Here is a 68676-nt window from a genome sequence, read left to right as displayed (position 1 = left end):
TTTTGGAGCAAAAAAAATCCCCCAAAACGAAAAACGTAATAATCACGCACGTCTTACAAGTATTAAACACGTTATTAAGGCTTTAAATTGTCAGACTCGGTTAGTTTGTTTAAAAAAAAAATTGGAACACATTTCAAAAGAAAAAAGAAGTACACACAGAAACTCAGTGGAGATACAAAAAAGCATAAAAAAAAACAGATAGCAGACGAATTTTGATTGAAATTTTTGTATGGTGAAAACGTTACGTTTAAGCCAGGTTAGGCTTATCATGGCAGCTGGGTACAAATCGCAATAGTCAAATACAAAAAGTACAATACGGTATTTGTTTAAATAGTAATGTTTTTTTTAATTTATAGGTCACCTGATATTTTACGTAATCGCCAAGCGGTTCAAAAAAAGCAGCAAAAAAGCAAATTATTATCAAATTAATACAGGCATAAGTCATTCCCTTAATTAATTATTCTACACAAAATTAAACCGACAATTGGGTATTATATAAAAGAAGGACTTATTAATAACCACCACATGAAAAATAAATCACTAGCAAAAGGTTTACGTAAGTCGGGAAAAAAATGAAAGGCCGACACTAGACTTACACCATGAGCATTTGATATTAACGCAACAGCTGATCCGAGCAATATCACGTAATTTGGAACGCGTACAACGAGACGAAATTAAACTCGCACGTTTGCAATAAATAGGATTAGAGATTATTCATTAGTGGTTTAACGTAATTACGCTTATAGTAATGCAATCGATTTCGAAATTTAAATTTTTAAATTACAAAAAATTGTAAAATTTTGAATTGTCCAAAAAAAATATTATTTTTGTTTTAAAACTGCAGTGCAAATAACAGAAATGTCAAGAGCATTAATTAGCAATTTGGCACCGTTTTTGTACAGAATTACCTGGCATAAAATACAGATTATTGATTAACTTTTATCGCCACCTTACTTTTTTGTGCTAAATGACCCGCCCCGGCGCACGGAACCATTCTGTAAGCAAGGTTGCAATTTTTTATTGCATCTGGCAATATTCTTCAAATTCAGGTGGAAAATGTTTGTAAAGAGTAGCACACAAAACCACCTAACCCACTAAAATGTCTCATGCAAGTAAAAACAAAAAACTTGCACCTTTTCGATATAGCTTTACCACACAAAAACAATTTTTTTGCAACAAACCCGGCAAAAATGCCCGAATTTGAATCGTTCTATTGTTTACCAGTAAAATATTCAGTTGTTCGTATTTTTTTTTTGCTAATCAAGTAGTTCTTTTTGTTTCTTTTTTAACTGAAGTGGCGTCGCCCGTCGCCTGATTTTCTGTTGAACTTATCTGATTTTCGGCCGAAGTTTTTTTAGGAACCTCGCTTGAAGATTCTTGAACGGGCGGCTAAAAAAAAATTCAAAAATTATTTTTTTAAAAACAAAAAATATTATATTTAATAGTTTAACATTAAAAATACTAACTAACCAAAACTCTGAAGTCTTCCAAATTTTTAAACTTTATCAGCCAGTCTTCTATTCTAGGATCAACTTTTTGTTGCTTGTTTTTTGAATATTTCAAGTAGGCCCAAAACTTTTCAAGACCATAAAGTTGACCTGTGAATAATGAAACAATAAAAATTTGAGACAAAAATAAATTTTTAAGAAAATTTAAAAATTCAACAACTATTTTACCTTCTTCGTAGTCTAAAATAACATTATTTTGGAATTCCTGAAACACGTCACTTCGGAATTTTTTCTCCAAACCATAACTGTAAAATCTGAACAAGCACTCAAGCCCATATCTAAGAATAAATATTTAATTTATTATCAAGAATAGATTTATTTAAAATAAAAATATTAAATAAAAAATTGCACACTTTTAAAGGTAAAAACTTTTTAAGAATTAAAAAATAACAGCCCAGTGTAGTGGTCAGGACATTTGGTGTCACTATGGGAGGTCCTGGGGTCGATCCCAACTGCTCTTATGCTGTAGTGCCCTTAAGTAAGTACGTTATAAATGGTATAAACTACTCATGGGCAAATACAGCCCAATTATAGAGCAATTATGATCTATAGTACCACAAACTGCCAAAGGCAACTTGAGACTGGGTCAGTGTAACTTATGTCACTCTATGTTTAGGTCGAGAAGTTGACCTTTCCACATTAAGATAAATAAATAAAAAACATATGGTGACCAATTTACAACTGTTCAAAATCGTTACCAAAAATACGGAAATTTTTTTTTAAAATTTACCTGTAGCCCTGTTTTCCATCTTCTTGTGCGAGGTTTTTAAACTCTTCGAACATTTTTTTATTAAAATTATCGCGAAGAAAAAATGACCAAAACCGGAACAAGGTGTTCATCTCTTGAGATTTTCCTATTCCCAGTCTTTCTCTTTCTGCAAAGTATTTTAAATTATAAAAATAAAACAAAATTCTAAATACTTTTTAGATATATTACAACACTTTAAAATTAGAAATTTTGACATAATTAAATATATAAAGGAGTGGTCCAAAAGTCTTAATAAATAACCACAATACAACACAAATACCCACAAAAACTCTGATAAAAGTTTCTAAACCTATATTCCTGCTTACCCTAAGATATCCCTGCTTCTACCAATCCTTTTTTTAACAAGGTTTAGTGCCATAACAGTCAATTTTAAGGCTATTAAGAAATGACATTGTAAAACTGCTTAATAAAAAACTTGAATTACCCTTTAGGCATTTTGTATGGAACTTGCTGTATACTTGTTGAGCAAATCCCTTTTGTTTGAGTAACGAATGCGAGGGATGCTCGAACTTGGGAAGAGAATGAGGAGTTCCTTTCCTTCCATCCCTCGAGGAGGGACTGAAACTGCGATCGCTATGACAAAAACAAAACATTTTAAACAAAAAATTTGAATAAATATAAAGAACTAAAAAAAAATTGCAAGAAATAATAACAAATACTTATAAAACACCTTATTTAAGATTATGAAAATAAATATTTAACATTGAGATTTAAAAATTTTGAAGATGAATTACCTAACAGATGGGGTTCTGGATCTTGATCTATGTTCCCTAATATCCATCACCCAACCAACATGATGTTCCTGTGGGGGATGGCTACTATGACGGGTCTTACATTTACGTGGGGTCTGTTAAAGATATAAATAAATAAAGTTAAAAAAACTTGGTCAAAGTTTTTTTTGTAGCCATTATTATTTGCTTACCTTAGGATCAGGGGCTTGGTTGTCCTTGACAACTGGATAAAAACGAGGGGCAGTCACTGAGTCTTTATGATGTGGGGTTCGAGGGGTGTGTAGAGCTGGAGAGCGGGTAATCGGACTTCCTTCTATCCTAGCTGGAAGACTGCGAGGTACAAACGTTTCATCTGAGAAAAGAAAAGAATTCAATATTAAAAAAAAATTTAGAAAATATGAGAAAAAAAAGAAATGCACCTCAAAAATGTGATCAATTTATTTTGTTTTAGCACAGTTAATTCATAAATTAAATTATTTTTTAATAAACCCAGTATATATATACAAAAAAAATTGTTTTACCTTTGTTAGTGACAACGGGAGGAGGACCCAGTATAGTTTTGGCAGGAGGACCCGGAGGAGTAATTTGACTCTCATCCATAGTTTGTTTCCTTTCTCCTCCTCCTCTCAGATCATTAAAGTCCTCTCTACTGATCACATTCACTGTCGTGTAAGGACCCTTCGTCTCCTGAAAATTTTAAATTCAAGTTAATTTTTTTAATTTTAAAGTAAGAAAAAAAGATTTGAAACTTACGCTCGGTTCATATTCAAAATCATCATCCCAAGAATCCCAAAGCTCCTGCTCGTAGTAATAAAGTCCATCGTTGATGACGGATGCAAGATCTTGAGTCATCTTTGTCCTTGTTGTAAAACTTCCAGTTCGATCACCTCCCGGATGCTTCCGATATGCTGGAGGAGTCTGGAAACGAAAAAGATGGTAGTACTGGCAAAGTATTTAGGTAACAATGTTTTTACTTTTAATTTATTTTTAAATAAAACGCACCTGAGTGACGATGATGATCTTCCGGATGTCAGCATCCGTGACTTCATCCTCTGAGTCAGAATCCCATTTTGCAAAACTTCTCTTGTTGATGTTCAGTTCCTCCATCTCCTCATCAAACATAAACTCCAAGTTTTCACGAAGGTCCTTCTTTGCTCCAACTCCTTTTGGAGGAGCAGTTTTGTCTTCTTTTTGTGCTGGAGGTGTTTCTAAAAAAATATGAAAAAAATCTATATAATACAAAAAATAATTAATGAAATTAAAAAAGGGATTTAAAAGCTTAATTTATCAATGTCAATTTTTTGTTTATTACCTTCTTTTTGTGACTTGTTTGATTTTTCGTTCTTGAGGCGATCTTGCTTGTGTTTATCATTCTTATGAGTCTGTAAAGTTTACACCAATTCTAGTTATAATACAACCGCACTTATAAAAGATCATTTTTTACAGCATTTTGATAACACAATTAAAATTACATAACACTATGAAATGAGCAATTTCCTGCATCAAATAGTTAGTAATAAATTGTTTTACCTTTTTAGGCCTATTAGGTCGATGTTTTTCCACTTTTGTCCACCAATCACTATCCAAATCAGGCAGAGAACTACTTAGGCCTGATTGTCTTGATGCTAGAAGTGAGTTTTGTTGGCGAGAGTTAGATTTTATGTCGACGGGTGTGCTGGATAGGCTGGCTTTGTTCTTAGAAGATTCTTTTGCATGTTCTAAAAAAAAAAAAATTATTTAGATATTATTTTTTTAAACTAGTCAATAGCCCTCCCTTCAGTAAGATTTAAACTGTTGTGATATGGTCACAACTATTAACTTTTATTTGCCCACACTAATATACATGCTTACCATAAACAGCAGTTTTATTTATTTTGTAGGACTATAAATTGGATATGTATATATATTATCCACTAAGCTTTTTTATATATAGCTGACAATTAAAAAAAAAACTTAAAAATTTTGTACAACATGGATCTACATTTTAGTTAAATAAATGCAAAAAATTTTAAAATAAAAAAATCAACACAAACCGGAAAATTGTTGATTTTCCAAATGAGGTTCATCGTTGATTGGGTTCAAGGCTTTACTGGGGACAAAGCCTGGAGCATCAATCCACTTCCACAACTCAGAATGAGCAACAACCTCTTCGTTGACCTCCGGTGGTGGTTTTACTTCGTCCACAGAGCGATGTCTAACCACGCGTGACGGGGAGTTTGAGAACTCGTCTGAGGTTGTGGGGCTCAAACTCACGATAACAGGAGCATGGGTACTTGACCCCGGCGATAAAATGGGTACCCCGCTGGCGTCATCACTCATGCTGTTGCATATTACCCATTGTTTGGGGTTTTCTTTGCATCGAACTTTGCCGTCTGTTACCTCAACCACAGAGCTATCTTTAAGTGCCTGGCAAAACATATTTATAAATTTTTTCAGGAATTTTTAAACATAAAAAAAATATTTTTGTAAATGTGTCATGTTTCAGCAGTTTTAATGTTTAAACATTTAATTTAAAGCAATTGATAGTAAAATGTTTAGTTAAAGTTTTAAATTTTGTGTATATCATTTTAACAAGCTTCCTGATTAAATAATTTAGAAAGTGTTGCTATGTTGTATTCTACTATACAGGTTGGAAATTGGAAGTGTTTAGTTGAATGTATACCTCATAAATCACATCAATATCTGTTGTGAGCGTTTGAACGCGTTGAAAACTTGCAATAAAACTCATCGGTATAAAACCTTCGTCATCCATCTGTTATAAAACAGCAGCATTTCAATTTAAAAGAATAAGTACTATATAAATTAGGTAGACTAAACTATATGTTAACTTTTTAAACAAATCATATGGTCAATATTTTATGGACAATTTTGACAGTAACAGTTTCCTGATATGACTACAACAAATTATAGCTTTCCTGAAAAAATTTCGTGAAAAAGTTTCAATATGCTTTCAAGGAAGTCTAAAAAATTTCTGCAATGTTTATATATTTTAATTTCTTACCTTTCGTCGTAAAAAGAAGTCGCCTTCCAAGTTCTCAGTGCTAAAGTAGTACTCTCTAAAAATTAAAAACAAAATTAAGCATACAAAAAATGTTTTTACCCAAATTTAAAATACTATTAAACTAATTTACAGTTTTAAAACCACTCATGTCAAAAGATTTAAGATTTTTAACTAATTTTATGCATCTTAAGCAAAAATTATACCCTAAAAAATTGTTATAGTTTATTTAATTTCACTTACATTTGCCATCTGATATATTCCAGATTTGGCAGAAAATTTCCAGCGCCAGCATTATTTACTACACCCTCTTCTGGCGCATACATGCGAGTACCATCATCTAAAAAGGTTGCGGTACCAACAATCTCAAGTGGTACCGCATTGAGCTGGAAACCATTTGCATCGTACACAACCAAGGTACCGGGTGGTAAGTGTTCACCACTTGCATATGCCTTTTCTATGAATAATAATTTAAACATATGATTAAATTCATTTTATTTGCAAAATCTAATTAAAAAATGTTAAAAACAATTAATTTACCTAATCTTCCCCTTGACGAACCCCTAAATGACCCCCGGCCCCTTCCACGACCCCTCCCTCTTCCACCTCGTCCTCTGCGGCCTTGTTCATTTCTGGGACTATTACCCCATCTTTTACCCTTGTAGCCATCGTTATCATCACCTTTAAAAAATAAAAAAAATTTAAATTGAAACCAAAACTTGTACGCTTGTGATCATAATATTTTTTATTCCATTAATTTTTTTAAAATTACCATTTTCAGAATATCGTTGACTTCTTCTGTCTCCCTGATGACCTGGTGATGTTGACCTTGTTCGACCTCCACGACCTCTTCGTGAGCGAACATCGACGGTCATTGGAACCCATTTTTGTTTTCCTAAAAACAAATAACTTTTTATTAGCTATCTATACTTGAAAAGGAACTATTAAGCTGTGAATGACTAAAAAAGTTAAAAACTTTTGATTAGCCGAACACTGTAATTAAATGAGAGTATCCTACCTCAACTAGTTCATCATTATTCATTTGTGCAATAAAATATAAGATTTAATAAGTTTAGGAAAATAAAATATTTTAGAATGACTTTGTAAAATTAAATCACATAACCACCCAATCAAAATCAAATTCGTATAGGGCTTAAAAGAAAAAAGTGTTTTATAATTTTATTGATTAGCATCAATTAAAGGCCCTTTAAAGTGCTTCTTAACTTATAAGTAAACATCACAAGTGGATAAGAGACAGTAGAGATACAGTCCACGTCACAAGCTAGACCGCACCACAGTGGGAAAGACTGTGGCATATACAGGTTTTGGCAAACTAAAAATAATCGCTTTACCTAAGTGATGCACTAACTTAACATAGATGCACCCTCTGTACTCTTAAACTACAATTTAGCTTAGGCCCACTTAAATAAATAAGTAGCTACAAGAGGTGCACATGTAGCAACTGTGTTTTGTTTGCACAGGCATACAAAAGCATACTAGAATATAATATAGATAGATATGACAGCGAAAAAGATAAATGTTGCATATACACAGGGAGTAAACCTTCCAGTGAATTATATTGTCGATGTGTAAATGTTTGCCCTAATTAATAAGCAAACAAGGCACGAAAAAATGTCTAAACAAGGAAACCAATAAGCTTTGTCATTTAAGTGTCATCTTTTAAACTTGTTTGTTTCTTATATTTATATATATATATTTATCTATAAAAATGACTTTGCTAAAAACTTAAAAAATTCTATTTTTGTACATTCTCATTATATTAAATTTAACCCAATTTAAGGTTTTAAGTCTATTTATGCTAAAAAGTACCTTGCAGTTTAATAAAAAAAAACATAATTTTTACGCATAAGGCAAAAATCATTTTACAAACTAAAAATAACAAATTTTTGCCTACCCTTCTTTTTGCTGTTAGGTGTGTTGGGTGCTGACTTGGTATCATTTTCTTTTGACGAGTCAGAATCTTCATGCCTAGCATCGTAGTTTGATTTACCTTCATAATTTTGATTCGACCTTGCTGATCCATGTCTTTTCTTGTATTTTCTCTTTGGTACCTTTATTTTTGAACAGACAGAGGTTAAAAACAGCATTGTGACATTTATGCTGCATAATAAATAATTTAAAAATCAAATGGCGGTGTTTAAAAATAATTACATCCTATGTTACACAACATTATAATAAAAGGATTACTTGTTCTTTTAATTAAAACATAATTTTAGCATTTTAAAAACAAATTTCTCTTGATGTAACATAGCAATGATGTAATTTAGAAATGTTTTTTACTTGTTTGTGGTATTGATTCGATCCTGTACTTTTAGGTGACAGAACATTTCCATCTTTATTAGTTTTGGGAGATTTCAACTCGGGCTAAAATAAGTTTTAAATAGAATTATTTATAATAGAAATATAATCTTAAAAAACAATTATCTAAGTAAATAGCCAATTTTTTTTTAGAAAAAGAATTATAAACAAATTCCTCATATAGCTATAAAAACATGTTAAACATTTAACTCGGAAACTAACTTTTGCGACAGCATCTTTTAAAGATGGCCATGTGTCCAATTTTTTGTTGTGTTCAGTTGGTGTTTTGTTTTCCTAAAAAAAAGAAAAATAAATTTAAAAAGCCCAGTTTTTAATCTGTTGATCCATTTCTGTACGTAAATCTTACTTGTGGCTTGCTATCAGATTCCATTGTAGTAGTTACTTCCTCATGTTCTTTTCCTAATTCAAAGTTAAAATTAATATGACCATGAAAAATAGTGTTTTTTTAAAACATATTTTAACCACCACACTACAGTGTCATTAAGTATATAGTATTAACTACAACTGACATATTTTCAACATGAGTAATGATAAAGAGTTGCAGGGCTATATATATTATAATTATATAAATATTGTCACTTAACTATGCCATAGCAAACAGAAAAAAGAATTCTTATTTATCAAAAAAGTCTACAACAAAAGTTACTTCAAACAATTACAAGAATCCCATTTAAATTTTGTTTGTAGTATATGTATATATATATAGAAATTTTGTTTTTAGCTAAAAACAAAAATAAATATATAAAACAAATATATAAATTGGAATATATATGATCATATAATTATATTCCCTCATAAAAATAGCTAAAAAAAATACCTTTTACTGGATCCTGTACTTCAACAACTACAGCCTTTAGTTCACTTGGTTTTTCAATTGTCGGTGAGGTTTTGTTATTGGTGGTTACATTTTCTGTGTTTTGGCTGCCCCAAGCACATGTTGGAGGCAACACAACTGCTGCTAATGGCACTGGCTTTGCTTTTCGCAGAGATGGTGTTGATTTTTTGTTCACTTTTGGTGCTGATTTGTTTGCTTTGTAGTTTTTGGAATGATTTGAATTATTTGATTTGTTCATTTTTGATGTGGTTTGCTGAGTATTTGAATTATTTGGTTTTACAACTGGTGTCGATTGCTCTTTGCCCCATGGATTAACTTTGGGTACCGGAGCATCAACATATTCCACCTTTTTGTCCGGGTCTGATTTTTTCCCATCCGAGTCATTCGATTCACCACTTGATTGTGACTGTGAATCAGCAATATTACCATTTACTTCATTTTGAGGCACTGTTTCAGGACCCGAAGTGGTTTCATTATTATTATTTGCATTATTCTGCTTTCTTGCATCTTTTCCCTTGTCATAATTCTTTCGATACGATCTTCTTTTGTATGGTCTCCGATATTGACCTTCTTCTTTTCTTGAATAATGGTTAGTATACATTCTGCCATCATAGCGATCAGTTTTGCTCTTTACTGTGCTCCATCCCTCTTCCTGTTTTCCTTTTTCTTTAGACACATTTTCCTCAGGGTCGCTTTTCTTTACAGGACTCGTCTTCGTTTCAGGGCAACAATCCGCCCATGATACATTTTGGGGTGGCTCCTGTGTCACAAGATCACTGTTCATCGAAATAACTGCAACAGGTTCACCAGTACCAGCTGCCATCTTTTTAATTCAAAGAAATGGACTTGCCAAAAATGCTGGCACAAATTTTCTAGGGGCTTGTTGTCTTCAGATTAAATTTTTATATTTTTAATTACATATAAACAACTGCAATCAAAATAATATTGTAATAAAATTGATTAGTGATTTTTAAAATATGTTATTCTACATTTTATTCTATAATTTGCTATATATAATAAACAGATAAATCAAATAAATATATTCTACAGTTCTGATATATAGAAAATTAAACTTAAAAAAAGTAAATAAATATATAGGTTTGACTAAAGTAAGAAACAAAATCGAATTTTAATTATAAATATTAAAAAAAAATTTTAGACCTTCATTTTTAGAGTTTTGTAATTTTTAATTACGGACCTAATGGCAATTATTGGCGTACATACTCTGATTTAAGAAAAAATATAACTGCTATAATATTTTAAAACAAAACTTGCAAATTTTTGCTCGATTTAAATACATATTTTAAAGATTAGAAAAATTTCGTAAAAACTTACTGTACTATAAAACCACGTGGACTCGAACTAAAGCCTAGTGTGGAAAAATACGTCACTTTGCTTACACGAGCGTTTTGCCCGAACATGTGCAAAACACAGGCTACAACGTAACGCGCATGCGCACTAGACTAAATTACATGCCGATAATGGAAAATGATGACCGGCGATGTAATTTTCTTTAATTAAATTTACATAGCTTGACTAAGTTAAGTTCTAAAATCAGCATGTACACAATTATTAAATTTTTAATACCAAGAATAACAACTTTGTTGCAACATAAGCACAATTCGAGCCTAAGTTTTTTTAATAACTTTTGTGTTTATGCACTACTTCCTTACTTTTTATTACATTCTTATCATTTTTTCAGTAGGTCCAGGTTAAGCTTTTTGGCAATTTAAAGTTTATGATTTAAATCCAGTCTATATAACGACGATTTTAACTTTTGTACAATAATCCCTAGGTTCTTCAAATAATTTATATTTTTTAAAAAATCGTAAGAAAATTGGTAAAGAGCATTGAAAAAAGTAATTAAATCTCTATTTATAAAACCTTAGAGACACGGACAATTTGCAAATAAAAAATTATTATAACGGGTAATTTTAAACTTGTTGTCAATGCAGTGCTACGGCAGCCTACGCAACCCAACGTGATGCCGACGGCATTAAAAGTTATTATTGGCGATTAAACTTCTAAAAATACCTCGAATAAAATTTATTAAAAAAGTTAATCTAAATATGGTAATATCAAGTTAAAGTATAATCTATTAATACATTTACTTGCATTGGCTTCTAAAACTTTTTCGTTTAGCTCGGTTCAAGCAAAAAGCTTAAATAGTTTAAAATATAATACACATTTAAACTAAACTTTTTTATTGAACCTACTACGACAAAAAGCATATTTTACACGAATTTTTTATAAGTAGTATAAAATGTATTCGATATTTTTCTGTGTAACCACCATTGTCAAACATTTCTTGGTATAGCATATTTTTTTCTTTTTAATACAAATTGAATCACAGATTACCAATAACTTTAAAAAAAGCAAAAACAAAATTCCACAAAAAATAATTTAAAAAAATAAATAACCTAGTATTAAGTGGTTATAATAACAAAAGGTTTAAATAACAAGCTTTTAAATACGTAACTTAATTTATGTAAAACAGTGCTGTGTATATTCCGAAAACGTACAATATTAACAACATAAACTTACTTAGATTTGATTATTAAAATTTTATAAAACCAAACGAATTTTATAGCCTATACAAAAAATATGTTATTATAAAATATGATAAATAAATTGACGTTTTGTATAGACATGCTAGTAACGGTTGAAAATATTACTATTTTAAGGCTCTGTGTAGACATGATCACCAACAATTACCATATGTACATACATAGCAATTTTCATTATCAATTTAATGATCTCCTGATATATTTAGTTCTTCTCGGATTAGTTCGGCAAGTAACCGCAATCCCTAAAACAGTTAAAATCCTTAAAGTTATAAGTATCTGTTTTGTTAAACATATGATGGTTAATATACTGCAACGTTTTTTTACATTAAGCAGATTTTAAAACTTAACGAAAACACGAATGGGTACTAACAAGATGCTGTACTTTTACATGATAGATGAAATTTATGTTTAGAAAACGCGCATAAATATCTAAAAAAACAGGTTTTTAAAAATTATACAAATAAAGCCGAATCTTTTAATATACAAAAAATAGTGTTTAAAATTTGATGTTAAGATTTGATATTTTCTTCTGTTTCTTTGTCCTACTCTACCTACGACGAAAAAGTGTTTTCTGTTGATTGTCATTCACGACCTTTGATCGAAAGCTAACTGTTGTGTCACAGAAGTTAAATTAAGTACATGTTGAAGTTGCCAGAAGCTTCGGTCGTGAGAAGCTTTTATCGTAACAACTTATTAAATTTTTTTTATGTGTTATACTTTTTGTCAAATTTTGTTTTGAATATCGGTAAAATATGGTCTTAAAATGACATTTTACGCGGCAATTTCGTCACCGACCCCCCGCGTTTTTTGCAGGCCGAACCTTCTGGCCGAAGCTTCTCACGGCCGAAGCTTCTGGTCCCCCATGTTGACAAATATATTTTTTGTTTACGTGTTTTCAGTTCACATGTGTTTTTTTGTAACAAAGGGAACAAAAAGTTCACAATTAATTAGCCTATCATGTCAGTGCTCTGCACTTTGGCTTTGAGAAGGCAGAAAGAAACACAACCCGACAACTAAATTAAAACCGGAACGGAGTGAAGGACTAATTTTAATTTAGTTAAATGACTAATGATTTTGCCGAGACAAACAAGTTTAGTCAGTAGAATCCAAAAACCTTTTTATGGTTGGGGTATAATCTAAAAATTATTTTAATTTGTTAAATTATTGTTTACATTTTACTACAGACATGACAGGCTAGCAAAAATGCGTGACGTCTAATTTGCATATCTGACCATCCTATTTAAAATTTAAATAATAATTTGCTTTCAAGTATGACCATCCTGCAGTTGTTTGTTCTAATCATTCAAATATATTTTATTACTGGAGATGCTGCTTTAAATTGTCCTACTTTCTGTACTTGTATTGGTGCACAGAATTCTACAGTAGAACTTGTTTGCAATGGTCCTACAGAAAGCGAAAATACCACCATTTCAAAATGTAACCGGGATTTTAATATTAGCACTTTTTCTGAATTATTAACTCCGAGAATATCAAAACTGACAATAAATTGCTTTAACTTGTCTTCAGTTAACAAAACGTACTTGGCAAATTTTGATAGCTTGACTCATTTAAATATTCAAAATGTATATCGAAAAGAATGTGTTTCTGATTTATTTGGCAATCTTGCAAGTCTATTGCAACTAAGCATAACAGATAGTGTATTAGATAGCAGTTGGACACAATCATCTTCACAACTTAAATCGCTACAATCATTGCATTTATCTGGCAACAATATTCAAAATATTAAAATCAAAAGTTCCAGCCTTTTAAGACTAAACCTTACAAATAATAAAATTAAAGAAATCCAAGGGTTAAAAAATTTGTCACAATTGACTAGCTTGGATATATCTAATAACCCCTTTATTTTATGTAACTCTGGGTTGCATAACTTGCTCAAATTATCTTTGCTTGATCTTTCAAACACATCGCTGCAAAGGCAAATAGAAGAATGCGCGAATGAGTTCAAATTTCTACCTCCTAACCTAAAATCTTTTATTGCTTCTCAAAATAGTCTAATTAGAGTTCCTGAATGTAATGGTCTGCTGGCAGGCATTACCAGTCTAACCTCAATTAATTTAAGAAATAACGATATCTCCTATATTGATTCTGCTACTTTTCAATCCTCGTGCTATAAAAATATTCAGTTTATCGATCTTCCGTCAAATAGGCTTCTTTCTATTGATAAAGCTGGCTTTACCTATTTAATGAACCTACAAAAACTAGACATCAGTAGCAACTATATACAGCACCTTCCAGTGGAAATTTTAAATTTTTTTAACAACAAGAGAAATCTTGAAAAAAGTTTAGAAGTTATGGGCAATCCTTGGTCATGTGATTGTTATCAACGAGATTTACAAGCTAGTTTACTTGCATCAAATAGAACCATAGTACAAATCATTTGTGATATTCCAAAAACACTCTCAGGCAAAAAGTTGACCAATGTACCAACCAAGGAACTTATCTGTACTGACGCAGTAATTGGAATTCCGAACAACGTTTCTGCAGAAGAATATGAAGACGGAAAACTGAGTTGCTCAACAGATGGGATTCGTAAGCCGATTGTGACCTGGATTTCACCAAAAGGTGAATTAGTGTCGATTGAAACTTTACAAAACAGTCAAGATCAAAGAGATAAATTTGCTTTGTCGCCTTTTGGTGAAGTTCTTACAGTAAAAAATGTTAAACTAGACAAAACTGGAATTTATAGGTAAAATTGAAATAAATTAACACTTGAATTTATGTTTAACTTGACTAAGGTAATTAAGGTTAAATTAATAAAGCGGAATTAATTTATCTATAATTGCTAGTCATTAGCTCCACTTTTCTATTGGTAACCTGAATTATACTCAAAATCCCAGTCTTTACACAGAAAAATAGGTTGGGTAATTAATTTATCTTCACAATGACTAAATTGTATTTTTAGATGCTTTGCAAAGAACAACAACATCTCAATTGTAAATGCAACCGTGGCTTTGAGTGTTTATTTAAGCCACACAAGTACAATCATCTACATCGTTGTTGCTTGCTGTGCCTTTATGGTTGCTATTACGGTTAACTCAATCAATATGTGCATGTATGTCAATACATTTAGTTCAACAAAATTAATTATTTAAAAAAATATTCTATGATTGTTTTTAAATTGTAAGAAAAATGTTTTTCCAAATAAGGCCATATCACATAGCAAATTTTTACCTAAATTTAGTTTTTACGATTTTTTGCTCTGTGCAGGTATATTTATGAGCACATTCAAAAGAAAAGGTTGTACAAGAAAGCAATTCGCGAGCAGGAAGAGGAATTAAAACTTAATCCCCCAATCAGACAAAAAACTAAACTAATGGACGAGTCATTGGCCTCACTTAATGCTGCTAACAGGTAAACAATGTGTAGGTAAAATTTGTTATTAATTAAATAACAAAGTCTAGTCTGGTCACATCCTGTGATATTTAAAGAACGTTATTTAAAAAAATTCAGTTGATAAGGCCAGAATATTTATATGATATCAAATCATGTTGAATTGTCAAAATGTTTTGAGGCATTGCTTATACACCCTCTGCACCAACTAAGTAACTTGTTAAAATTTAAGTAAATATTGTGGTTGTGTCAACAAATTAATCAATCATTTTCCGGGAAATGTAAGGGTTGTAACATGATGCTATTATTGATTATAAATCGATGCTCACACAAAACAAGAAAGCCTCAAATTATCACAAGGCTTCAGTTAACAAGAAAATATAAAATTTTCTTTATATATATAACAAAAATTTAAAATAAAGTATAAAAAGCACACTGACTTCAGTACCAACTTTTAATATTTCACCAAACTATTTTTACAGATATTATGGAAGGTATGATTACACCTGCCAGAACATGTTTCTGGACAGCTTTATAAAAGGTGCTCACACAGTTAAGAAAACAATCTACGATGCTCGCCATTCAGAGTTTTCCAACAACATGTGGGAATATGCCGCTCATATTAAAGATCGCTTGCATATCGAGATGCCCGGTGTTAGCATGCCTAACATCACAATGCCAAGTATTTCAATGCCAACGATTTCGATGCCTAGTATTCCAACTATTCAGGTATCAAAAAATAGTCAAAACTTTCCAAACTTTGCCTAAAATTTTATGTATGGCCTTTCTTTTGACTGTTGGTAGCTTAATTTTTGTTGCTATTTGATATTTGACAATAAGCAAATCGTTGTAATTCACTTGGTGCTTTTAATGGTCATTCATTCTTTATCTACATAAAGCAATCTTTTTGTAGAAATTTTTACCAATTACAATTTTACTAGGACATCAACACCAACATTGAGAAACTGAGTTCCAGCATGATGCAAAGAAGTCAAACGCTCGCTACATCTGTGGGATCAGTGTTTACGATGAGGCGAAGATGGATGTGGCAACAGCAAAACTCAAGTGACACAGATAGCAGAGATTCAGGTATAACAACTGTAACTATTTTTAACAACTTTTTTTGTGATCCATAGGAACTTTAGATTGTTGTGCATTGCCCTTCATGAATTTTTTGGCATTTTTTTTTATTCAAAACTCGTTTCTATTTTGTTTTGCTACAACCTGCTACTTACTGCTGCTAACTAAGTATATCGAGTCTGCTATATTCTGCTAAACTTAATAATTTATACAGAGTACGAATTAACGTTTAAAAAACGATTCGCTAAAAATGAGGTCGCATTTTTAGAGTAATTATTAGGTTCAAGTCATAATCTTCGTTTTTTTGTAACACTTGACGCGTTGCGTGGCATTTTTAAAATGTAACGTTAACGTATTGTTAAACAATCGTTAAGAATATTTTGCACAAAAACGAGACATTTTTAATTCTTTTAAGGCTGTGTTATGCATTTAAAAAATTGCGCAACAACTGAACGATCTCGGGAGCGAAATTTACACATTGCCAAAACATGGGAAGTTATTGTTATTAAATGCCCTATAGTAACCTACATTTACGCAGGATTATGATGATGTAATTAAATTAGTGTGAAACCGGTGTAAAATAGATCGTAAAAATATACACGAGAGTTTTATCACTGCCTGAACCTCTTTTTGTTGATTCGCTATTTCTAATATATTTGTAAAAAACGATTCGCTAATTTTAAAAAACGATTCGCTTTTAGCGAATAGCGACCCGTTATTTCGTTCCCTGTTATAAAAAAAAAAATTTTAATTTTAATTTTTCTGTAGATGACAATTTGGAGGAAGCTGGTATCACTCGAGTGACTGTTCATGTTCATAACAATCCTGTAACACCAGACCACAGCCCAGCTCATCACATCAACTCTTCAAACAACCGATTTGATGAAATGCCTGGGTGTTCAACCCAAATATATAATACCGAGTTGGACAGTCACATCGGTGAATTTTCAGGAAAGACAAATCCAAAAATTGTTCGTTTCAGCCCACATCACAATGCTACAGTTGAGCAAGATCCAAACTTGCTACAAAATCCAGAAAGCTTTTATAGTGTGGAGGACTCTAATCCAGTGTTGAGGTCTAATGAAGTTTTAGTAACAGTTAGTGGTGCTATCGATGATCAACAACTCCATTCATATGAGACTTCAGTTTAAATAAATAGATTCAAAAAAACTTTAATTTTTTTGATAAATATTTATAATGTTTATAGATTTACTTTTTTTTGATAAATATTTCAGAAAAGATTTACTTTTTTGATGAATACTTATAATTACACGAACACTACAGATTGCTGAAGCATAGCTCGCTAGTTCGCTAATGAAATATATTTATTTTGTTTGTTTGTAAATAGTTCACTGTGTGTTGTATGTGGTATAACATCTATCCTTAATGTCCTAGTAGTTCTTAGTATATATGATCTTTTAACAATAGTATTCTAACATTATTGACAAATCGTGCAATATTTAAATATCAAATTCAATTGCATTGTGCTATATCCATTTTCTTTTAAACATTTTACAACGACTTTACTTTTAGCTTTTTACGATTTTACCGGTAGATTTAATGAGAATAAAATGACAATAAACTAAATTTTTTTTTTGAAATTTGTTGGCGTTATTTCAGTTATTTTAAAGCTCACATCATAACCACTATCTTACATAAGATTTTAAAAAAACTAAAGATTTAGTTAAGTAACTTACAATAAAAAAAAAACCTACTTGATTTATTTGTTCCTCTGTTGCAAAAGAATAAGAAGCTCTCAAGTAAGGAGATGATTTTCCATCCTCCACCTCAAACACTGATCCAGGAAGCAGGAGTATCTTCTTCTTCAATGCTAACTTCTGCACCAAGCTCCTTGTGTCACTGATATCCTTTAATTTAATCCAATAAAACATCCCACCTTGCGGTTCATCATATTCCACAAGCCCTATAAGGAAATAAAAATGAGTTGTTTAAATATTAAAGATATATCTAACAATCAATACATTATTGCTAAAAATATTTAAACATTTAATATATCATAGTCACAGCTAAATAATGTTTAGCCATTTTTATGTTATGTTTTATATCTTTATTCTCGATGTGGGTAGGTCGAATGGGCGACCTAAACATAGAGTAACTTCATTTACTCTGACCCAGTCTCAAGTTGCCTTTAGCAGTTTGGGATATTTATGGATTATAATTGCTTGATAATTATGCTGCCAATTAGGTGCCGACTCAGCAGGAGTTCATACCATTTAAAGCGCCTTACTCAAGGGCGCTACAGCATAAGAGCAGTTGAAATTAAACCCCAATTTATGTGGTGTAGCAAGTGTTCTTACCACTACACCATGGTGCCAGTTATTTAAATGTCCGCCCTGTCTTTTAGTGTTCTGAATGATACATAACCTGATATGTGTTCTGAATGAAACGTAAAGATGACCATAATTTTTTTAGTTGAAACAAATATTAAAATTAAATAAACTTTTGAAAAACAGATATGCCATGAAATTGATTAACCATCTTAGCATTCTTTTTAAAGTGCAAACCTGAAAGCCATTTGTTTATTGCTTTCGACATAATATCTCGTTGGCTTTCATAAAAAGCTCGCACTTCTATAATGTGTTTTGCAAATCCCTCTAAACCCCAATCATCAAGAAGTTTGCTTGCCATTACCTTTAACATAAATAAAACTTGAAGAAAAGCGTATTTCTATATATATTGTATATTCTCCATGTGCAAATTTAAAATGCATAAAATGTTCACAAGGTATTTTCTAAAAGTTGTTGTTTTATGAATAATTTGTTTTCAAACCTGAACAAAAGTACTGGTGTGCATTGAGGTAGCTTGTTGATGAAAAACAACTCTATCTATAAAAGCTTGCGGTCCACTTACCCAACCTAATCTCAATCCTGACGATAAAACCTAAAATTCAGATATTATTTAATAAAAAGAGTTAATGAAAATAGGCTACTACACAAAGAAAGCATAAAAATAAAATTAAAAAAAATTGTTGTAACATGGTCACAGCAAACTAGTAAGAAGCAACTGGCTCAAATATAAAGAAAATTTTTTAAAGTTTTTTAAATTATTTTTTTTTAGTTTTTAAATTTTTTAAAGTAAGCAAAAATAAAAACTAGAAAATTTGTATAAAAATCCTGAAGTGTCTTCACATTTTACATTATAGTCATTTTATATAAAACAAAACATACATTTTAATATTTGCTATTAACTTACCTTTGACATGGAATCACATCTTATCACTCTGCCATCAACATCTATGGCCTGATAGCTTGGTATGAGATCCTGCATTTATTACAAAAATAATTTAAATAAAAAATTAGTGGCATTGTAACAATAATGTTACAAACTAATATTTATACTACTAAAAGTTTTTTTTAATATTTTTTTAAAAATACTTACGTTAAATTGTAAGAAGTAATAAGGATCATCCTCTACAATGATTAAGTCATATTGTTGAGCTATCTATAAAATTAAAGAATAGAATATATAAAAAAATAGAGGACAAGTTAAAAACCGCCCAGTATTTTACCTCATAGATTTCTTGCTTTCTCTGCAAAGTTGCTGTGGCACCTGTAGGATTACCGCAGTTGGGAATAGTATAAATCACTTTCGGTATGTCTGACTCTTTGTTTTTGGCATCACTGGGCTTCCATTTGCCTAACATTTGTAGCAAACTTTTTGATTTCATTCCATGCTTGTCAGTACTTACGGGAAGAAGGTTGCACCTCATTGGCCTCAGCTATACAAAAAATATTTTAATGAAATAAAAAAGGCAAAAATATTTAAACAAAATAAAAATTAAAAGCAATCTTTTTTTTATTGTATGTGTAACTTTAAATGTATTTTATTTTGATCGTAATTAATATAAATTTAATTTATATATACTGGGTTAGGTGAACATGCCATAACTAACTTAAAATACTTATGCACAAATTAGTTCTTATGGCATGTTTTAAATAATTAAATTGTCATTTTTTTCGTCGTGATAATGTAATATTTATTGTATATCTTTTTATTTACTTTCATTAATACCCGAAAAACCTAAATAAAAAATTTTTAAAAAGTAGGCTCTAATATGAAATCAAAATCTCTAAGGCCAAAAAAAACACAAATGCAGAAATTAAAATATAACCAACATTTACTTACCATAGCTAAGGTTCCAGGATAACACGGGTTATCTAATAGTACATTGTCTCCTTTGGTTATTAACATCTCCATAACTTTACTCAAACCTTCTTGACTACCCGTAGTAACACAAAATCCCAATTCATGACCATCTCTTGTGCTATCACTTAGCAGAGGTGGGTTGTGGTATTCCTTTTGTAGAGTTTTGATCCATTTTAAAAGTCCAAGTGTCCTAAGTCGATAAAAAATATTAAATTTTTTTGATGTCATGAAAAAAATTTTATAAAAAACACTTAAAAACTCAATTATAAAACTACCCCGCTGTTGCAGAGTACTGCAGTGCCCTTTCCATTTCATTTCCCTGCAGAATAATCTTACTTCCATCTTGCATCGTTATTTCAGTTTTTTTAAATGGAAACAACTTTGTATTTGGCCACCCAGTAGCAAGAGATAACATTTCGGGATCTTTTAATGCTGTTGCAGTTGCCTCTCTAAAGTCAAAAAGTTGAATTAAAATTTAACAAAGTGTAAGAGATTTGATAAGTTTTATTAGTAAAATTAAAATTATCAGTAAATATAATAAACTATAAACCTTTATAAATATGTTAAATTTGAATTAAAAATTTTTTTTGATTGCAAAATGCTTTTGTTTGTTGTGTAATATTTATAGTTTTTAATCTTTAAAAACCTAGGAGGCCTAACAACACATTTTCTTTAAAATATAATCCACTTACCTAATAGGAGACTGCACACGTGCAGCACTAGCAAGGGTAATAAACCTAAATTAAAAATAAATCAGATTTTTAATTATGCAGAATAACCAGATTTTATTTATGATATATTGTAAGAGACTGAAGCAGAATGCAAATTTATTAAAGTTATTATTATTTACATAAGTCTATAAAAAATTACCTTTGAAAGTTCATCTTAAAATTGGTTTCGGTTGACATAAAAATTTTGTTATATACAGAAATAGGCAATATAGGTAATTACAGCTGTTTTGTAAAACTGGTGCATTCCCTGTTTAGAAAGTTTGTGTAAGAATTTTAAAGTTTTTCCTCAATTTTTTTATTCACGCTAGACATATGATATAAACATACGAAAACATTTGTTATCCAAAACAAACTTACATTAACCTTCTAAATATTATTAATCATATTGTGTGGTTATTAACATGTCAATAGCTTTTTTTTGGAAGTTGGCACTAGTAACACTTTATTTTAGGTAGTAGCCAGAAAGGGGTTGAAGCATGTAAGCAAGGGAAATCAAACCAACGTTCTACAAAAAGCCTGGGTACTAGACACCACAAGTTTTATATTTTGTATAACCACAAAATGTATAAATGTACTGTATTAATTTATTTACAAACAAGATTGAATTTTTCTAAGAACAATACACCCAGAAATGTATATTACATTACAATGTGAACTACTCATAAACTTTTTTATGTATGCTTCCGTTATCCAAGAAATATTTATCAAAAATATGTGTACAGCTTGATTTAAAAACAAAAAAATACCCAAAGTTGTACAATTTGTTCATGATTGCAAATTAAGTTTCTTCAATTAAGCAATACTATCATTCAAAAGGCCTGAGTTGTTGGCCAACTCATTATTTACTTCAGTTAGCACATCAGCAAAGATCTTGTGGTTCCCTAATAACTTGTCATAGCACAGTTTGGCAGCAGATTTGTTTTTACAATCTAAAGAATACATGGCGAAAAAAATTAAATAAAAGGTGTTGCAAATATAAATAACAAGTAAAGTCTAAAAAATTAAATTCCAAATAATATATAAAATCATTTTTGTTACCTTTTTGTAGTGTGTGAAGCAGTGAAATACAAGGTTTAATGATGTCATTACTGCTTTCAGATTCCTCGACAATCTGGGGAATTGTGTTTGAGAAAATATAATCACATTCGGCAGATGTCCCCAAAACAACAGGCAGAACACAAGAACAATACTCTGGTAAGTCTGCTATGCTATCATTCATGTGAAAGGTTTGCGAATTACAAATATGATGATGTAAATCAGAGAGAATGGAGGATATTAGCTTTGTTGTAATGTGATGATAAGTTTTTTTTGTTAACCCACTGCTCAACTGAAACTCGCGCTGTAGTACATGGAGTAGATTGCCGCGAATTTCCGATTTAAAGCTCTACAGAAAAATATATATACAAGAACAGATTTTATATAAATCCAGAAAAACAATTATTTTGCAGAAGTTAATGTGAACAAAATACATCATGATCGTAGTGTTTAGGTTTCAAAACTATACAAAAGGTGGAAAAAACAAAATAAACTAATTTTCTGAGCTTAAAAACAAGATAACCTACCTGATGAAAGCCTTCAGGACTTTTTCTGCTGTAAGACATTAAAGTTACTAAAATCAAATCAAAACTTGCAAGCATGTTTTCCTTTTGTTTACTAAAACTATCTTGATCAGATTGTGCCCAATTTAGAGTGAGTAGTCCTCGATGTAATTTGTCAAACATGGCTAGCACAAATCCAATGTAATCCACAACCTTCGTACCTGTACAAAAAAATCAAAAAGTTTACCCTAATTTTAAATAACTTACTTGGTAAAGATTTAATTCTATAAATATGTTATCCTTTATATTATCAAAGCTTGTAACTGATCTAACACCGATATGTAGTCTATTCGCAGCCAAATTAACAGAGGGTTAGGGGAAGCATCTGGCACAGGTTAAGTTTAAGTTTATCAACAGCTTTACAGTACGCAGGGGTATAGAGTAAGTTGCCAGATATATATTGTTAAAGGCTTTGCACTTAAATAGGTTATGTGCAAATAGTGAAGTGTTTGCAATTTTAAGTATAGTAATGTCAGTGCTTTTAAATCACCAACATAAGCACAGTTTTAAAGTTACTTTTTTAAATAATCTAATAAATTATAAAAATGTATTCACTTTTACCTGTCTCAAGGAAAACTTCCAAAAACTGTAAAATTCTTTCTTTGACTGGAACCCCGCTCTCAATAAGATGAAGTAAAGCAGGAAAACATACATCCAATGCCATTTTAGCGAGTGACATTTGTTCTAAAACCTGTTGTGAAGAGGGTGCTGTAATTAAAGAAGTAGACAAACTTTGATCTTGGAATAGTTGCGACGACAAACTAAGTGAACCTATAACTTCTTTTTCGCACCAATCAATTAGAGAATAAATTTCTATCAAAGCAGCACATTCTTTAACATCCTCCTCATTTTCGGAAGTTGCTTTTAATGACAAATGCATACTTGATAAAAGTTTGCAAAATATCGCCAGAGCCCGAAACAGCATCGAGTCATTCCATTTTGTGTATTTGCCAGGTTGGCCGTGTAATTTGGTTTCTATCTCTTGTTTAATCTTTTTAAAGTGATCAATCAATTCAAACAGTAATTGCCTACAAGGTTCACTGGCATATACTGTCCGCATATTATTTTCCAGCAATATTGACAGATAGTTTAAAGCCTGGTCTGGTCTAGAATCTCTTTTTTCGACATTAAATTGTACGGATTTTGGTTTAGGCTTTTTTGACAATCTTTTCGATGATCTTCGTGATTTCGTTTTAGATAGAGCCGAATCTGTGTTTTCTTTTTCGATCAGGGATGTTTTCATCCACTCACAGATAAGTTCCAACAGCTCCTTATTCCACCCCCATTCCCCTATACACTTAATCAACATGGAATAATAAGATGACGAAGTTAGTTCAGGCAAGTCGCGAAGTTTCGGGATAATCCCCTTACTAAAAATAGGAATACTGGAAGGATGAAGATAGGAAGAGATCAAGAGTAAAGCATTTAAACATCGTTCATCATGGTATTCCCTAAAGCACATGTGAGTCATTTGAGGCAGAGTCTTGACTGTTAGTTTTTTCATAATCAGTCTTAAATCTTCCCCTTCCTTATCACTTGCTTTGTTTTTCATTTCACGAGCCAAATTAGTTTCGAAAGTTTTCCACAGTACACAAATCACTTCCAGAAAACCCGCAATAATATTCGGATCATTAAAAGCATCCACATTTTCTTCTTGTTGGTTACCTATTGCGCCACAAATCGTGCAACAAATTTCGTTTATGAATAAACCACACTCTTTCGCTGTTAGCTTATTACAATACAGATAAAACTTTCTGGCAGCAATTATGTTGTGTTTTAAAAAACAAAGCATTCTCGTGGTCCAGGATTTAAAGTCCATTGGCTGTGGAAGATAGGAACCATGTAGCAAGTTTACCAACCTTTTACTCACTGCTTTGTTTTCTACTTCCAACTGCGCCAGCAAATTTTCGACTGGGCAAATTTTCCAAAATGCAATCATGTTGATTTCTTTCACTTCCAGGAGCATGTCGACAAATGAAATTCTTACTTTTTCGCTTGTGTCATGCAAACACTGTCCCACACTGGGAAGAAGCTTTTTCAGAACTGGGTGAGCACACAGATTTCTAAGCAAGATGATTGTTCCTTTAAAAACGGATTCTCTAACATGCACAGAACTTGAATCGAATGCACAGGTCTTAAAAACACACTGCAGCAGCTCGGCAATGCATTTCGATGGAATAATATCCCAATAGATTTCCAAAGTTCTACACAAACCCAAAATGGCAACGCAGCGCACTTGTGGATAGTTATCATTTACAAGATCCTTAATTGCATTTATTTGCTTTACGATGAATTGCTCTCTTTCATGGCTTTGATTTCCTCCTTCTGTTGGAAAAGTAAGGGGAAAAACATCAAACAGTATTTCAGCAGCATTTGCTCGAACCATAGCATTTCTGGCCTTCAATGCTCTCCAAATAATTGGGTTGTATAACCTTGTAAGCATATGGTGAACTTGAAGCGAACTCTTATGCTCAATGATACCCTTCAAAATAGGGTGGTATAACGAAAATATATTCGGATCTTGCCGTGGAGAATGCAATGAACAATACATGATATCCTGAATTCCAAATTCCTCTATGATTAACTTAAAGTCATCAGAACCTAGCATCCATGCTATATGGTAAATATATCCATAACCTTCTAGGTAACTGAAGTTGGTTTGTTTTGGAATATTAGCACTAATTGCTCGATGTACACATTTCATGACATCGGTGTGTATAAGCATCACGTGGGCAACAAACTTGCGACCTGTTGCCCCTTTTAAAAAACCTGGATGTAAAGAACAAGAAATCAACAGTTGGCGAAGTTCAACTACACTTTCCTTTAGTTCAATGTCCTTGATTTTAGCAATTGCTTCTTCAGATAAATCAAGACTTGCAATTGCTTTTTGAAAATTGCAGATTTCTATCAGAGCAATTTTGGATTGCTGTTTAGGCTGTAAACGAACTTCAAGGTAGGAAGATAAGAGATAAATTAAAGGATTGATTATCAACCCCTCTTTATTGGGTAATTCTTTTTGCCAACACAACAAAAACATTTCACACAACTTTTTAGATACAGCAGCGCTGTTAAGATTTAACATAGATGTGTGTAATATTGAAACAGTTTTGATAAAATTGGGAATAGTGTTCATTGAATCTAACTGCAATGCAGCTATGCAAAGTGCAACAATGTTTAGTAATTCCAAGTAAATTCTGTCAAATTTTTCTTTCTGTCTGTCCTCATTTTCAGGAAGATCGATGGACGAGTTAAAAGCCCTGGCATAATCTTTTAACACTTCAGTGCAAATAACAAACACATTTGACCATATTTGTTCAATTTGATTCTTGTTCAGTTCTTGTAAAATATCATTCAAAGTTGATACCATACGATTTGATTTTTTCTTTGCAACTAAAATAGTTTCGTTATGACCTATTTCAAGACCGCTAAAAAATGAATAAAATTCCTCCTTGCCTTTTTCAGCAGCATTCAATAATTCAGATCGACTCATTTTTGTTTAATTGTTTTATAAAATTCAGAGTTTAGTATTTAGATTTGGAAATGCGAGTTTAAGATTAGAGCAAACTGGGCAGCTTTCGGAGATGGAAAAGGTTTTAAAGTATCCAACTTTAAATCTTTTAATGTTGAAAGAAGTGTGCTAGAAAAAAATATTCACTATTAGGAAAAAAATTAAATAAATTGCCTTAACTAAAAAAAAAACATTTACAGCTAAAAAACAAAGCTGTTGATTTAAAAAATAAAACTTAAAAATCCTTTAAAGAATTATTTACAAAATGAATAGTTTGAGTGTAATATAAGATAAAGTTTTGTAAAAGTAACAAAAGATTGATTTTTATAAATTTAATTAACCTGCAAGTACAGTATAAAAGATGGCCGTCCTTGTAAAGTTGTTGAGCTAGTTCAAGTTGATGATTGTTCATCAACTTCTCATTCACAACAACTATTAATGGTTTTTTGGCCTCCAAAACTTCTAGACAGCTTCCAGCGCCTTAAGATAAACAAATAGGACTAGTTATACATTTTTTTATTCCGTTGTCAATTCATTCCAATTTGTAAACATAAATTGCTACGGAATTTTATATTCTAGTATGTTGTAAGGTAGTAGTATTCAAATTTAAATAGTTTTATAGATAACAACAAAATATTTTTAACAATAAAACTTTTAACTATAAATATAACAGATGTACTATGTAAACAGTCAGTAATGTCAACGTTTTTTCACTGTAAATCAATTATATATATTTTATTTAAAATAAAAAAAACGGATGCCACACTAATAAATACCTGCGTGGCTAATAACCAAGTCAGCACTTTTAATATCCTCTGAAATTGAAGATTTATATCGATAACCTTCCACAGTAAAATCTGATAATTTAATATTTTCAACTTCTTGAATTCCTTTACCAAACTGAACGGTTAGTTTTTGGTAGCCATGACTTCGAAGAATCTAAGTTACAAAACACAAGAAAAAATAATTTAACAATAGTTAAGCAGTTGATTATAGTAAAAAATAAATAAACATAAGACAAATATACCTGCTGTATGCTACTTCATTTTTAAATCAAAAACTATTTTTTAAGTAATTGCACCAAAAATTTGATATTATTTAAAATCTAATTACCTGAATTATAGGTTTTGTTATCACCAGCTCTGTTAAACCATCAAACCTTGTAGATCCAACAGTGACAAAAACTGACATTGAAATCCAAACAATTAAATTTAAAACAAAATCGCCTACGTATCTAAAAAAAAAATGTTGTAAATCAAAATGAAAAACTTTTAAAAACTTAATTAAATATATTGGACAAAATCAGTTGAGAATCATATTAACATTAAAGTGCAAATATGTTGTAAATATACAGAAGTTAGATTTTACAATGCCAAAAACATTGCAAAAAATCCTTAATTATTTCTTTACAAAAATTTATAATTAATGTTTTGTTGTAGTAGTTGTGTTTAAGGAATTAAATTTAAAAAGTATAAAATTAAATTAAAAAGGCGACAAAAAACTAAAATATCAAAACTGTGCAGAAACATAGTTACTAAGACCTTGAATAAACATAATTAATAAACAAAATTAAAAGTTTTATTCAAATTTCGTTAAATCGTCAATAAATGAAAGGTCCGTTGCTATAACTTCGACTTGAAATTCCTTTTTTTCTTCTTTTTTAACCAGTTTGTTTTCAATTTTAAATTCTGTGTTGCTTGTTGCTGTTATAGGATTGGCAACAGGATCCCCGAATTTTCTTTTTCGTGCCTGATGTTTTCTTTTCTCGTGGATCATAAGGGGAGGAATTGGATGCGAAGAATAAAGACATAAAGAAGGGTCGGTATATTCTGGAACCTCTATATTTAAATCAGAGGCAACAATTTTCATAACATCGTCAGCATAACTAAAAAAATATTTTTTTTATAAAATATATATAACAAGAAAAATTATTTATTACTTAGGTTAAAAATTTTCCAATATTATAATTCTTTTACCCATAAATTCTAAGATGTGCATGTTTATCTTGTTTAGTTGATTGTAAATTAATTATTGCAAGTTTTCCTCCATTTCTGGTTGTAAACAAGGGTAGACCAGAAGCTGGAACAATCTAAAAACAAAAAACACACAATAAAAAATAAATTATTTTTTTGTATATATATTCTATAAAAAATTAATTAAAATGTACTAAGATATTTTATGTATGTTTACTTGTAAGGAAGATCCAATAACAATGCTTAAGTCTGCAGATTTGCAAAATTTTTCGGATAAATTAAGTTCATCAACTGGTAAAGCATCTTCCCAATCTAATATTGTGTCTTTTAAGTGACCTCGACATCTAAAAAAAACAAAAATTAAAAAAATATTTGTAACCTTAGGTATTTATTATCTTAGGTGCTTAGGTAAAAGGTGAACTTACAATCCACGTTTTTTCTCTACTTTACATTTTTCTCCGGTAAATTTCAAACCCATCGTTGGCGCTACATAACCAAGAATATATTCCCTAGTGATATAAACAATTTAAATCCTTTAAACAATTAGATCCATATAAGTAAAATATGTTAAACTTTTAAAGATAAGGGATTTTGTAGCTTTAAAATTGACTTACCTTAGGCACTTCTGACATTTTTGTGAAAACATGTTACCATGCAGTTCGGCTAATCTATCTCTGGGAAAACCGGAACGTAGGTGAAGTCCATCAACATTTTGTGACACAATAAAATGAATCAAACCTACAATTTACTCCAGTTGTATAAATATAATTATATGCATATATAAAATTGGTGGTAATTTAAGAAAGTTATATATATAACCCAAAATAATAAAACAAAGATAACACTATAGACAGTGAAAACTAAAAAGAATTAAAAAATAATAAAAAAATTTAAAATATTTTTTCTGTTATTGTTATGTTTACTAATTTTTTATACCTTTAACTTAACCAAATTAAACATTTTTAAATATTTAAACACAAACCCAATTTTTCCAATTCTACCAATAAGCGATGTGTAAATGTGGGTATAGCTTGATCGAATTTGATATCACTTGTGGGTGTTTCCCCTTTGTTTTCCAGGGTCCAAACCCCTTTAGGTCCCCTAAAATCTGGTATTCCAGCTGCAGTGCTTATCCCAGCTCCTTTAAATAAAAAATAAAACATTAAGTCTAAAATACAATTAGTTGGATTTTGCATGATTTAAAAACTAAACTAATTTTAAATGTATATAATTAAAATAAAGTTTGTGCTTAATTCTCTACAATATTATCAATAAAACTAAACATATTTAAGATAAGAGAAGTTTTATGCTATTCCTAATATTTAATAACTGCATTCAGACATTGCAACAAGGGTATATGATTAAGTGTTAGGCCATAAACATAAATTTTTAAACAGTTAAACTACATTATATTCCAGTCTGGAAAGTAGGGCAGCGTGCAAGCACAAAATTTTTTTCAGTGAAAAAAACGCACGCCTGAAATTAAAGTTTTGCATGCCTGGTTTTTAAAAAAATTCGCACACGCGCAATACTGACGCCTTGTGGTAGCATATTTAAGTAAAACATGCAAACGTATATCAAGTGTGCACAAGTAGAGCGCGGTGACGCCATTTTTTACGCTTGCACGCACGACATCTCGTAGAAAACTGCCCTACTCTCCAGATTGGATTATATTGAAATCATAATCAACACTTAAACTTTTACAAACCAGTGTGTACAACAACGATTTTACTCGACCGAATCATTTCAGAAAGTTCATGAGCTTTATCGATTATATCTTGCTCAGTATCAACCATCTATATAAAAAATTAAAAACACTTTTTTGAACTACAAATATTTAACATAGAGAACTAAAACCATTTAAACTAAAAATTTTGAATCATATACAATAACATAAATAGTAAAATAATAGTCTAATTCGTTACACAGAAAGATTAGAAGGTAACTTATTAAACATTAGTGGTGAAATTTAAATTTCATATATTTAAAAAAATTTTTTTTTTGTATATATCTTTATCCTCGATGTGGGAAAGTTGAATGCGCAACTTGAACATAGAGTAACAACTGTTACTCCGACCCAGTCTCGAGTTGCCTTTAGCAGTTTGGGATATTATAGATTATTGTTGCCCGGTAAATATGCTGCTGATTAAGTGCTGGCTCAGCAGGAGTTCATACTGTTTATAGCGCCTTACTCAAGAGTACTACAGCATGAGAGCAGTGGGGATTAAACCCACGACCTCATGGTGGTGTAGCAATTGTTCTTTCCACTACACCCTGACACCACGCTCAGACAGTCAGACGCTGCCGGTAAATAACTTATATTTGTATATACTTACCTCTGGTTGACCACATTTTCCTTTATTTATGTAGGGTGATAAACCTGATGCATAATTCACTGACATTGTGCATAAACTTATTTGTTAACCTTAAAAATCCTTTTTCGATTATACAAAATAAAAATTTACAGGCAACTCTTATCTTTTTTTTAAATTAACAACTTTCTGACAGTTACAAAGCTAAATTACTTTTAAATACTTTGCTTATTTTTATATATTTTTTAAAAAATAGTTGTAACTTGTTTTAAATCTTACGCAAAATGTGGTTTATCGAGTCACCAGCTTACATTTATTTTAATCTTGACAATAACAAATAAATTATGATTTCTATGGATAAAATGGTTTCCCGCGTTTGAAAAAACACTAAGTTACCAAATAAAACTTTTTTTAAACTTAAATTTTTATTTGTTCAGGTGCGTTTAACAAATAAACATCAACGGCATTTTTATGAAAAAAATTTAAGCAAGGTTAGTATATTTTTGATAGTAAAATACAAATAAAGAAAAAAATTAAAAAACAGAACTTGCGACTAGAATTTTGTTATATCACATTTGACAACGTGGCGATAAGTTATCCAAGCGAAACTACATCAATAACGAAAATACATTTTATTTTATTTTGCAAGTACTTTTTGTTATATACGATTTTATATATACCGTTTGTTTAAATAGCACCGGTTATGTCGCACCGTAATTCTAGCTAAGTCAACAATTCACACGTGTTTACTAATATATGGGAGTAACTGGATACAGATCTTCCAGTGTAACACAAATAGCTGACATCTTTGTCTTTCTCATTCCGAAGGTACGAATTTCTCCGTTTAAACTCTCCGGTATTTGGCAATTATCATCAAACCACCATCCACCATCCTCTTCCAAAGCACAATTTCGACCACTCCTAAAAAGTAATTCTTAGCGTTTGGGTTTTGGTATTTTTGATATATATTTTATTTAAATACTTAAGTATTATTCTTGTTTTACCAGTCGTTGTCCATGTCTCTTGTAGAAAACGGCACATCGCTCAGAAAAGTATTTCCATTCGTTAATGTTCCCGTAAAGTTTCCCACCCTTAAATGATAAAATTCAGCTTCGCGTTCGACAACAAAGGATCTTAAATTTAAAAAAAAAACGTTTAAAACAATTTTGCCACGCACAAATTTAACATATTAATATTAAGATTTGGTAAAATATTTAATAGAGTTTTCTTACGACCATTCTCCCCACTCCACATCTAAGTCGAACCACTGAATGTCAATTCTTAAGCGACATGTGTAGTAGTTGGTTAACTCATGAAGATACTGAAGTCCTGAATGTGTAAATCAAAAAATTAATCAAGTTAAAAAAGTTTACCAGTTTAAATATTCACTCTTTTAAAATTGACTGCTTAAAGTAATTTATTAGTAAGCTTTCGTACAATTAATTGTAATGATACCAAACATTTCTGCTAATTTACCTTTCCAGAATTCACCGGTTGGATAATTGCCGAATCCGCTTTTATAATCTGCCCAATCGCGGTCAAAACTTTCATAATTTTGAAATCTATATTGGAAAACCTGTACACAATATACTTTAATCATCACCATTGTAAAATAAAACTAAAACTTTATAAAAATATCTTTCTGTTTTGTATATTATGATACCCTACATTTATTAGAATTTACCGAAACTAAGCCATTGGGCGATGGAATAAAATCAAAGTCGTTGCATCTATCATATTTACAACAAGAGTAGCAATGTCGGTTCTAAAATTAAAAAGAAGTTTACTTACAAAAGCATTATACACCTAAGTAATGTGTAAGGAGCAATGTAATTACCCTTGAGTCTAAGTTGTTGTCCGACCAACAGTTTGTAGGATTTCCATTTGAGTTTGAAGCACATGACTTCGTGTTTTTGCAACGTTTCTCGATATGTTGTCTACCATCTTCGTAGGTTGTCCATCTTGTTTGGCATGTATTCTATAAACGAAGCTTATTGTGATTCAATAACTTACTATTTTAAGATTAATGTTACTGTTTAAACACTCACACAAATTAAGCCAAATTTATTCTAAAAACAAAGTTAAATGAACCTTGCGCGTATAACAGCCAGCTTGGTCTTTGTTTTAAGCTTAATATAAAATATTTAAAGGCTATTTTATAGTTTACGCGTACATAAGACAAATTTAAACTTTGCCTAAATAGTTTTACCTCCCAGCGTTTGCAGGTTTGTATCTGAAAATTATCAGGTTCGTCGTTAATTTGTGTTCCAACTTCGCAAATTAAATTTGCATTTGCAACCGTCGCAAGCGTGATTAGAACAAATTGTATCAACATTCTTAGCATTAAAATAACGTTTTCTTTATAGCACTGTTTAACTAGTTAAAATCGTCTTAGTTCTATATAAGCCTACGCCCTATTAGAATTTCTTGATAAAAATACTGTTGAACTTCCCACCGGAAATGAAATAATAAATTATATTGCATGGAAATAATATCACATCCTATTTGTAATTGTTTTAAATCATAGGATTCCATTATCATAATTTTTTAACAAAAAATTAAAACCCATTGTATAACAATTTGTTTTTGCTTGAACTAATTTAATAATAAGTGTATTTTAACTACCGAAATCGAATCCTATTCACTAGATTGCTTTAAATCAGCATTGCCTTTTTCTAACAAACATACCGATGTTATTTTACGTAACGCACAGCGCTTATTATTAAAAGAAAGATCAACAAAAATAAAGAAACTTTGTAATTAAAAATTTTAAATAAAATTTAAAATCAAAGGTAAAATCAAGTCTGTAGATAACTGCCATATTTCGATTTATAAGCTTTAGTTCTTTCGTCCTGCACGTACATTGTAACGTTAGCTGCGTAGGCAAAGTTGGTCGCAGGCCTTGCTATATCATAAAATGTTTCATTATAATTCTTTCTAGACGAAAATTGGCAAGACGTGTTGGCCACATCGCCAGCTGAGTTTGTTTTTTCGAGGTAAAAATTTTTCTCTCGGTGACTTGCCTCAGTCCAGTCGTTTTCAGTATGTTGATTTTCTGCGGAAAAACCTCTATAATAATCGTTGTTAAATTCCGTGTTGTGAGTTTTCATACTTGAGTGTCTCGGGTAGTTAAAACCTACAAAAAAAGTATACTGAGTAATACACGCCAGTGTAAATAAAAAAATTAATTTGCAAAAACTCAATTTGTTTTTAAAAGTCTATTTTATTTAAAGTAACCTTACCTACGCTTCGTTGATTCGGCAAGTAGTAGTATGGATGTGAGCGTTGGTGTTCACGTTCATTAAGTATACCGTGGTGTTGGTGGTTATGTAAATGATATATCACGTGTGTGGTAGGGTGGTGGTACGCGTTATACATCGGGTGTTGGTAGGATTTGTATTTATCTATGTCCGCCAGATGGCGGTCGGACTTCGTGTGGTAATATTCCGACATTTGGTCAACAAACGCAGGGTGGTTGTGCCGGTTGCCCTGGTAGTTTTCTGATGACGTAGGCGATGGTTCGATTACGTCACAGCTATCTGCACTTGTACAACTGACGTCGAAGTTATTTTTGTTGTGTGAGGGGTGATGATTTTTTTCTTCGAGTGAAATTTTGTTGGTTTCCGTGACGTCAGAGCCTTCTTTGTTGTTCTCATTTGGTGACGTCATACGACCTTTACGCAACGTCAAATCGTGAGATCTTAACTTGGAATTGTATTTCTTGCTACTCGACGAATTCGACTTGTATTTCTGTTTCTTTTTACGATTTTTAAGGCTGGAAGAGTTGGATTTAATAGCTGAGGTATATTTAAAAACTTTGGAGGGTTCTGTTTGTTCTAACGAAATTACTTTACCCCTTGCTTCAATTTCACTAAAAATGTAAAATGTTATGAACTTAAATATCAATATAACATATAGGACTTATACATATACACACTGTTTTAAAAGTCTATTGAATGCAATACAAATCATACTTAAATATTTTGCAAATCTACACACAACTCCTTTATTAACTTATTCTTACCTTATGACATAATTAACACTGACAATACAATGGGGTCTCGAAGAACGACTATTGTGAACAATAGTCACGTGACTTTGTAGCCAGACCCAACCGCCGCTTCGGGTTAGAAATCGGTAATATTTGGTTTTAACTTGGCCCTTGTTTAAAACTAAATTAAAAGATAGTTTTTATGGTGAATTTTTTGTATTGTAGTTGAAAAAAACGAATTGAAAGCGTATTAAAAATAAGCCAATGCAAGTTACTAGTCAAAAAACTGATAAAATTTAGCAGGAATAAATAACCAATCTATTTGAAATAATGAAAAAAGGGCAATACTAAATAGCCTTAGTCTTAGGAAAACAAACTCACAAAACCATAGTAATGTAAAGTAAAACATAAAAAGTTTAAATATTTACGTTTTTGGTGAGCGTCTTTTAAAGGCACGACATCAAGCGCATGAACGTAATGATAAAGTGTTTTCTCTATTAGATCTTGAGGCTCATAACCAAGTAAATGTGATACTCTTAAACAAAACTATTTTTTAAAACAATTTGAAAAAATAAATGCAAAAACTATTACTGTTTAACAAAGAGTTGTTAGAATTCTTAGCCCATTTAATTTAAACATCAAAAAAAAAATTTTTTTGGTTTGATTTAAGAAAAAATATTTTAACTTACTGTTGATCAAGAAAAATTAATTTTAAATCCAAACTTGCACGAAACATGAACATATTTGAATACAGTTTGACGTCGGTCAATGACGTGGCAGGTAAGGATTGGCCGATGGCAACCACGCCCACATTGTGATAACAGCCCTGACCAGTGCCATCAAATTGATCGAACATAAAATATCGAATTTTAATGTACCCGGTACAATGAATCACCTTTAGAGAAAAAAATAGTTTTTAAAATTTTTTTTACATACAAAATATTATTTTTAAAAATCATAAATTAAAAAAATACTTTTTTATAACTACCAGCATTAGGCATTCACAAACATGTTAAATATTTTTGTTTTTAAAAAAATTAAATTTTGCATGTTATAACGTTTTCTAAAATCATATGTTATTATTTTTCTAACAAAAAATACCAATATTATTTAAAATTTTTACTCGTAAATTTTAGACAGAACATAAAGAAGTTGTTTTTAAAATATAAAATGATTAAATTAGTTTACTGTATTCGATTTTTTTCCATAATTATCACTTAAAAATTTCAAAAAAAAAAAATCGTTTTAAAATTTAATATATATTTGTATGAGATCAGCGTGAATTTAAATACAATACTATAAAAAAATTGATCGCTTCCTTTCTATATTGATTAGCGATATTTTAATAAATATTTTTGAAATAAACGAATTTTAACTCAATTTGCCTTGTAACCACCGCTTGTTAAACCAGCATTTCTTTTCGCCAAAACACATTTCATCCTTGTGAAAAAACATCTTTCTTCTTCGTATTCGGGATATATTTGCGGATGAGAATTATTCTATTGTAAAGATAAAAATTTATTATTAAATAAAATTTTAATACAAAAAGTTATGTTATTTTTATCTCAAATTTCGCATAAAAAAATAGTTGCTGAATTACTTAATCTAAAATAAATATTATTTAGCATAATTGTGAAAAGTTTTTATAAGTGATTTATTTCTTTAGTTTTATTAACTTTTTATTTTCTTGATTGGATTTAAAAATGCATTTAAACACACTTAATCCGGAATATAGAGGCTTACAAGAAAGTATGCAAGATGTAAAAGTAAAATAAACGACGCCATTTTAAAAAAGAACTCTCGCTTATAAATATTCTAGTATAGTTAAATTTTTGCTTTATTAAATAACTTTTCTTTAAAAATAAAGATACACTTTTGACAACTTAAACAAAAATTTTGTTTTGAAAAATGTTGATTATTACACGAAATTGTTATATGGACAACTTTGCCAAAGAACTATTAATTTTAACAACGCCACAATTATATTTAAAGGGTTAAAATATTAGCTTTAATACAACAACAAAAACACTGCGAAGGCGATTTTAATATTTAATAATTAACTTCACTTATAATTAAGAAGAAAACAAATAAGTTACCGTGCAAGGAGGGGATGGAGCTGTTAACACTGTTTTCATTTCATCGTGGTCTCCCGGGTGGATATATTCATAAATACTATTTCCTGTTAATTCGACCTTGAAAAATGGAAATTGTTCTTGATTTAAGTAAAAAATAAAATAAAAATAACAAAAAAAAATAAATTTATATTCTGTAGCTCGAATTTAAAAATTTTAAAAAGATATATGCCATAAAACAAGTATTACTTTTTACAGAATTGCTTATTTTTACAAGAACAAATATTTTTTTAAATTACAATATTATAAAAACAGTTTCCAACAAGAAATTACAAAGATTAAAAGAAACACAAAAAACTGTTTTAGCAAATCAACATTGCTCATACAAAATATAATTTGTTTTTAGCCTTTTTTAGATGCCTGCTTGTCAAAAAATTAAAAAAAACTTTAAGAGAGAAATTAGAATTAAAAAGCTTTCCTTAAAATTCACATTGTTATGGATATTGACAATGATATGCCAAATACTTCATTTCTAAAATTTTACCAAGCGAATTATTTACGAACAAAACTAAACCTTCATTAATATAAGAACATATGACTTTTAATATTAACTTTATTTTAATAGAATGAAAAAAGAATTTTTGTTTTTTTTCAATAAAAATACAGGATAGATAACGATAAATATTATTTTATATTACCATATGCATTGCGTCGCAAAAATATATTCTACAAAAAAACTTATAATACTTTTTTAAAACAAAACAAAATCAGAATATAGCAACACAAGTACACCAATGGGAGAAGTTAAAAATCTTAGATACAAAACAAAAATTTTTAACAGATTTTTAGTTCTATTTTAAACTGCAAAAGGTTTTATTTTACGTGGTATTTGTTATCTTATCTATATTTTATAGAAATTTGAAACTTAAAATTTAAAAATACAGTAGTACACCGCTTTTTTTAAAACATCGTACAACGGTATGAAAAAAAATGTAACAGTTAGTTAAAAATTTTAAAAAAAAATTTTTTGTTACCTGTGACAATCCAAGATGAACTGAAACTGTTTCTGACATGTACATAATTTTCCCATCAGCTCCAAGAACAAATAAAAATCCATCCAAACTCTGGAGAAGGTGAGATGCTAAAAACTCGCCAGGGTGGCCCCTACTGCCCCCTATACCTCGGCCCCAGTTGTAATTGGGATAATATTGTTGTAGGTGGGGGTGAGGTTGTGGGATGTCTACACAAAAAGGTTTTATAACAAATTTAAAAAACAAATGTATATTAAAGAGATAATAAAATAACGCCAACACTTATAGTAAAATAATAAAAAAAATTATTCTTTTTAGTTTAACTACAAGCAATAAAATATTTTCGGAGGCCATTTTTTATATATTTTTTTGCATTTATGTAAATGCAAATTTAATTTTTAAATATAAATGTAAATATAATTTTCCAAAACAATATAATACTAATAAAACCAAGGGTACCATAAAAATATGTTTTTTAGAATAAAATATTTTTGTAATTGCGCGTAAATTTATTCGAAAATCAGTCTTTATTGAAAACGTCAAGAATAACGACATAAAAATAAAAAGATTATAAAACCGCCCTCCATTATCGGAACAAAATCGGCCAGATGTTCACATAGAAGTGACTATTTACCTTTGATTTAAACCTAGTTTCACTTATTTCAAGTACAACAAACAACAGTCCGACGTTGCGTTCACAAAAGCCCCTTCGTGCGCAGAGGTGATTTAATCCCCTCGGATTACAGCGACACCATTCGCTTGTAAAAACACAACCGTGTGAACCATGTGTCACAATACATATTCTCGACAAGTTGATGTGGTTCTTTTTACATCAAAAACCAACAATACTTTTAAAAAATAAATCTGTCATACATCAAAGCTGTTAATGCTCGCAAATGGAGTTGTTGTCTGTTTGTCGAAGTGCTAAATGTCCGTCTCCACCGGTGGTGTTCGTTGTATTTTGAAAACACCTTACGTTAAACACTGAAGGTAGGAAGATATTTTGTAAGACATAATATACCTAATTTAATCCGGTTAGCGTAAGCTGGAAAACACACACGCGCAAAAGGAGCGAACTCTCGCTGAAAAGTGGAGTAAGAAGGTTTGATAAGAATGCAAGAGAATTTGAACAGGTGTGCCATTGTGTCACTACAACCCGGTGACTAATGAGAAAACAATAGAAACGGCACATAACAACTTGTCATCTGGAAAGTGAAAATTCCACAAATAGAAAACCGACCAAAAACCACTAATTATTATATAGATTTTCACAAAAAGTTGAATTACGTTAACTGCAAAAAGACATCAAGGCCTTAACTTAACTCACCCAAAGCATTTTTAAGCTGCTCTAAAGTGAAAATCTAAGCACTTTAAACAGTGCGTTAACGGTTGTTGTGTGCTAAGGATTATCACTTTTCTTTCAAAGATTTTTACCTTTCCCTATTGAAAAGCTATAGGCAGTAAACCAGGTGTACAGAGTTTGTCGAAATATAATTTAATTTTTTTTTAAATAAATTTTAAATTTTTGGTATTTTTAAGATATTGCAAATTTTAAAATAATAATTAAAATTTTTTTATAAAAATAAAAAAAAATAAAACAATATTAATATGAAACTAAATACTCTTTCATTTTTATGTAATTAAAACACTTTTTTTTCAATAAATTAATTAATACCAATAAAAAGTCACCAAACAGATATATTTTTCGTAAAGAAAAATCTTCACAAAAAATTATTAAATTTTTTAAATTGATGTTCACATAGTTTAAACGTAAATACAAGTTATTTGAAAGGTGTTATAATGTTATTTAACTCCCACGAGTTAGGCTTTACAAAACAAAGCTAAGTGGATTATCATAAGTTTCCTCTAATTCAATTAATTTTAAGGGTCGACAGTTCTACTTAAAATATTAAAATTAAGACCGCAAACTTACCGCGTTGTTTTTAACAAGGTATAAATATTAAATAATGTTACAAACCAACAATTTAATATAAATAGTTTTTATTTAATTAAACTGTGGTCATGTAATTAAAGTTAAATAAATTTAATACTTTTCCTTTTTTAATAAATTACAGTTTTGACAGATTGGTTTTATATTTTCAAACACAACAACTAATGAAACAAATTAAAAGTAAAAGTACAATAACCTTATTTTTAATTTATCTTAACCTCCCTAGCAATAACGTCCTTAATTTAAACGTCAAGTTCAGTATCAAGATAACATCGCACGCCGAAATTCTTTGCGGTAAATTCGTTACCCTAACCCCGCGAAGATCAAGCGATACGACTCGAGGGTTAACTCGATCGTAGACAAAAGAAAATGGACACCTTTATGTAAATAAGAGCGGGGTGTAATATTACCTTCAGTAAATTGAGGCAAGTGAGTGGAAAACTAAATTGTTTGCTGTTCGAATCATAACTTACTTGCGCCAGCTGATTTAATTTGATGACACAACTTAGTTAGATAGTGAGTAAGCTTAGACCATACATAAACGTCATTGGACTTAAAAAATTCAAATCTACTAGGTTTTATCCAAGAGTATATTCAGGTAAAACATTTTTTAAGTTGTAGTCGATACCCAATATGTAAAATATTTACATTACATTGGAATTTTTTAAATCATTATTATTTTATATAAACTTATATAAGGATTACGGCATCACAAAATGTATTTAGTTCCAAACACAGGGTTATTTTTAACTTAAAATAATCACGAATGTCCTTTTCTTGCCGATACTTCAATTTCACGCCAAATTCTGTTAGGTCACAAAGTAAGCTTCAAAGCAAGCTTATTGATTCATTCTCGGTTCATTAAAGCTTTGCCCTACACCTCTATTTCTAATCAGTCAATAAGAAGACTATACCTAACATCAAACCCCCCTTTTAGTAAAAGCGAATTACCCAAACGGCGATACTCATACCATATACCATATAGAAAAATAAAGTGTTATACCACCTATTGGTGCATCTATCAACAGTTAATATAAAGGGTAGGGAAATATTGAAGTTTTGATAAATAAAAGTGTTGTTCCAAAAAGAAGTAAAATGAAATATCTGAACAAATTACTGTAACAAGTTACATTTAAAAAAGTCTTAAGTTTAACACAGAATAATTTGTACTTTAATGCAATAACTTACTCTATCAATTAACCTGTATTTAAAAAGTTTATCAAGATCATTAATTTATTCTAATTTTTTTAAATATCTATTTATTTAAAGAAAAAAAATTAATCAAAATTTAACTGTTTAATTCTTTTAAAGAAGTCTACCACCACAAATTGTATGTATGCAATAGTGTATATTTTATATAGTTAAAAATTTAAGTTTTTACATACATTTTTTTAACAAAACACCAATGTTAAAGTAAAATATTCTAACAGAAAAACCTATAAAAATTTTAATTAAAAAATTGTTAGTGGTTGTATTATTTATTCAACCCGGTAGCTATACGTTTATAAGACCCACTGGAGAGATTACCAAACAAACAAAAAGCTTTTAATTCATCTCTAACGCCCTAATGCCAAAGTTACTGTATGCTTATTCACCATTTTGTAAATTAAACCATCAAGACAAGTTGATAAATGTTGACAAGATAATTGCCTTTTTGTTTCAACATGTTTGTTAACTTTAAACAAGAAGCTACGTGCTTGCTTATTTCGTGGAAGAATTGGGCTAATAAATACTCGTTTTTGTTTCTATAACGATTTTGTATAACATTCTACTTATATTTTTAAATAAAAGCCTATGTTAGCATATACACACACCAAATATGGCATCAAATACTAACAAAAGGTTACTGTAACTTTTAAATATGTTGTGTAACATTTAATAAGTATTCATCTCATTGTATGTTTAACAATTTGTTTAATTTACTTATTGTACACTTAAATACCTACAACAATGTGTTTTTATATTGCTTATTATTTTAATATACAAAAAAGATATACCAAAACAACTTTCAATCAAGCCTAGGGACTTATAAACTAAAACAGTGGGGGTTTATATATAAGTTAAAGGCAATTCTTTTGTTAAATTTATATATAAATGTTATAAATTATTTTATGTACTTACCTTCAGGTAAAATATGTCGCATTTTGAGGTAACTTGCGGTAAGTCGGATGATTGAAGCCTTGTCTAATTGACTAGAGATTGCCATTGGAAGGGGCAACATTTTGGCCAACTCTGAAAATTCAGAGTTTTCCTTTTCGCGTCTGGATCTTGCGGCAGTCTTAGACTTTTCCTTCATTTTTTCCTCACTATAAATAAATACGTTTTTAAAACGTTTTTAGAAAATTTGTATTTAAAACAAAAAAATTTACAATATTCAAAATTTAAAAAAAAACTATAATCAAATATTGATATTTTAAAATAAAATGACATTAAATTTTGCTTAAAAAATATTTTATTAAAAAATAACAACAAAACTTTATATTTCTATTATAAAGATAACTAGCCTAATTTTAAAAAAATCACAAGTTTAATTTTTTTAGTGTAAATATTTATAATAAAAAATAGTTTAAAATAATTTTTTAATTAATTGGTTTTAAAATTATTTATTTTTTGCTATAAAGACACTACATATAGTCTCTTTTTGGTAAACTAACCTTTGATGGGAAAAAACTAAATCGTCAGAACATTTTTGTTGCGTTTCTTTTGCGGAATTCATTTTAAAATTTTAAAATTTAAATATATCACATTCTACAAAATTATTTTATGTTTAATTATTTTAACGAACTCAAGTAATTTTTTTGCTGTCGACACCCTAGACTCCAATTTGATATAAAATCGTTGACGTCATAATTTGTCATTCGACAATGCCTAATACATCATAATACTATAATAGTGACATCAGTCGACACCTATATTGTAGTTTTATCTCAAATTTTTTATGACAAATCTCGCTTAACCAAACAACAATATTTTTATAAGAAAAAAATATAAAAAAGACAAAAAATACAAACGAAAAAGTTAATAAATAATTATTAGTTATTAACATATTAAAAAAAAATCCAAATTAAAGACCACTTTAAAAATTCAATTTAAAATTTTGCACATATTATGCTTGTAAACAATCATTGTAAAAATATAATTCTCCGTTAACGACATTAAACAAATAAGAAGAAGAAACGAAGAATTCGACCCCCACTACCTTTAGATATTGTCGCATATAAGCTCTCTCTTTTGCTTTCAATACACATCTGGCCAAACTGACAATATGTCCAAATGTTACGTCACAATATCAACAAACGACACAAAAAAGAGCATCCACCTGTTCACACATCGAACATTTCTATTCAGACAAAGGTTGCAAAAGAGCTGCCTTTGTATAAATCGTTAAGTCACCTTATATATAATTGCATTAAACTCTAAAAAAATGTTCGCCCTAGTGCACTCATATATGTGGATTTGTGTAATGCAACCAAGCGAAATTGTATATAAAATCCAATTTAAAATATTAACATAAATATATTTTGAAACAAAATTACAAAATTACTTTATACAACCAAGCATATAGTTTTCATTGTAGTAAGAAATGAATCGATATCACACTTTAATGTAACAAAAAATTATAACCAATAATTATAAAAACTTATATTTGAAAAAAAATTATAACCACCTAAGATAAAAGCAGGTATAAAAATTTAACTTTATTAAAAAAATAAATGCCTAACTTGTTTATGTGTTTTATAAAATAAAATTTGTGAAACAATTTATATTAATAAATTACTATAGATTATAATGATAATAACTTTATAAAAGATAAAAAATGTGATTTTCCATTATTAAAAGAGTAAGTTTTTGGATAACTTTTCTATTTGTTAACCTACACAAAACTCATTAATTACAGTTATTATTACCAACAATAAATTAATTAATTAATAAAAATTTTGTAAAATGATTAGCAAAAGTTTCAATCATAAACTCAATAATTTACAAAATGGCGAAAAAGTATTTCTACTAAAATCACGTAATATTAAATTCAACTTGTTGTCATCACAAAATGCAAAATCATTTTTATTTGTCTAAATTACTACCGGTTATTACAAAAAACAAAAGTTGTGATAAAAAACATCCTTAAGTTAGTGACAAAATATTTCACTAAAAAACAATCATTTAAATTTAAAAAAACACCTATATTTTATATTAAAATTTAAACTTAACTTTTGATTAAACAAGCATATAAAATTAAAACTTGTAAAATAAATAATTTTTTTAATACTAAGATATACATTAGTAAACCAGTTATGCTTATCTACAATTTAATTGTATCTGTAATTTACTTTTTTTAGTTTGGAATTATACAAATTTGTTGTTATTAAGATTAAATATTAGAACTCATTTAAAAATATTAAATTTTTTTAAACTTTAATGTTTTAACTAATGCCTTAGTAAACTTTCGATATATTAAACTTTCAGTATTTTAGGTAAAACCGCAAGAGTACTAACTGTTAAAAAAATTACTTAATACTTAAATAAAATGATAGTATAGTAATAATGTTACTTCTGAATATTAATAAACTTAAAAATAACCAAATTATTTAAATAGTATGTTCCAAAGTTAATAAACTAAAACAAACCAAATTCGCCATTTTTTAAATAACACTTTGTAATATATAAACTTGGTGTACTTGTAAAAACCTTCAACTATTTGTTGAACATAAAATAAATATAACAGCTTCACTAAATAAAACTTGATAATAAAATGTATTTAGGCTATTTTACTCTACTTTTTTGAATAAGATAGTTTTGAACTTTATTTTCCTAAGTCTTGCCGGTCTATAGAACATTCAGACAGCAGCCTGTATTGACTTACGCAGTTACACGTACAACAGTAAGTCAATATATTTTCCGCAAACTTTGCAAATACATTTTACGTTTCAAGTTAAACTAAATTCAACCTTTAATCAAAATGTGCAATTTTAGCTCGTTACCAGTTTGTTAATACAAACATACACCCAATAAAAAATAAAAATTTGATTGCGTAACAAAAATGAAGTTTAAAAATTCTTAATCAGAAATGACTCAAAGTTCAAATACCTCAAGCGTCAAATCATTTAACTATTTGCCGCGTTAATGTCACCAATAAAAATTGGTATTACATCAGAATCATTATACTGACTAACTTCCACACCTTCCCTTATTTTTGCTAGAAAGCCTAATTCAGCGCTAAACAGCGAATGACAGCCCCGCGCTGCTTTGAAGTGTACCGGCCAACTCTTGATGCGATATTTGCCTTTTCAAATGCCCGTATCAATTGGTCAATATGTGGGTCTTTTGGCCTAAGCAGCCAGCACCTGGCTAATAACTTCAACTGGTATAGACTCTGCCTGCCCGAAATGTCACCGAGATTAATTAATTAGTTTTTTTTCGCGCATTTACACTGGTTTAAACAAGAGATTGAATATTTTGCTTAGTATAAATTTAAACTTAGGTTGGCATGTGACAAAATTTAAATTATTCACAAAAGTAACAAACTTTTTATAGAACTTCAACAAAACGAAACCAAAATACTTTCAAAATTTGTAAAAAAAAATCATTTGCAATAGGCAAAAAATCAGTCCAAGAATTTTTTTTTTGTCAGAAAGTTTTTTCACCGGAAAATATTTCTATTATACACACATTACACGTGTTTTACTTTACACACGTGTTTATATGTTTGCATTTGGATTTAACGTGGATCAGCACCAAACCTATTTCTCACTCGAGTTGGTTTCACACTTATTCTAATGTAAAGCCGAGAGTCTACGTCTATTCAACTACTGGTTAATCGTTTTCAGCACACCTTATTAAACGTATATTCGATCGACAATAGAAATTAAGTCCTAAAAATTAAAAATTATTTTAAATGGGTTTGTACGATATTTTAATAAAGTTTTGCAAATAAGTGGATTTATTTAAAAATTTACAATAGCAATTTAAATTTAACAATCTGCTGTAATTTAGCACGGAAAGGTAGTCGGTATATTTTATAATTTTTTTAAATTTTTTTAATGCCACATTTTTCATCGCAAAACCTTTTCAGTTGACCACACAAGCTGTTCCAAAAAATAAATAAACATAAATTTTACTCATTTTGCTTAAATTGTCTTTCAACAGTAAGTAAATATGAAACGCGCGTTTAAGACCAGGTAGCCGAAAAATCACTTAACTATCTCTTAAATTAGAAAAATATTTACAGAACAAAATTTTTTAGTAACGTTTTTAAAAAAAAAAGAAAATTTCGCAGTTTGTCATTAACATTTTTGCTATTTTTTCTTTGTTTTGAATAATTGACTGTAAAACAATCATTTTTATTTATTATGAATTAATTTAAATAATATTTTAAAATAATTTTATACAAAAAAAAAATTTCTAATTGCAAAAAATATGTACCATCCTTTACAGTAAAATGTACAGACATCTTTTAAATTAAAAACAAAACCTTAAGGCTTGAAATAAATAAAAATATTAATGTAGAAAATCAGCAAAAAATCAGATGTGGTTAAAAAATAAACTTGAAAAAAATCTAAATGACGAATCCTTATCGTTGTGTGTTTGTGCACCTGAGCCTCGAGTCAAATATCTCGCTTTAAACCAGCTGCTAGCCCAAGATAACTGTGTTTGGAAAACCCGATAAACTGGAGAGCTGTTTGGTACGTTTTGGCGTTTTTAACTCGTTCATTTTGATTTTTTACCGCTGGAAAGCTACTGTAAACATCACAGAAGCTGTTATTGACACTACATGAGTGTTTGGTTCGATTTGAGAATACCTCCCGATGTGGATATGTGATTTAATTGTTTGTCCACTTGAAAAAAAAATTAATAAAGGTGCGTCCGGCATGATTTTTATTGTAAATAAGATATTAATTATTAGATTCTTAAAAAAAATATAAGAAAACGCTATTTTTACTGCTGTATCTGTTGTAACAACTGCAAAATTGTTTTAAATGTGCCTATTTTGTAATCTTATTAAGATAAACCAACCACACAAAGAAACAGCATTTCTTCTATTCCATCTTGTGGTAATAAATTTTATATTTTTAAGATAAGCGTGTCCCATTAGAAGGACAAGCTTAAGATATCCATGAACGACGAGCTTTTGGCTGTTGATGTATTACTGTTGCGCGGTTCGAACCTGATACCTTTTGATTTATAGCTGGGTGCCATAAGCAATAAACCACATCATCCAATTATAAGAAATGTTTTATATTTTTGACAAGAATGTGCTGTTGTCACTCTTTTGAGCTAAGTTAACTGATTTAGCACAGTAGCGCCAACTTGCGAAATGAATTATTAAATTTTACATTTTGTTAGTTTAAATTTATTTACAAAGAAAAAATTAACCAGGGCAAAAAAGAAAAATTAAACAATAAAAAAGAACTTCTACATTTGTTTCACAATTTTTTCGCAATCAAATTTCAAAATCGCATCCGTTGCTCAGACTCATATTTGGTAGACTTTTACTCGACGTTTCAACTTTAAGTACAGGATGATGAAAATCGTGCGAGAAGGAAAATCTTTTTTTTACTTGTATTGGAACAGATAACGGGATATTCAAATCTAAAAAAATTACAAAGTTAAACCCGAGTTTATAACAACTTAAATTCAAAAAAAAATTATTATTAACAGTGTAATACAAAACCAACGCCCTGATATGGCCAACACGCTATTATGTTAGTTAGTACCTTCTTCATCATCGTTCAATATATGATTGGAAAGCTTTGAACTGTGCATACGAGGCGGAAAGTTTTGCAAATTGCTTTTAGAATAGGTTAAAGAATTTTTTGGTACCCTTCTTAAAACCAAAATATAAAATGCTTCTTGAAGTCGTTTGTTGCTGTTTATGTTGTAAATAAACGGATTCATGGCACTATTACAGTATGCAAACCTAGTATAAAAATAAAAACAGTAAAATAAAGTTGGTTATAGCCTTAATGTAAGAATTTCAACTTTACCATAAAGCTTTGTATTGTTACATTACCATTCCATGCATTTCATTATGTTTGGATTAAGATGACACGATTTGCAGAAAGTCAACGTTACATAGGTTTGAAAAAATGGGAACCAGCAAATGAAAAAGGCTCCAAACACTAATCCCAAAATCATGTTTCGCCGTTTTTGCCTAAGATCTGGTACAGCCTGATAAAAAAAATATAAAACGAAATTATAAAATATGCAAAAATATGTTGTAAAAAAAATTTTAAAATTAAATTTTGTTTAGCAAAATATAAAAAACGAAATATTATTATACAAATATTTATTGTTTGCAGCTTATTTAAAACAAATAAGGCCTGAATAATTTAGCAAGATTAAAGTCAAAAAAATAAAAAAAATCGATTTAATTATTAATATTCGATCAACAACTGATTTTATTTTACCCGAGACTTGGTTAAAATACATGATATTCTTCCATAGGTTATGATCATGATTGTTAACGGAATATAAAAAGAACAGGAGACACTAAAAACAATATACCACATCTCATCAGAGTGTCTACATTCTTCATTTATCTATCAATGGTTTAAAACAAGGAATCAATCATAATTTTTTGATAAAACACAAAAACAGTTTATATAAACAAAGTCTATAACTAATCATTAAGTGTGTTAGCAAAGAAATTTAAACAACACTGTTAAATTTTTAAAAGATGTAGGGTCATACCTAATTTGCCAGTCATATCTAATTTGCCAGAAAGTACACAACTACATAGCGGTTGGAGATTTAAACACATTAGTAAAAGTTGGGTGCCATTACAACATTTTTAGCTGGTCGCCTCGTTAAATCATTATATAAAATATTAACCTGGCCTAAAGACTTAGAAAAGAAAAACGCCGGAAAGCAAACTAGTCCAGACCACATCCAAGCAAGTGCAAGCATGCAATAAGCACGTTTAAGTGTATTCTCCTTTCTAAAAAAAATATTACAAAATACTTTTTAATACGTAATTTTTCCTAGGCAGTTATACGCTGTTGGAATTTAACCGGTAAAATATTAAGCAAAATCAATAACAAAAAATAAAGATCTATGAGATAATTAAGGCTAATCAAAACAAAAAAGCTTATTAATCTAATAAAGATTTTGACAAACAAATGGTTTTAATATCGATTTTATTATTGTATTATATAAAACAATTTTTTTTTCTAGTTAAGTTATTTTATATAATTTTTTACCTAAATCGTACGCCTCGAGTAGTAGCCCAATATCGATTAATTGCGATCACGCAAATGTGCCATATACTGGAAGTGCATAGAAATATATCTGTCATCAGCAGACCCTAAACGTAACAAATAATCAGTTGTAAATCCTTCACAGTCGACTGAATTATTAATAATTTCCCATACCCAAGGGCCAGTTGGTAAAACAGGCCTACGCAGTAACAAACAAACTTAAGATTTAACTACGAAAACAAGTTTTGGAAAATACAAAATTAATAATTACCTTACACATGATGTTTCCTAAAGGCCAATAACCCAAAATGTCACGGGTTAGGTTCAAGGGCAATACCAACAGGGCGAGTAAAATATCCGAAAGTGCCATGGAGCACAAAAAGACATTTTGAACTGTTTGCATGCGTTGAAAGTTAATTACTGCTGCAATTAATAGACAATTCCCAAACAAGATTACTACGATAAGAACGATAGCTAAAGGCAATCCAAAAACACTGTAAAATACAAAACAATAAATTGTAAGAACTTATTAAAAATTATTTTCTATTTGCCTAACTTCTCATTCCTGTGCAAAAGATTAGGTAAACCAAATTTCTACATGCCTTATAATTGTCCAAGTAATTCTTACATCATATGCTAAATGAGTGGTATTGTTGTTGACAATCATATTTATTAATTTCTATTTACTAATAAATGATATGAATATGGATTAGGCTAGTATAGATTAGTTGCTACTAAAACCTACTAAAAATCTGCCTTTTTTTAGTACTCGGTCTCCCGCTATCAAATTAAAGTAAATTTATCATTTTCCGATAAACTCAAACGATTTTAAAATAAGAGATTATGAAATCTCTCCTGCTAAACAGTTCATGACGTGAAGTGTAATCCGAACATAAGCCAAAAAGAATAATATTACAAGTACACGTTTAATCTGATCGGCTAAACGTTTTTTTTTCAGATGACAAAACTTCTCTTAAAATTGATTTCCTTTTGACCAGCCAAATATAAGCGTTCCGTATTTGCAATTGACTTTCTTTTTGTTTATGCTAATTTTTTCTTTAGCCCATGAGTTCGTAATTAAAAATTCAGATCGATGGTTATTTATGCTGGACGTATTTTAATTTCCAATAGATTTTACAAATATTATCTTTAACAAACAAATTATAACCGGTGTTTAAATTGGCTGAAGTCTTTCAGGATATAAGTTTAGGGCGCACTTTCGGCATTGCTATTGAATTATGCATTGGTGCAATACCCATATACAATCTTAATTATTGTAATCCCAACACTTGCTTACAAATAAAACCGCTAAAAAATAAAGTATTGCTAATAAATTTACCAATGCATTAAATTTTGATAGGCGATTTAGGTAAATGGTTTAAAATCCAATTACCGTAAAAATATGTATTATTTAAAGTTATACAAAAAGTATTTTTTAATTTTCTTTTTATGATTATCATTAAATTACGAAGAAACTGACAATTACAACAACCTAAGCAAAACAAAACTGTATTTGCATCATATATACCAAAGCCTACCAATTTTTTTAATGAAATAAAAATTGTTTATTTTTTGGCAACACCGTAAACATATCAGCTGTTTTATGACGCTTCGTATGACGTAGAAGAAAAACAATAACAGGAAACTAAGCTACAGTGTAGAAACATAGTTTTGCAGAACTACGTCACTAGAAATCGATTAAAATCGTTAAAAAGGTTGAATACCACATCTAACCATTACTACCTGTTTCAGTTGTCTAAAATTAAATGGTCAAGTAAATGTTTATTTAAAATAAATATTAAAGTAGTGTAACGAGAAAGCACTAAAAAACGCTGTTTTTCGTTTATTAAACAGGTTTGCCTTTGAGAGTTTGAACTCCAAATGTATAATAAAAAATGAAACACAATCAGGCGCGTTATATTAAGCAATATGCAGTGGGTGTGATTGATTATAGCTCACAATATGGGGCAGAAAACCCCAGGAGTTTTTCGTATTCCATTAACAACATTATTGGTGAACCACAAATCTTTCCAAAATATGGAGATTTTACGCAGGCAGCCGTCATGAGAACTTATGGCAATTGGTGGAACAAAACTTTACCCTCTAGTGTGAAATTGGATCCAAGACCAGGGTAAAAAAAAGTTAATCTTTTAGGCCTATTAAAAATTGTAAAAAAAAACGAAGAGAATAATTATTCTTAAACTTCTTATTTTTTGCTGGTAATAATTGTTATTACCAATAAATGACTAAAGAAACAATTGTTTTTTGCACCCCAGGGCACAACCTCTTAAAATCACATATTTACTATACAACTTTTATTATAGGGCAAGACCATTTAAAAGTGAAGATTATATTGACATTGTTTTTAACGAGCCTGTATTTCCATGGTCAATAGCAATATTTGAAACCTACAATCCTGGTGCAATAGTTAGAATACTAGCATTATGCCAACAGTTTCCAGATCAAACAACGCCAAAGTGAGTTTATAATTAAAAGTGAACCCATTTAATATAAATCACACAGTACAAGCTATGCACTACAAATGGTAAATTATGACATATTTAACTACTGATTGACATAACAAACTACTATTACAGATGTGATATAACAAAATTAACTGCTAACATGATTTAAACATAAATTATGATCTAATCTTGATGATGTCATTTCCAATTTTAATCACGACTTGGTCTCGGTGCCACATACTGAAAAGCAACAATAACATACAACATAAAATTAATAATTAAATTTTTTATACAAAACATTTATCTAAATTAAAACTGCTAGCTGCATTTGAGAATTTAAACATTTTTACTTTAAAAACATAAACTTCATACTTTTTTATTGCAGAGAAGATAATAAAGGTACTGGGGTGGATCCTGATATAAGAGGAAAGGCGATTCCCCTGCCTTTAGAATCTGGATACACACACTGGGAGGTATTATGGGATTGCCCACAGACCTCAAGTAACTTGCCACTTGAAGCAAGAATGTTTGCTCCCATTCTAAAGGAAATTAAACACAGGACAAGAATTATTCGACTGGAGTTTTGCCACCAACATCTGGAATATTATACAGAGTTAGATGCGGTGGAGTTAACTGGTAAGTACCCATAAAAATATGTCAAAATGTAATACTAATTTTTTATAATAGGTGGTCAAATGTAATATAACTTTTTTTCTTGACCTTTTTCTTTTACTATACTTATTTTGCTGGTTTAGGAACATTGGCTTTCAGTGGTTCAAGTTCAGTAGATCCTCCAATTTCATTCCTAAACAATCTGATGATCTCTTCCTCTCCCTCTTCAAGTATGGAGAATTTGAACTTTAGTGAATCGAAATGTGAATATATTTCAACACAAACTCTTACCACCCCAGTACAAAATGAGGAGGAGAAAATAGGATCAGATGTAGATGTTTGTGATGATCGATTTCCAAACGGAAATTTTGACCTACTGCCTGCTGAAATTTTAAACAAAATCTTTGGTCTTTTACCATTTCCTGACTTTTGTAGGGTAAGCCAAGTCTGCAAACTTTTCCGAAGTCACAGCTATGACCCAACTCAGTTTACAACACTCGATTTGCATAGATATTGGCATCAGATAACCGATAACACATTTCAAAGTATCATTGCTCGATGTCAAAATATAAAGGGTTGTGTTCAAACATTAAGTTTAAGGTGGGTTGGGGGTGGCCATTCGGTATCTTCCAACGAATTAGTTAAATTTTTTAAAACTTGTGACTTCGGTTGTTTAAATTACCTCGACCTTGCTTCTTCACCTTGTGTCGCTGACGAAACTCTACAAACTTTGGTTTATTACACACCAAATGTCAGTCATTTAGACTTGCAGTCTTGTGATAAGTTGACAGAGGAGGGTATAAGAATACTGCACAAGTTTGAAAACCTCAAATCTCTTAATTTGTATCGAACAAAGGTAAAATTTAAAAAAATCATAAGGCATACTGAATTATTTTAAATTGGTGTAACAATTAAATACAGGATATTTTTATTTAAGCTCATAGTAAACAATCTTTCTTTCCACCTAATCTTTATTGCTTTTTAATACCCATTAGGTTGATGATGCTGGGATTATCTGTATTATTCATTTCAACAAACAACTTCAACACCTCAATATTGGTAGTTGTAACAGCATACAAGATTATGATAGGTATATAAGCCAGATATACAAATATTAATAATTTTTTTTTAAATAAACAGAAAATTACACCTAAGAATTATCTTGGTAAGGCAAATTAAAAAAAAAATTGAACAACTTCATAACTTAAACCAAATCTCATAAAAACTTTTAAAACAACAACATTACACATTCAAGAAAATATTAAAACAAATTTACAGAATAGCCATGGAGTTATCCGAACACTGCCCTAGACTTGTAACCCTAGATTTGTGGAGAGCAAAAAGTTTAACAAGTCAAGGTTTAAATGCAATCACTTCAAAATGTTTTTATCTAGAAGAATTAGATCTGGGATGGTAAATACAAAGCAATTTCCGTTTACAATATTTAAAAAGGGCCTTTGTTGTAATATCTAGATATATTTTTGATTTAGATAGTCTTTGAATAAGTAAATGTTTGAAAAAGATTTATAAATTAATTTTAACATGTTGTACTAGGTGTGGAGCACTTCATAGCAACACAGGTTGTTTTATTAATATGGCCAAGCGTTTACCCAACCTAACAAAGTTGTTTGTTACTGCAAATCGAACTGTCTCAGATGCTGAAATTATTCATTTAGCTGATTATTGTCCAAAACTAAGGTAAAATCAATCTCTAAAAAGCTCACCTAAATATAATGAAAAACAGTAATATATTTTTAAGCTAACACACATAAACAGTCTAAGCAAGAAGAATAGTGTGCTATATATCATAACACTTGCACAGTTTTATTAAATTTAAAGCTAACTGTTTAATTTTTTTTTTCAACAGACAATTAGACGTTCTGGGCACAAGGTTGGTCACTCGCTTTTCTGTAGAAAAACTTTTAACCAGCTGCAGTGCATTAGAATTTATTGATCTTTCTTTCTGCTTTTCTTTTTCCTCTGACCTAATTGAAAGTTTAAAGCTACAATATCCTAAAGTTTCATTCAAGCGAAGTTTTCAAGAGTAAATTTATTCCAATTCCCTTTTTGTACATAGTTTTTTCTTTTGCTAACAAATTGTAAATAGAACAAAATCAATGTTTTATATTTTAATTTATGTTTTTAAGTATTATTTATTTTAGGCAAGGTTATTTTGTAAATGCATTGTAAAAAAAGACTGTGAATTTTTTTTTAAATAATCGCCTTATCCTCATGTAAAAACATTTTCTTTTCAAAATTTTTTATTTTTCTTTAACAACCTTAGTCAAATTACAATCAATAGATGCAAAATATTAAAATGAACATTTTGTTTTATATGTATATAGACTAGATTTTATTAAATATATTATTGTCATTCACCATAGTTTTTATATTATTACCTTTAAATGTGTGTTTAATATATTTGTTATAAATGTTCGAAGTGATGTGGGGTGGGTTTGTGGTGTACAACTTTTAGCTTTCTGCAACTTTTAGTGTAATAATTATGGTAAATAAAAAAATTTTAATTAACTTCTATTTTTTATGAAATATTAGAAATTAAAGAAAATATTAGAAATATTGTGATATGTAAAATTTTTGTAAAACTGTTATCCATACAAACAAATCTTTAAAAAATTTAAATAAAAAGTTTTAGAAAAGCCTACCTTTCTGTTATATAAAAACATATTTTTTAACTTATGCTGTCATTAAGTCATTCTGGGTCAATGATTAACATTTACTGCACGTTATTTACTTACACTATTCTTAGAAGCAGCTGTCCTAAGCATTACTTACTTTTTCTTCATTTCCTGTATAGGTTAAATTTTATTAAATATAACGCAGACAGGTATATTTATGATTTTATACTACATTTTAAAGTCCTCTAGCAAAACAAACAAGTTTTATATTAAGGATATCAGATATTTTTACAATGAAGATTATAGTTGCTGGAATGTCAAAAACTGGTACAAAATCAATGGCATCAGCTTTAGAGATTTTGGGTTACAAAGTTTATGATTTTGTTGACCATTTTGATAATCATGAGCAATACTGGGACAAAATATTGAATTATGGTGGTTGTAGTAATGACTTTAAAGAAATGTATGAAAATGTGGATGTGGTGACAGATATGCCAGCTTGTTATTATTGGGATGAAATCCACAAAGCATTTCCTGACTCAAAGGTAGGCAGTTTATTAAGTAAAAAAAAAGTTAAACTATCATAACATTCAAATTATGTAACAATTTAACTAAATGTCTCTTTCTAAATGCAAACCAACACAACCTTTTTAAAAACTTAAGATTATTCTCACTGAAAGAGATGTGGACTCATGGTACATAAGCCTTATGAAACAAATGAATATCATGTTTACACCTTTAAGTTTGTTTATGATTAAATTATCATGGACTGGAAGAAGAATGAGCAGATTTATTGACTCTTTTGGTAAAAAATAGTCATTTAACTAAACCATTTTAAATCTATTTTAACTGTAAAAGTAAACTTCTGTTAAAAACTGGGTTCAAAATTTTTTTCATAAATTAAGCACAAAAAAGTTTGTCATTTTTAGGTAGAGTCACATTTGGTGACAAACCAGTAGCAACATCATTTATTCCACCACATAACAATGAAATGTTAACAAAAATGAAGTACAGAAGACATGTTGCAAACATTCTTCAGGTACAAACATATTTTAAAAGTTTAAATTAGGCCTACCAATACCTAGAATTTTTAACTTTATTTTTTTCAATACACCTACAGAATGCACCAAAAAACAAATTACTAATCTACAATGTTAAAGAAGGCTGGAAACCACTTTGTGAATTTCTAAACCTCGATATTCCTAATGTGCTATTTCCACACAAAAATATTAATGGTCAATTATATGAAAATCAACTAAAAGTCAACCCGACAATGTTAAGAATCCAAAAAGAAATTCAATTTACAATTTTAGTAATACTGATAATCGTTTTAGTAATTGGATATAAAATTTATGCCAATTTTATAACTTTTTAGAAAAAATACATTATCTAATGTAAAACATTAGACAAATTTACGACACACCAACGTATTTACAAAACTTAAGTTTTGATCAAACTTATGTCATTTCTATTTAAAAAAATTAAATTTTACTTTACTAAATTTCTTTGTACATATGTATACATTTTTCCCTTTTTAACATTAATTTTTTTTTAAATGTATAAATAAAATATAAACTGTAATTACCTTTATTTCTATTTTCATTTTTTTGTTTCATTGTTAGTGATGTTTCCTGAAAAAAGTGAATAACTTCGACTTCAAATAAGTGTTTGGGTTTATACTTTTCCCCCATGGACCATGATCAATATAAAATTACAATTATTTTAAACCATACTGAAATCATACATTTATTAGTCACCAAATTTCATTTAAATTCACTTGTTTGGGAAAATAAAAATAATTTTAAACCTTTAAGCTAATAACAAAATTAAACTTCACTACAAAAACGCGCCTTATTGAATTTGAATAACAAACACACGTGGCAAGTGTACGTAAAGATTATCAAGCCACTTTAAGACACGTTAGTTGCGTTTTAATATGGGTAAATACTTACACTTTTAAAAATCATCGTTTGATGTGTTTTTATGTAAATATGTGATTTTAATAGTAGTTTAATAAATATATAAATGTTTTATTATTAGTTTAATATATGCATACTTATTAGCTTTGGTTCAAGTATTATACTGTATATATTATCAAACTACGTTACATATTAGCCTAATTTAAGATACAACAAAATAGTTTTTTTTTAGAGTGTCTAAGTATAAACTTTAAATTAAGTTTAATTACAGAAAATAAAATTTTTATAATTGCAATTTTATTTGCATGAAATTTATTTTATTGCACTGCATTTTAATAACCCAACCCTAACAACTGCCACCAAAGAAACAAAACACAGTTGTATAATCGTGGAAGAAAAAAAAACAAAATAGTTAACGTTGACAAATTGAAAAACCTAATTATTAAAGTAGTAGTTGCACAATAAACAATAACTACCATCTTTTATAATATGCATGGTTCAGCTGACTATTTTAATAGCTCTTAAACAGACACAACTTGCAACTAATAGAAAACTCTTGCAAAAAACTTTCAAGATACTATTAAACTTTGTGTACAGAATATTAAAAATATTTACAGTTGTATTAGGAAAAGGCACTTTAAAAACTTAAATAAAAGCTCTATATTGTTGGCAACATAAAAAAAGAAAACCTATTAAATAAAAACATTAACCAAAAGCTTATTTATTCTTTTGAGAATACTGTAACATTTTTAATTTAATTTTATTGGCCATCTGTTTGCATTATCTTCAAAATACTTTTTGATTGTGGCATAATTTTTTTGAGTCCAGTACCAGTTAATCTGAGAGGTTTCGATGGCTTGTTTAATGTATTTGTAATTTGAAATTCCTTTCGTTTCAAAAAAACTTTTGGCCCCCTCTACATCACTTGGTTCCATTACGTGACCTAATTTCAAAAAAAAAATGTTTATATTATTTATACAATAAGCTTTGCTTTACAAAATATTATAGTTGGGCAGATATTTAACTAGTTTGTGCAAGAAAGGCCATGTACTGTAAATAATATTATTTATTTGGTCATTTAATTGAACTTAAAGTATACATATTTAGTTACAGATAATTCATACTTGACACTTGCGGACTTCAACTAAAAAAATAGTAATGTGAAAACTCACACAAGAGCATACCCATTTTTGCCCTCTTTCACACTTTTACAATCATAAAAAATACTTAAATTCACTTACTCATACAGTTACTAACTATACTTCGCATCCCGAACTGTGCAACAGGATTCACTTTAATAAATTCGGCCCAATGTTGCTTTACAAAACTCCATGTATAAGATGCTCCCATTACATGAGTTGTCAGACCTCTGATTACCATAGATTGATCCTAAAAATAAAAAAAAGCTTTTGTAAATATTGAAGTTAAAAATTGGTTTGTGTAAACTTATTTTACCTGTGATTTAATGTTTTCGCCACTAAGTAATTCAGTTTGCAGGAAACTAATCTTTTTAAAGTTTTCTATAATAGTAACAGCAAAAAGCAACTTTTGCTTTTCGTTAGCATCTGTTGAGTTAACAAATTTATCCCACATGGCTTCCCAATCCTCTAATGTACCATGTTCAGAGGCTTAAAATTAAAAAAAATTAACATTTTTAAATTGTTTCAGTTCATTTAAAATTGCGGCATTTAAAAACAGGTTGTTATTTTTTTTTATTTATTTAAAGATCATATTTAATATGCTTTTATTTCTTCCAAAGACACACAAACATAATTAATGTTTTAGTATACCTGCTGCAAAAACAGTTGAAGCATCGTCTGAGTTTAGATTACTTGAGTTTTGTTTCCACAATTCAAATCTGCTCAATGCCTCATTGACACACAACTCATACCCACAACTAGTTACAAGTTATTAACAATAAAGTTAGATAACCCAAAAACATAGAATGGAAATACAAATTAAAGAAAAACTGTTTATTAATAGTAATGAATGAAATTAACATTAAATGTTTGTTTTTAACAACTTTTAATCGATTTTTTTATAACATACCCACAAACTGTTCGGACAACTTGGGATTGTAACTTAGCTTCATCTCTTCCAAGTTTCGATTTATCTTTCCAGGCTAGTTTGTTGTATAACGGCAACAGCAAATCAATGATGTAACTGTTTAACAAATTTACCAAACTATCATCAAAGTGGTACCTAAAAAAAATCAAACTTATTAACAGTTTTACCTTAACATCACTAAAGTTGTATCTAAAAAAAAAAAAATTTTATTTCAAATATATATTATTTTTTGAAAATAATGTTAAAGAAATCTTACTTTATAATGTTTTTGATTGATAATAATCTTCCCAAAGCCACAGTCACTGGTGCATACGAAGTTTCCTTTTTTAAATATGCAACCAAGTTAAAAATATGATCGTATTCTAAAGTAGAAAGAGCCCCAGCAGAGAAGGCATCACTTAATAAACTAGCACGATTGCTGATCGTCATAACTTCATGGTTATTCGTCATTTGATCTATTAAATTTGTCCACATTTTGTCATCGTAATTCACCTTAAATAAAAACAAAATAATTATTTTATTGTGTAACTATATAAACCATGTTGAAAAATTGTAATTGTCAATAGTAATTTATCACTTAACCACTAGCACTTACTAACAGACACCGGTACTCAAAATATTTTTTATTTGCACAGCAGCTAATAGGCTATTGCCAAACACTACAATATATGTTTTAAATAAGGAGTATTTATACTATATTTATAACATAAAACATAACCTACCTTATAATACCCAGTTTGGTTGTGGTTAAACTTTATCCATGTAAACCCAGGTTTGGGTACTGAAAACGTAACTGTTGTTGAGTTCATGAAAAACCTTGTAGGTTTATATGGGGATTGATTTGTGACATAGAGCAATGGTATTTGCCAGTTAGAACCAATTTGAATATCCTGATCGTCGATTTTGGTTTTATAAAGAAATCGGGATTGTTTTAAGGTAACCTAAAAACAAAAACATTTAATAAGGTATTATCAAAGAAAATGGTTACTTTTGAAAAAAAACTAATAAAAAAATAATGCTTAGCTAATAAAAAGAAAATGTTGCAAAGTTTTATTTTGGGTTTTAAACTAAATTATGTTTTGTTTTCAAATGCTTGTAATTTTCTAGCTAACTACTAATTTACCTGATTGTCTTTAACAGTAACATCCACTATAGGAAAACCAGGCATATTTGTCCAAGTATTCATCATTGTCTATACAACAACAAAAAAAAACTCGAACAAATTTAAAAAAAAAACTTTCTTGTTTTTTACATTAATAAAATTACTTAACATTTTTAACATTAATGAAACCACTTTGAAGTAAATATAAAATTATACCTGTATTCCTTTAATTTCAGAGGCCTCACTTATAGCAGTTATTAAATCTTGGTTAACAGCATTTGAATATTCGTATTTTTTTAAATAAATATTCACTCCATTTTGAAAATCTTCATGCCCAATATAATTTGCTAACATTGAAATAACACAAGCACCTTAAAAAAAAATTGTTTTTGCATTTTGCATTTAACAGAAGTTTAAAAATTTAATTGGTTTAAAAACTGGGCCTTTTATTGGAATTCTTATTCACAGGAAACTACCTGTAATTTGACCGTCCCATTGAAAAAAAAAATAATGTAAAAATATAATATAAAAGGAGTGTCATTGACTGTTATTAATATTAAAAAAACAAGCATAAATAAAAATTATAAATTTAACAAAAAAATAAATTTTAAAAGTAAATAGAAACCTTTGTCATAACTTATGCTATCAAACATTTCTTCAATTTCTTCTTTGCTGTCAACAGACACTGAGATAGGATGAGTATATCTGGACGAATCAGTACTCATAGCTCTTTGCATGTGGCCAAGAGCAAAAACTGACATGTAATTCCAAGATGGCTCAACTTTATCAACCCCAACATATTCCATGTAACTTGCAAATCCTCGAAATTTTAAAAAGAAAAGTTAAAACGAATTACAATTTTTTTAATGCCTAGTAATAAGTAAAGCACTTTTTTTAAGTATAATTTTTAAACCACTGTTGTTTCAATACATATCAAATGCCTATTTTTTTGATTTTTTTTTTTACCAAATAGCAATTTGGAAATATATTATTGGTAATACCAAATTTTTTTTTTGATTTTTTGGTAATAGCAATTTGGCAATATATTACAATTTTAACAAAAAATCTTACTAGATATAGATTATTACAATAAAATTCACTAAACTATTTCACAAATAAGCGCAATTCATAAAGACAAATATATAGCCAATTAAATATTGTAGTAGTGCAATACAATCTAAATATACTCTTCATTTTTTACCTTCATTAAGCCATAAATCATTCCACCATTCCATTGTGACCAGGTTACCAAACCACTGATGCGAGAGTTCGTGTGCAATCACCTTAGCAACCCATTCCTGGTCAAATATAGAAGAAACAGCTGGATCATACAATAATGCCGTCTCCCTGTATGTTACTAAACCCCAGTTCTCCATCGCACCTTAACATAAAACATTAAATTGATTAATGTTGGATAAAAAGAAAAACAATTTTTAAACTTTATATAAATAAAGTTCAAAAACTTTGCCAGGCCAGCTAAAAGTATACTGACTGCATTAATATTAGTATATAACAGTTAAGTTCTTGTCAAATGGCATATTGGATAGATACGATTTTGCTTTTGGTTTTTTTCAGTTGGTTAGTTATAAATATTTAAAATACCTGCTGCAAAATCTGGAATAGCGGCTAGGTCAAGTTTAGGCAAAGGAAACGGAATTTGGAACAGTTTTTCATAATACGATAAAACGTTCACAGCAAATTCCAAAGCAAATTGACATTGGTGAATTTTGTCAGGTGGGGCATAAATCGAAACCTTAAAAAAATGTTTTTGTAAAAGTTGTTAAAATAATATAAGATGACACAGTTATATATAGCATGATATATTCTAATAGCACAGATATTTAAAAGACTAAATTTGGAAAGTGAATTAAAATTTATAAAATTCCCCTCTATTTTAAAGGCTATACAAGTTTTTTAAAGGCTATGAATGCAACCAACATAACGTGATTCAAGAAATAAAATAAACAGTTAATTTATAACAAACAGTTTTTATAATCACCTCCACTTTGGACATTTTTTGTGAAATTTTTTGAAAGTCAGATATTAAAAAGGCTACCAAATAGGTGCTCATTTTAACCGAGGTTTTAAACTTGTCAACTTTCAGGTCTGTCCAGTAGTCTTCTGTTGTGAAGGGCATGTTTGATAAAGTGTGATACTCTGTTGTTCGTACTATGGATAAACTAAATTTGGCCTAAAACAGTTCAATATGAATTAAACTGTTTGTGCACTACCACAGAATAATTTAGATAAATTAATTATTAACATAAAATTTAATTAAATTTATATATATATAAATTTAAATTTTCACTTTTTAAAATGACCTAAAAATTTCTAACAAAAAAGGATTTAATATAACTTTTATTATTTTGTTTTGGTTGGTAAAATCATAGTTTACCTAATTTCTAGACAAAAAAAGGTTCTATAATAATAGCTAAGCATAAAACAACGTAGCAGTAGATAGAAACCATAAATAATGCATGGCTATGACTTCTCATGTTTAAGTCAATACATAGGCAATGAATACTGAACTTGGCCACAAATTAAAAAAATATATATTATAATGGATAAATTTGTTTGACAAATTATAGTATGATATTTCATAAATGCTTGAAAACTATATTAAATAAAAGACCAAAGATTAAAAAAAAGTGTGGCCTAAATAATTAATTGGAAAAATATTATATATACAAATAAATTTGATCACCTATGCATTTGCAGAAGACCAAACAAAATCTTATTTTCATTATCAATTTGAGTTAAACTAGTTAACCCTATGTAATTTAGAATATATTAAAGACTGTTTTATTTTTTTACCTTGAAGTTAGGTTCATCAAAACAGGGAAAGGCAGCTCTAGCATCAACACTTTCAAACTGGGTTGTTCCAATTACTAATTCCTTGCCACTAGGTTTTTTGTATTTACTCAAATAAAACCCGTCCAAAACAAAAGTCAGGTTGCCAGAAAATTCCAAAAAAATGTTATAACTTTTTCCCTTTGCTAAAGTTTCACCAAAATCTAACGAAACCATTTCGTTCTTTTCGCAAAACATCATTCTTTGCACAACCTTCGACTTTGCTTTTTCTGTGTTTTCCTTAATTTCAACTTCGGTAATTTTTTGACCTCTTGAGTGTAAGATAATTGTGTTTGTGTTTTGCTTAATTGTTACAATAATGTTGACCGATCCGAAGACATTATCTTGAGTAAGGTTAGGGTGCAAAAAAACGTTGTAAGAAACTGGGATTGCATAGGTTGGCAACCTGTGTAAAACAAAAAAAAAACTAACAAAAACAGATTTTTTTTCTAAAATATAAATTAAATAAATAAATATATATATATAATTTTAATTGGTGTAAAAATGATATATATATATTTATTTATACCATTAAAAACCATTAATTGGTGTAATAGATGTTAGTAAAATGCCATTAATAATAAGTCACAATACAATGCTATATTTAAATTTATATACATATACATAGATTATCTAAAAAAAACAAATATAACTAAAAGTAGTATTGTTATCACAAACACAAAAAATATTCATGATAGAATAATAAAATCTACCTATATTTTTGCCACGGAAAAAGTGATTTGGTTGATTTGTCATAGCAATAATCATTTTTTATTTTTTGTGTATTTGAGCCTTGATCTAAAACAACAAATAATTTATATTGAATATATATACAAAAATCTTGACCTCTTACAATCAACCACTATTCTTAAAGTAAACTCTTTCGTTTATAATATAAAATTTATTTAGTAAGTTTATATTTTATTTACCTTTATCATGTGTGTCTCCTTCACATTTTCTATATCCCAACCCAATATTGACCAACATAATTAAACATACTCCAATAAACAGGACTGAGACCAGGGAATATTTGTATTTTCTTTCTTCTTTGATTAAGTCAGAAGAGCTTGTTGTTCTTGGCATGGACCTGTAAAATAAATAGAGCAATTATTAAGTAACACAAGAAATAAAATTTATTTAAAACAAAATAAAGAGTTTGCCTTTTTATATTAAAATTAAGTAAATATTATAAAAAAAAGATAATTTTACATAAAATCTTCCAAAAAAATCAAAGTTTGTCTGAATAAAAGTCTTTTTTAAAAGTTTAACATACCATTTTCTATTTCGCAAAAAAGTGCCCATTTTGGAAATAAAATATCCTGCCTTAGTTTTAACCACTAAAATATTTCAAATATAATCTGCCAAGTGCTAACTTACTTATTTTTCACTTAGCCTACCCCACACATACTACTAGTCTATTAAAGATTTTTCCTAACACCTTCAGATTTTAAATGTTTACTTAAGGTGGAAAATACTTTAAAAGTAAACAAAACATGGGTTGAAATTTTTTTACAACGTGTGTTTACTTTTAAACTAGGAATTTAATAAAAGCTGAAATTTTAACCCTAATCGTTGAAATTTTGTTGAAATTTTACCCTAATCCATACTTATCAGAAAAGTTGTGCTTTACATAAAGCTTGTTGTTGTACTTACAAAAAAATTAAATATCATTTTGTATTTTCTAATCTAGATTAGCATTTTCTTATTTTACTAAATTGTAACTTAAATTTCAGTAAATATTAAATTTCAGTAAAACATCATTAAAATTTGAATCTTATTTAACCTGTTAGTATTAGAAGCTCTAGGTTCATTATGATCTCCTCCCAATAGTCTAACATTTACATCATCATTTTCAATTTCGTTCATCATGATGTCTTCTTCTCCTTCTACATTCCAACCCCAAGTATCACTTTCCATTCCTGTAAACAACTGACTTTAAAAACTAAACTTTTTTAAAGTAACATATGGTAATAGGATGTGGGTTGCGAGAGGCTGGTTAAAAGTTAGTTATTCACCTTATGGCCTAAATGCCTATTTATTTTTTGTTTTAAACAAAACAAATTTATTGTACTGTTTCCTTTAAATGGTATGTAAAATAATTAATATACATATTAGGCTACAAAAGTGTAAATAAGAATTATATTTTTAATTTAATGCTAAAACTTGATTGAAAAATATTGATTGTAATGTAGCTAGTATATATAGATAACAGCCAAATATTTATTTATATTTGTTTTATTTAAGCAGTTATTTTAGTACCTAGGTGACAATAAAACTGTTTGCTAGTCTTTATAAATCCTAGTTCAAATAGTAAATAGAAGTTTTATTAGGCAATAATGCATTAAAACTAAGCAAGTGTTTTACACTTTTTTAGATTAATAGCTGTGTCATATTAAAATAGCCTACCATAAAAAATTTTAAGAAGTGTAAAGTTATTTAAATAAATAACTTTTAGTTAAGCAAAAAATCTGATGTTATACTGACCTGTGTATCGTTTCCTTACTGTATTGCCAACTTTCCTATTCATAAAGAACCTAACTTGGTACCTAAGAATACACAACACAAAATCTAATTATAATACATTTTAATTTGAAACTCAATAAGCCAAATTTTTATGCAGTACAGTTTCATGCAAATTCGTATTCGAGTGGCCAAATCTATTTGTTATACACAAAACAAGTAAACAGTAAACACCAAATGCTTTTAACATGATGAATGAAACATTCACCGTGAGACATCACCAATGCGAATGTAACATCACAAAAAACTCATAACATCACAATTCAACATAAATCCGCCATAAAATAATACAGTGTTCAAAAAATGATGGCTTATTTTTTTTTTTTTTCAGTTTTAGGTTGTATAAAACGCTTTTCAAGTTAGCACTGTGAATTTGCACATTTGTTAATCAAGACTCGGTGGTTAAAAAGACGTCGATAGATACAAAGTAACAGGTGTCGTTAGACACCATTCTCACGCAAGAAACTCATAAACAAAATGGCAGCTACTAGCTTCAAAAAACGTAAAAAATAAAAAAGCAAAAAAAGGAAAAAACACACTGCAGTATCCCCCCCGGAGCATCATACACTAAAAAAATAAAAAATAGAGGTAGACATCATCTGACCTCTTTTAAAAGCAATTTAACATTTTCATGTAACAAACTGAACTTTTTAAACCCAATATAGCAGCTGATGTTTACTCTTTTTTTATAGCCACAAGATGGTGTTTGCCTCGAAATTACAATTTACAAAATTTAACAGATTTAGCCGAAAATACAACATGAATGGAAATAAAATGGAAACACCAAAAACCGTTAACAAAAAAGTTATTAAAGCCATGAGCAGGAAAGCTATGTAATTTATTGTTTGTGTAATTTTTGAACTCCTTATTGGTTTCCAGTGGGTGTCGGGTTAAGTGGAACCAGATTTTGGCGCTCACGCACTTTTCCAACTCTCTCCGCTTCCTTAGCCTTGGCCAGAAGCTCCCGAATCTTGCGTTGTGCAGACTGAATTGCAAAAAAGTGACCGACAATTTTGACTGGCACCTCCTCGAGACCTTCAGTTTCTGTTTGTCGTGGGATCACAACTTCAGAGCTTGTTAGACGTTGCAGCTCTCTGACGTTGTTTCCACCTTTTCCAATAACTCGGCCAACAATCATGGCCGGAATTGTGATTTCAGAAGTTAAACGATCATCTACTTCATTAAAGAAGCCTTCCTGCTTAAGCTTGTCGAAGATGCAGAATTGAGACTTCCACTGACCTTCCGGATTTCCCATGATTGTAACTCGCCTCTGCTTTTCGTCATCACCCTCTTCTGGAGGAACTATCTTAATCGAAGCATTGGCGATGCGAGAGATGTTGCGAATATGGGTTCCTTTGCTTCCAATCATGGCACCAACTGCTTCCGATGGAATGTAAAGAGTGCATGTTTCACTCATCTGAGCTCGTTGTTCCTGATTAAAGCCTCCTTGGCCACGATAGCCAGGAGTATTCATGTACGAAGCTGGCATGCCATAGATTGGATCTCGTATAGGGGGGTATCCACCTTGAAGACCCGGAAACATATTCATCTGATTTAAACCAGGGTATTGTTGTGGTTGTTGGTAAGCTACCATCATGTCATTTTCGTAGCAACTGCGAAGCTTCTCCATCAACAAAAGCTCAGCTTCTGCACATTTTTCACTTTCTCCGTGTATAGCAATCGTGCGTTCTGCATTACATTGTTGCATTTCTGCCATGCTGTTTGAGATTGCAATCTTTGTGTCTACTTTTTCCTGGATTGCTTTTAGATTGCGACCTTCTTTTCCAATAAGTCGACCAATTAAAGAGTTGTGAGCCAAAATCTTGAGAGGAACATCTTCATCATTCCATGTCCCGGCAGCAACTTTTGCATTCTTGTCTTCTTCACGAACAATTTCTAAAATTGCACCAACTGCTGCATTACAAGCTTCAGGTGTGCCATTTATTGTTATTGCTTTTTCTGTAGCACCTGGGTTATCCTTGCGATGAACATCAATTCGAGCATGAGTTTTCTGTGTGATTGCACGAATTGATTCACCACCTTTGCCAATAATAGCACCAACATATTGACTGGGAACCAGCATTCTGGTTGGCAATTCTGGCACATTTTTTGGCCGTTGATTGCCCGCAAATTGCTGTCCGGGTGAAGCTCCGTTACCATTATTGTAATTTCCATTGGTATATCCTCCATTGGGGAAGCGATTTCCAGGACCTCTTGGTGGTCGAGAAGCATCAGCTGGGTCGGGCAATAAAGTAACTTTTAAAATGCTACCTTCGACGGATTTTCCATTCAAGTCGCGGATTGCTGCTTGAGCCTCCACTCTTGTACTATAAGTGACCTTTACCGTAGCAGTGTCAGATTCAGTTGAGACCTGTTCGCAGTTTTCAACTGTTCCAAATTCAGCTAATAATTTATCTAGCTCTTCCCAATTCAGGTGAGAAGGAATATTGCGAACTTGCACCTTTTTACTTCTTGAGCCACGTGGCACACTATGCTCAACACTCATTTCCTTGCCGTTAAAATTGTATCCGTTTAAATGCTCGATTGCTCTGTCTACTGATGGTGCGTCTTTGCAATCTGCAAATGCAAATCCCTTTTGGTTTACAACAACGTTGCTTAATTCGACGTTGTACAGATTAAAAACGTCGCAAAGTGTTACTTGCGTAACGTCTTGTGGAAGGTTGCCAATGTAAATCTTGTTCATATTTTCCAGATTGATAGATTTGACCGTTAAAACGCGAAATTGACGAAAATTCTGCTTTCCTATTCCAAGTTTTCCTGATCTGTTTCTCAACGTGGTTGGTTTCCGAAAAGTTAACCTTTCAACCCAAAAATAAACCGCGTGAAGTCAAAATGACGTCATAATTTTTATATTTTTTACTACAAACCTTAATTTAACTTGATTACAAAATGTACAATAGAGGAAAACGCCACTAAGCACTTCAATTAGGTATTTTTTAACAAATTTCTAACTAAAAAGTTATTAAAAATATTAACTTTAGGTGTAAACAGCCTTTGATCACATAATTTATCCTCTATTTTAACAACAATTGTGCGTTTTTACTAAATTTAAATCACTGTCAAAATTCTTTATTGTTTTACAGATAGGAATATTTACAATGTTTATAAATATTTAAAGTTAAATATCCAAAGTTATTGCACGATATTATTATGATTGCAAAGGAATAGTAATGCAGGTGAATTGCTATTTTTTTTGCTTTGATCGAACGTGAAGTTTTACGTAATATCCAGCCTTGTAAAGAAATATGAAATACGCTAGGCTGTTTACGCGCTAAGTAGCTTCGTTGTGTGAAAAAATACGACACATTATCAGCATTTGCAGGGTTAATCATTAATTGAACGTCTAAGATTTAGACAAACCATTGGGTCTTACTACGCGAAAAATATAAAAGGTCACTTAATTTTAAAATTACAATCTCTTGTGAAAAACCTACTAACTTTATTATATATATGGTATTTTAACTCCTAGTAACTTGGTCAAAAAACATACCCCTGTGTGGTGTAATTATTGTATGTACATTCATATTTACAGTTTTTTTTTTAATTAAATGGTAATCTATAATTACCAGCTTATTAAAACAAGCAAATCCAACCACACCATAAAAGGTCTTCTTTGATCTCGATAACATTTTAAAATTTCAGTCATAAAAGGGAGTTTAAGGCCAGAGTTTTCTGCCCACAACAAGGTTAAAGTAAATGTAGTTCCATGTGTGCCTATACCGAACTCCAGAGGTTCTTTAAGCATAACAACTCTCACATATTTACAATCATTTT

The 68676-nt window shown here is 29.8% G+C and overlaps 11 protein-coding genes across 11 annotated transcripts in view; 3 read left to right on the top strand and 8 right to left on the bottom strand.

Annotated features, from left to right (window-relative positions):
• Positions 1 to 10094, bottom strand: part of LOC145745687 (la-related protein 1-like) — a 10507-nt gene extending 413 nt beyond the window's left edge. Inside the window, exons 1-23 of the mRNA XM_082563830.1 lie at positions 9164 to 10094; positions 8693 to 8745; positions 8548 to 8619; positions 8308 to 8391; positions 7922 to 8078; positions 6734 to 6901; positions 6547 to 6687; positions 6250 to 6463; positions 6010 to 6064; positions 5671 to 5760; positions 5042 to 5414; positions 4539 to 4726; positions 4321 to 4390; positions 4011 to 4216; positions 3762 to 3926; positions 3530 to 3695; positions 3200 to 3360; positions 3012 to 3124; positions 2702 to 2850; positions 2239 to 2383; positions 1677 to 1786; positions 1471 to 1598; positions 1 to 1389 (exon numbers count right to left, since the gene is read on the bottom strand). The exon at positions 1 to 1389 is cut by the window's left edge and continues 413 nt beyond it. Coding sequence (XP_082419956.1) covers positions 1261 to 1389; positions 1471 to 1598; positions 1677 to 1786; positions 2239 to 2383; positions 2702 to 2850; positions 3012 to 3124; positions 3200 to 3360; positions 3530 to 3695; positions 3762 to 3926; positions 4011 to 4216; positions 4321 to 4390; positions 4539 to 4726; positions 5042 to 5414; positions 5671 to 5760; positions 6010 to 6064; positions 6250 to 6463; positions 6547 to 6687; positions 6734 to 6901; positions 7922 to 8078; positions 8308 to 8391; positions 8548 to 8619; positions 8693 to 8745; positions 9164 to 10004 — 3978 coding nt within the window. The 5' untranslated portion in view covers positions 10005 to 10094 and the 3' untranslated portion in view covers positions 1 to 1260. The remainder of the gene's footprint in view (positions 1390 to 1470; positions 1599 to 1676; positions 1787 to 2238; positions 2384 to 2701; positions 2851 to 3011; positions 3125 to 3199; positions 3361 to 3529; positions 3696 to 3761; positions 3927 to 4010; positions 4217 to 4320; positions 4391 to 4538; positions 4727 to 5041; positions 5415 to 5670; positions 5761 to 6009; positions 6065 to 6249; positions 6464 to 6546; positions 6688 to 6733; positions 6902 to 7921; positions 8079 to 8307; positions 8392 to 8547; positions 8620 to 8692; positions 8746 to 9163) is intronic.
• A 1429-nt stretch (positions 10095 to 11523) lies between these two features.
• On the bottom strand, positions 11524 to 21300 carry LOC145751543 (kynurenine/alpha-aminoadipate aminotransferase, mitochondrial-like). The gene is made up of 11 exons (XM_082567723.1): positions 21217 to 21300; positions 21039 to 21083; positions 20622 to 20795; positions 20326 to 20536; positions 19709 to 19918; positions 19579 to 19641; positions 19393 to 19461; positions 18970 to 19080; positions 18705 to 18831; positions 17895 to 18103; positions 11524 to 11990 (listed from the first exon to the last, which is right to left on the bottom strand). The coding sequence occupies exons 1-11, from the start codon at positions 21252 to 21254 to the stop codon at positions 11931 to 11933; spliced, it is 1317 nt and encodes a 438-aa protein (XP_082423849.1). The 5' UTR covers positions 21255 to 21300; the 3' UTR covers positions 11524 to 11930.
• Positions 12398 to 17747, top strand: LOC145751534 (uncharacterized). The gene is made up of 6 exons (XM_082567711.1): positions 12398 to 14455; positions 14672 to 14821; positions 14977 to 15120; positions 15582 to 15828; positions 16041 to 16188; positions 16948 to 17747. The coding sequence occupies exons 1-6, from the start codon at positions 13020 to 13022 to the stop codon at positions 17328 to 17330; spliced, it is 2508 nt and encodes an 835-aa protein (XP_082423837.1). The 5' UTR covers positions 12398 to 13019; the 3' UTR covers positions 17331 to 17747.
• Positions 21301 to 21509: 209 nt separating the features above from the next.
• Positions 21510 to 26165, bottom strand: LOC145746525 (condensin-2 complex subunit G2-like). The gene is made up of 4 exons (XM_082564815.1): positions 23237 to 26165; positions 22640 to 22836; positions 22116 to 22461; positions 21510 to 22006 (listed from the first exon to the last, which is right to left on the bottom strand). The coding sequence occupies exons 1-4, from the start codon at positions 26163 to 26165 to the stop codon at positions 21870 to 21872; spliced, it is 3609 nt and encodes a 1202-aa protein (XP_082420941.1). The 3' UTR covers positions 21510 to 21869.
• A 24-nt stretch (positions 26166 to 26189) lies between these two features.
• On the bottom strand, positions 26190 to 27412 carry LOC145746542 (UDP-N-acetylglucosamine transferase subunit ALG13-like). The gene is made up of 4 exons (XM_082564816.1): positions 27297 to 27412; positions 26960 to 27122; positions 26525 to 26663; positions 26190 to 26312 (listed from the first exon to the last, which is right to left on the bottom strand). The coding sequence occupies exons 1-4, from the start codon at positions 27372 to 27374 to the stop codon at positions 26204 to 26206; spliced, it is 489 nt and encodes a 162-aa protein (XP_082420942.1). The 5' UTR covers positions 27375 to 27412; the 3' UTR covers positions 26190 to 26203.
• A 120-nt stretch (positions 27413 to 27532) lies between these two features.
• On the bottom strand, positions 27533 to 30674 carry LOC145753952 (NAD-dependent protein deacylase sirtuin-6-like). Its single transcript, XM_082570506.1, has 8 exons — positions 30493 to 30674; positions 29865 to 29952; positions 29139 to 29297; positions 28771 to 28894; positions 28582 to 28665; positions 28374 to 28500; positions 28160 to 28272; positions 27533 to 28068 (listed from the first exon to the last, which is right to left on the bottom strand). Exons 1-8 carry the CDS (start codon positions 30556 to 30558, stop codon positions 27762 to 27764), a joined length of 1068 nt encoding a protein of 355 aa, XP_082426632.1. The 5' UTR covers positions 30559 to 30674; the 3' UTR covers positions 27533 to 27761.
• Positions 30675 to 33266: 2592 nt separating this feature from the next.
• On the bottom strand, positions 33267 to 42229 carry LOC145749622 (single-minded homolog 1-like). Its single transcript, XM_082565479.1, has 10 exons — positions 42168 to 42229; positions 41635 to 41819; positions 37566 to 37771; positions 36556 to 36651; positions 35845 to 35958; positions 35149 to 35354; positions 34888 to 34994; positions 34493 to 34640; positions 33711 to 34339; positions 33267 to 33604 (listed from the first exon to the last, which is right to left on the bottom strand). The coding sequence occupies exons 1-10, from the start codon at positions 42227 to 42229 to the stop codon at positions 33267 to 33269; spliced, it is 2091 nt and encodes a 696-aa protein (XP_082421605.1).
• Positions 42230 to 50376: 8147 nt separating this feature from the next.
• LOC145756606 (F-box/LRR-repeat protein 4-like) lies at positions 50377 to 54393 on the top strand. The gene is made up of 8 exons (XM_082572380.1): positions 50377 to 50841; positions 51035 to 51187; positions 51561 to 51811; positions 51931 to 52643; positions 52783 to 52877; positions 53066 to 53200; positions 53342 to 53485; positions 53655 to 54393. The coding sequence occupies exons 1-8, from the start codon at positions 50606 to 50608 to the stop codon at positions 53833 to 53835; spliced, it is 1908 nt and encodes a 635-aa protein (XP_082428506.1). The 5' UTR covers positions 50377 to 50605; the 3' UTR covers positions 53836 to 54393.
• A 323-nt stretch (positions 54394 to 54716) lies between these two features.
• LOC145749539 (uncharacterized) lies at positions 54717 to 55816 on the top strand. Its single transcript, XM_082565368.1, has 5 exons — positions 54717 to 54968; positions 55087 to 55228; positions 55353 to 55462; positions 55544 to 55735; positions 55799 to 55816. Exons 1-5 carry the CDS (start codon positions 54717 to 54719, stop codon positions 55814 to 55816), a joined length of 714 nt encoding a protein of 237 aa, XP_082421494.1.
• An 854-nt stretch (positions 55817 to 56670) lies between these two features.
• LOC145763555 (endoplasmic reticulum aminopeptidase 1-like) lies at positions 56671 to 64901 on the bottom strand. Its single transcript, XM_082575025.1, has 18 exons — positions 64846 to 64901; positions 64145 to 64280; positions 63291 to 63448; positions 63075 to 63159; positions 62326 to 62767; positions 61511 to 61702; positions 61114 to 61264; positions 60713 to 60892; positions 60137 to 60331; positions 59728 to 59882; positions 59533 to 59601; positions 59132 to 59350; positions 58666 to 58901; positions 58392 to 58544; positions 58133 to 58239; positions 57798 to 57970; positions 57584 to 57731; positions 56671 to 57285 (listed from the first exon to the last, which is right to left on the bottom strand). The coding sequence occupies exons 1-18, from the start codon at positions 64886 to 64888 to the stop codon at positions 57092 to 57094; spliced, it is 3036 nt and encodes a 1011-aa protein (XP_082431151.1). The 5' UTR covers positions 64889 to 64901; the 3' UTR covers positions 56671 to 57091.
• A 6-nt stretch (positions 64902 to 64907) lies between these two features.
• On the bottom strand, positions 64908 to 67715 carry LOC145763556 (insulin-like growth factor 2 mRNA-binding protein 1). The gene has a single exon (XM_082575026.1). The coding sequence runs from the start codon at positions 67583 to 67585 to the stop codon at positions 65747 to 65749; it is 1839 nt and encodes a 612-aa protein (XP_082431152.1). The 5' UTR covers positions 67586 to 67715; the 3' UTR covers positions 64908 to 65746.
• Positions 67716 to 68676: the final 961 nt, after the last annotated feature.

This window comes from Corella eumyota, chromosome 1, assembly GCF_963082875.1.
Source record: "Corella eumyota chromosome 1, kaCorEumy4.1, whole genome shotgun sequence".
Taxonomy (NCBI): domain Eukaryota; kingdom Metazoa; phylum Chordata; class Ascidiacea; order Phlebobranchia; family Corellidae; genus Corella; species Corella eumyota.
The sequence above is the reverse complement of the archived record's forward strand: the minus strand, read 5'-3'. Positions and strand labels throughout refer to the sequence as shown.

Coding starts and splice junctions, on each gene's coding strand:
- LOC145749539 (XM_082565368.1), top strand. CDS start 54,717: ATGAAGATTATAGTTGCTGGAATGTCAAAAACTGGTACAAAATCAATG. Junction 54,969..55,086: donor AAGCATTTCCTGACTCAAAG/GTAGGCAGTTTA, acceptor TAAAAACTTAAG/ATTATTCTCACTGAAAGAGA. Junction 55,229..55,352: donor CAGATTTATTGACTCTTTTG/GTAAAAAATAGT, acceptor TGTCATTTTTAG/GTAGAGTCACATTTGGTGAC.
- LOC145756606 (XM_082572380.1), top strand. CDS start 50,606: ATGAAACACAATCAGGCGCGTTATATTAAGCAATATGCAGTGGGTGTG. Junction 51,812..51,930: donor AGATGCGGTGGAGTTAACTG/GTAAGTACCCAT, acceptor TTGCTGGTTTAG/GAACATTGGCTTTCAGTGGT. Junction 52,644..52,782: donor TTAATTTGTATCGAACAAAG/GTAAAATTTAAA, acceptor AATACCCATTAG/GTTGATGATGCTGGGATTAT.
- LOC145763556 (XM_082575026.1), bottom strand. CDS start 67,585: ATGAACAAGATTTACATTGGCAACCTTCCACAAGACGTTACGCAAGTA.
- LOC145763555 (XM_082575025.1), bottom strand. CDS start 64,888: ATGAATAGGAAAGTTGGCAATACAGTAAGGAAACGATACACAG. Junction 59,883..60,136: donor TAGCATAAGTTATGACAAAG/GTTTCTATTTAC, acceptor TTTTTTTTTAAG/GTGCTTGTGTTATTTCAATG. Junction 58,240..58,391: donor GTTGTCCGAACAGTTTGTGG/GTATGTTATAAA, acceptor ACTTGTAACTAG/TTGTGGGTATGAGTTGTGTG.
- LOC145751534 (XM_082567711.1), top strand. CDS start 13,020: ATGACCATCCTGCAGTTGTTTGTTCTAATCATTCAAATATATTTTATT. Junction 14,456..14,671: donor GACAAAACTGGAATTTATAG/GTAAAATTGAAA, acceptor TTGTATTTTTAG/ATGCTTTGCAAAGAACAACA. Junction 14,822..14,976: donor AACTCAATCAATATGTGCAT/GTATGTCAATAC, acceptor TGCTCTGTGCAG/GTATATTTATGAGCACATTC.
- LOC145753952 (XM_082570506.1), bottom strand. CDS start 30,558: ATGTCAGTGAATTATGCATCAGGTTTATCACCCTACATAAATAAAGGA. Junction 28,501..28,581: donor GTAGAGAAAAAACGTGGATT/GTAAGTTCACCT, acceptor TGTTTTTTTTAG/ATGTCGAGGTCACTTAAAAG. Junction 28,273..28,373: donor TTATTGGATCTTCCTTACAA/GTAAACATACAT, acceptor TTTTGTTTTTAG/ATTGTTCCAGCTTCTGGTCT.
- LOC145746525 (XM_082564815.1), bottom strand. CDS start 26,165: ATGAGTCGATCTGAATTATTGAATGCTGCTGAAAAAGGCAAGGAGGAA. Junction 22,462..22,639: donor GTCCTGAAGGCTTTCATCAG/GTAGGTTATCTT, acceptor ATTTTTCTGTAG/AGCTTTAAATCGGAAATTCG. Junction 22,007..22,115: donor GCTTCACACACTACAAAAAG/GTAACAAAAATG, acceptor TGTATTCTTTAG/ATTGTAAAAACAAATCTGCT.
- LOC145746542 (XM_082564816.1), bottom strand. CDS start 27,374: ATGTCAGTTTTTGTCACTGTTGGATCTACAAGGTTTGATGGTTTAACA. Junction 27,123..27,296: donor TAACAAAACCTATAATTCAG/GTAATTAGATTT, acceptor TTTGTAACTTAG/ATTCTTCGAAGTCATGGCTA. Junction 26,664..26,959: donor CTTGGTTATTAGCCACGCAG/GTATTTATTAGT, acceptor GTTTATCTTAAG/GCGCTGGAAGCTGTCTAGAA.
- LOC145749622 (XM_082565479.1), bottom strand. CDS start 42,229: ATGAATTCCGCAAAAGAAACGCAACAAAAATGTTCTGACGATTTAGTT. Junction 41,820..42,167: donor TTAGTTTTTTCCCATCAAAG/GTTAGTTTACCA, acceptor ATTTATTTATAG/TGAGGAAAAAATGAAGGAAA. Junction 35,355..35,844: donor TAACAAGCGGTGGTTACAAG/GCAAATTGAGTT, acceptor TTTTCTCTAAAG/GTGATTCATTGTACCGGGTA.
- LOC145751543 (XM_082567723.1), bottom strand. CDS start 21,254: ATGTCAACCGAAACCAATTTTAAGATGAACTTTCAAAG. Junction 18,832..18,969: donor ACACCAGTACTTTTGTTCAG/GTTTGAAAACAA, acceptor TTTATGTTAAAG/GTAATGGCAAGCAAACTTCT. Junction 11,991..17,894: donor CAGAGGAACAAATAAATCAA/GTAGGTTTTTTT, acceptor TAACTGTTTTAG/GGATTGCGGTTACTTGCCGA.